The 72,089-nt window shown below is 44.6% G+C and overlaps 1 protein-coding gene and 2 long non-coding RNA genes across 4 annotated transcripts; 1 reads left to right on the forward strand and 2 right to left on the reverse strand.

Annotated features, from left to right (window-relative positions):
- Positions 1-2,621: 2,621 nt before the first annotated feature.
- Positions 2,622-27,066, reverse strand: LOC136010272 (uncharacterized). Of its 2 annotated transcripts, XR_010610815.1 has the most exons (4): positions 26,924-27,066; positions 26,700-26,800; positions 5,291-8,324; positions 2,622-3,081 (listed from the first exon to the last, which is right to left on the reverse strand). It is a non-coding gene; the product is annotated as an uncharacterized LOC136010272 (long non-coding RNA). The 2 variants fall into 2 exon arrangements; XR_010610814.1 differs by lacking the exon at positions 2,622-3,081 and having other exon boundaries at positions 4,991-8,324.
- A 10,724-nt stretch (positions 27,067-37,790) lies between these two features.
- Positions 37,791-38,457, forward strand: RPRM (reprimo, TP53 dependent G2 arrest mediator homolog). Its single transcript, XM_065672835.1, has one exon. It carries the CDS (start codon positions 37,854-37,856, stop codon positions 38,187-38,189), a length of 336 nt encoding a protein of 111 aa, XP_065528907.1. The 5' UTR covers positions 37,791-37,853; the 3' UTR covers positions 38,190-38,457.
- A 10,586-nt stretch (positions 38,458-49,043) lies between these two features.
- LOC136011190 (uncharacterized) lies at positions 49,044-52,863 on the reverse strand. The gene is made up of 2 exons (XR_010611272.1): positions 52,777-52,863; positions 49,044-52,617 (listed from the first exon to the last, which is right to left on the reverse strand). It is a non-coding gene; the product is annotated as an uncharacterized LOC136011190 (long non-coding RNA).
- Between the last annotated feature and the right edge of the window lie 19,226 nt (positions 52,864-72,089).

A 72,089-nucleotide genomic window follows, 5' to 3' on the forward strand; every position in this document is an offset into this window, starting at 1 on the left:
GCAGGCAGTGCTAGCTTCAGCTGCAGGAATCTGGAGCATGTAAATCTATGGTAAGCACTTGTGGGGGGCAGAGGGTGCTTCTCAGCCCTTGGCAGTGTTAGGAAGCAGCTTGACCTCAGTCTAATTGCACATCAGGAGAAGACAAGCAAGACTTGGCCACACTGCCTAGTAGCCTTTTTCCACAGATGGACAACACAGGGATGTCTGCAAGGAAGTAAGAGCACAGCATGCAAAGCCAATAGGTAGTATGTAAAGCTTTCTCCTACTATGCATAAGAAAAAACAATTATAAAGTAAGCCACCTTTTTTTCCACGTTCCTTGCCCTCTCTATGGTCTAGCAGATAGACTTGAGTAAAATAATGTTGCTTTGCTTGGGAAATGGATACTTCTATAAAAATGAATGGTTCGGAGAAGTTATAATGCAAATAAATTTTTTGCAGTGGCTTAGAAAAATCCATTAGCTAAATATTTCTACTGCTATTTTATAACCCATAAGCCATATTCTTACTAAAGAAACTATAAATTATTACATGAAGTGCAATTACAGAGCGTAGTGTTTGGGATGCTGATTTGTGATCAGTTAAACTGGGCAATTCATCCTTCTACAAGACAACCGAAACAATAATGGTAAAAACCTAACAGCTTTCAAGTATCACATATTTCTCAGAGGAATGAATAATGTTTGAGATGCTCTCTGCAAGATCAACAGAGCCACTTAAATCAGACTGAATCTCTCAGCTAGGAAAGCAGAAGTTCCCTCAAATCCCATCACTTTTTACTGAAGTCAAAGGACTTCTCTGAATATTGAGCACTAAAGCCATAAAACTTTAAAGATGTACCTTTCCATGAACTCACATCTACGTTAAAAATTGAAACAATTGAGATCTCACTTTGATTTATAAGAGTTATTTGCAATGAGTGCTATAAACTTGGCTACCAATAAGATAATCTAATAAAGCAAAGATTTGGTTAACATCACTTACCTGAACTCTTGTGGAGAGGCTCCAGGGAAGGGTTTGCAGGTTCTGAACCATGGCCACATGCATCAGTGAGAAGAGCTTTTTAAAATCACAGAATCACAGAATCACAGAATCCCAAGGGTTGGAAGGGACCTAAAAAGATCATCTAGTCCAACCCCCCTGCAAGAGCAGGGTAACCTACAGTACATCACACAGGAACTAAAAAAACGTATTCAGAATGTACGTGAAGAACCTTATATTTATGAATGCCAGCGCAAAGCAAGTTTGAGATCTGTAACTTTGAGCTGCTTGTTTTATAATAAAGCTTTGTAAGAGTGCTTTAAAGAAATGCAAATTCTTGCAAGAATGAAAAAGAAGCAGATTACGCAGATTTTTTTTTCTCATTAAGCCAGAGCAAACCTGTTCAATATTAGCAAAACTCTGATAGTTTTGAAGTTATTAGTTTTTCTTGGAGAAAGATACATAGGAAAACCCTTTTCAGGCAATGATGTACTAGAGATTGCTTGAGTAGATTCACCATGCAGCAAGTAATTTTGAACAAATAAGTCCATTCACACCCTAGGAGGAGACCTGCATTTGCCAGACCTGTTTTTTGGCCATGCAGCATCTGACCCAATTCAGCAGTACATAGGAACTGCTCCTCACCACTTCCATGGCAGTAAGAAGTTTAAACTACAAAGCTCAATGCACTGGAAGTTAAAAAGCCTAACAGCCTGCCTTCCTGAAGTAGGTGCCTCCACCAGATCTTCCTCTACTGTGGCACCCTCTTCCCCAAGATCCTGAGCAGGGTGCTAACCATCCATTGCTGTAGCTCAAGGCACATGTCTCTCAACATTGTTGGTACATGAAAGCTTCACTGACAGCGTGCTGCTTTTAGAGTATCAAGCTCTCCTGGTAAAAGACAACTTATACTAAACTTGCCTTGCCAGCGGTCCTTGGAAACAGTCTTCTTGGAGACTGCTCAAGTGCCAGTCCAGGGGAGTTAATCCATCTTCTCTTTCCATCTCACTGAGAACCACTTCAGCTCCTCATCCTAAAGCTCCCATGGCCCTGTGTGCTGCCATGCCTCAATATAGCATGGAAATGCTGATTGTCAAGCATCTGAGGCCATAGGCTCCAGCCAACTGTGAGGCATCATCCATGCTGGGTCAAGTACGTGTCTGAGCACTGAAAACCCCCCAGGCAGCCATCCATAGCAACCAATTGTGCCGCCTTGTTAACAAGAGCAAAAAGTTGCATTTATGTGAGCCCGTGAAATAACTGTTATATTGGTATCATGTTTCATTAATCTAGATATAAAAATTAGCTATAACAATGTCAAAAGTCTTTTTCCCTTGGCAGGTTAGTTTGTTGGGACATTTTTTAATGGAACATTTTAAAAAACAATACGAAGAGAGTTGTATTCAGGAGCAAATTTATAGGTGAAAGCATATATCACATGTCATAGAAATGACTTCTCTCATTTACTGATCTACATAAGGCTAAATGTTTGTTTTGATAATTGGCTTTTGCACAAAAAAGGCATTAAGTCAGCAGTGGTGAATTATTTATGAGGCCTACTTTAATGTGATTTTTCTCTGAGGGCTTTAAAAAAAGAAAAGAAAAGAAAGAAACAAAACCATCAGAGATCTGTGGGGTGATTTTTCCTTCTCATTTTTATCCACTGAGCCCCCAGGCATTAGCCTCCGACCACACCAGTTTGGGACACAGATGTCATTGGTGGTGCTGGGAAGGGGCTCCCCCACAGTGGGAGAGTGAATTTCATGCTGTCCTTGAAAACCTGATGCAGAGCCTTGCGCGAAACCGTGGCCCTCTGCTTCTCCAGGAGAAAAATGAAAGCTTTTAAGATGACGGGAAACTCCTTGGTCATAGCCATAGCGCGGCAACTGGCCAGAAGACACTGGGCTGACGCCGATGCTCAGCCTCCTTCCTGGCACCTTCACTGCTGCTGCTTCATGGCATCCAGTATTTAAAATTGGCTGTTACTCTGCAGTGAGCTTGTTCTCTGAGCCATAGCCACATTAAAATTACTGTTGCCAAGCATAAACACATTTGTAAAGCTGTGCACAAGTCTTCTGCACCCAGATACTGTATGCAAAACCTAAAAAAAAAAGGTGAAAGGCAAAGAGATGCAGTGTAGTTACCACCTGAGAACTGAGATGGAGTTCTCCAGTTCTGTCTCTTCTAAAGGAAGAATCTGGGGTTTATGCCAGTGGGGAGAAGGAGCAGCAGAAGGGATGTGGGGAAGAGCAGGAGGAAGGAAAGCAGAGTGACTCAAGTTTGTGAATTAAATATTTTTTCATTGTGTTGGTTCATACCAGGCCAGGCAAAGCAGTATTTGGCAAGCAGTAATACCATTTCTGGTGAAAGGCTGCCAATGGCAGTACACCAAGGTTGCAGGATTTGGGCCCCAGGTACAGTCTGACCTATTCCCTCTGTTCTTGAAAACACACTGCCGCAGGGATGCACGGTGCCTTTCCAACTCTTCATCAGGCCTGCAAATCTTGGAAAAACTCAGAACTACACCAGTATCTATCAGAAGGCAATGAACCATGGGTTTGTAGGCTCCAGTTGCTCATTGCTGCGTGCCTGGCTCTGCTCTCCAGTTATTTATTTTTCCAACATTTGTATTGACATGGGTGTATTTTTGCGATTTTAGTTGTTTGGCCTTGCAGTACTATTTTTTCCCTGCTTTTATCCTTGGTTCTGTGCATGTAGCCAGCATTGCATGACCGTTTTGATAAAATACCAGAAAAGCCATGAAATTACCTGTGCATTCAGGACACGCTTTGTTCCAAACAAACCTTACATAATTCTTTAGAAGTACAGATGAGCAATTTATTGTACTTATTATACAAGTTCTGTATGGACAGAACTCCTCTCAGCTGTAGGTACAAATAACCGTAAGAATTTTGAAGAACATAAACCAAAGATCAATGTTTTGCTGGAATTGGAGCCCACCAGGAAACAGAAAAAAACCCAACAAAACACACCCCGACACTGAAGTGTGCCAAATAACCTTCCCTTTCAACTTTTTGCAAGAAAATGCACTCTTAACCTCAGGAACTGCATGCAAAAAGCAGCTGCTCAAAGCTTCAAAATGCTCAATGAAAAATGACAATTGGATTAATACATAGCAATGTTAAACAATGAAGTTTTTCATATGCAAGCCAAAAGGGCTTGAGCTGCTGCAAGCTTGCCATATTGGTTTGAAAAATGATAGCAAGTGGCAGAACCTATTTTAAAATCAACCTTTGAAGTGACTCTTAATAAAAATACATTTTTAATGTTAATTAAGAAGATGAAATGGCTCAGACTATTCATTCTCTGGCTCCAAAGGCTTGTTCAGAGAGCTGCAGTTATTCACATAATTAAAATATAGGTTATATTCTGTTATGTGTGTCCTTCCTCGTATATGTATTTAAAAATCTAAAATACCTGCTCACTGTCTGAGTGTCCATATCAAATAAATCACTTGTCCCTCATTTATTTTCAGGTAAGCAGGTGAACCATGTCGTAGGCTGAGATTTGGACAAGAAGGGAGGCAGCAGCCAAGGCAGCAAATCTCAGTGTCCCTGGGGAATCCTGAGCCCATGCCATGCACTGCTAAAGCTGCCCATGGGCAGCGTCCATGCCGAGCTACACAGAACACCCATTGTGTTTGCCCTCCATGTGGAGTATAACCCTTTAAATGAGATTACAGCCAAGCATACCAAGGGACATATCTATTTTCAGACTATTTTCATTCCCCTTTCAGAAATACTTCATTTGTTCATATGAACATCAGGCTTTCCCCAGTTTTATCAAACATGCTGCACTCCTGTTGCACTTCTAGTGGAACATGGAGAGCACTGTGAGGGAGGTAAATAATAACTCTTCTGCAGAGCAGGTTTTCATGGCCTTTGACATTGAACACCTTGTTTTCTGTAGCTCACAAGCTAAAAATTTGGGAGAAGGCTTCAGGAAATGCAGCATCTGAAAGAAGCTAATCCAGCCGCACCCGAGTTGGGAAAATTTAATCACTTGTAAACTTTATTGCAGAGATGTTATTTTGCTCATTTATTGCATACTAGTGATACTGGCCTTGAATCTTTACCCAGTTGTGTATGTCCTGCATCAATATTTTTCCTCCGAAAACAAGCAATCGGAAATCCTCACTTAGACTCCCATCTTAGCTCTGCGTTAGGTATATTCACCCTTGAACTAGAGCTGGAAGTGTTCAAAAGCAGAGATCCCTGAGCAGCCAGGTACAGTGAGCAAGGGGAGTAAAAAAACACAAGAAATCAACTCTGATCTTGAATGCAGCTTACCTGTGCAGGGCTAGATAACCATCACTGATGGGAAACAGGGAGTAGCACCAGACTGACCAAATTCTGCATGGCTGCCAGGCTTTGTGTGACAATTACTTCATCTTAGAACTAGAATCCAACTTAGTGAAGAGCTGGCTCCTACAGGAGAGCTGAGTGAGACTCTTACAGCTTATAGCCTGGTAAGCAGATGTGCAAAATGAGCATAAACTCCAGCTGTAAAATTTTATATCTCTCTATGGAAATCAGCACACATATGGTTGAATGTTATTAATAGCCAGTTTTTCCAAGCTGTAAGTTTTATCCCTGGGTTTTACATTTTCAGGACTATGCTCTGATTCTGGAGCCCTTCTTTAAGTCCTTCTCAGTGAGGCTGGTTGTGAAGGGCTCGTGCAGCTTCATGTTTATATCCTCAGAGCATAAACACAGTGTTTCCTCTTCTCAAGGAAATTACCTTTTATGATTTATCATACACAGATGAAAACAGCAATTCAGTGCAACAGCAGTGACACATCAAAAACCCCAGAACTGAACAAAGCAATTCTCTGTCAGACCAAACAACTCTTTACAAGAAAACCTTAGAAGAGCCCCATGTTGCTGGAAGTAGCATCAAAGATGATATTGGGAAAGTATATGCTGTGAGCTGGGTATTAGATGATATTCCTTCTACACTGTAAATATTAGAAGCAACACAGCTTATGAGAGGGGAAAGACGACCAGGGAAGGGACATGCTACCAAAAAGATGATGGTCTCTTTGTCCCACCTCAGCTGGGGGGGGTGGTCCTGCCACCCACTCTGCCCCAAGCAGTGTCCCCAAAACCTGCTCTGCATCAGAGACCAGCATAGGATGACCAATTTTGTGTGCAGGATTCAGGTGTTTTGCTGCTTAAAGCAACATCTCAGCATCCAAACTCCTCCCTAACTCCCTGCTTAAGCTCCCAGGTGAAAAACAGCAAGATTCTCAGCATTCAGGAATCACAAAGCATGCTCCTCCTGAACGGCCAAGCAGCTTCACCAGCACCATGGATAGGCCCAAGGGATGCTTAGCCTGGAAATATGACCATTTACAAATCAAAGCTGATACACAAATGAATGCATCAATTAATATTGAAATGCAATCTTAAAGTATTATTCCTAGTAAGGTCCTCTCACCCTTGTGCCTATTGTGTTGAGAAGTTGTTAAGAAGTTGTGAAAAGTGCATTTATTTTGCTGTGTTTTAACAGAAAGTACTGAAAGTGTCACATGGTAATTTGGAGGGAGGTCACTTGCAGTCTTAGAACAGAGTGTGTATGTTGAAGTTTAAAGGCAAACCTATTTTTATCCCAGAGGCCACTGCTACACTACAGGTTAACAAAACAGTTACACACTGTGCTAGATTTGTATTTATTTTTTAAGTCTCCTAAAAGCTGCCTGCGGTGCTGAGCCCTTGGCAGCTGAGCCCTCGCCACAACTGCTGCAGGGACACATGTCATCCAGGAGCAGCTTTTCTCGAGGAGGGCTCCAAGCTTGATCCCAGCTGAGCATAAGCCCTCCTGGCTTACCCTTAATGCCTCTCATGACCTGCTTTAATGGATAAACCTTGCTGGGTGATGTCTCACCCTGCTTTTTCCACCTGCTGCCAGCCCAGCCCTTCACAGCAGCAGTCCCATGGCTCCATCTTTGCTTTACTGGACAGCCCAGGAGCCCCCTTCAGCACTCCTCTCCCCATTTATCCCCCAAGCAGAGTCTGATACTAGTTAGAGTGGTTTGGGTTTTGGTTGCATTTTGGAGAAATAGCCTCTCGTTACAAGCAGAAAAACACTCTCATTGGGCCTTTAAGCAAGCAACTGCTGTGCAGCATGGATGACAAACACAGACACAGGTTAAAATTTAAGTGTACTGTTTAAACATTAAGGCTTCCTTGATTTAATTTTTAAAGTTCCACCAGCACATAAGCGCCTGCAAAGCCTATGCTGAGGTCCTCAATTTTTTGTGTTCCTATTTAACATTTATTTCACTGTGCCTAATGTTTTGCTTATTTGAGCATCTTCCTAATTTTTGCACCCTTCCTGGGCCATGAGTTTTTTCTTTGTGTGAACTGGTTACTCTCAAGCTTAAATTATTCCTAGGTATATTCTAAATTTATAAAAGCAATGAAAAAAAATTAATGGTGTGGAAACTACCTCCTTTAGAGACTATTTCTTAGTAAGATGCTTTAGTCTTTGTGCACATCTTGCACAGTGTGATCCCTGTGTGGAACAGATGCTGCTGAATTTGGTAAGCAGGGAACATTAGATATTTCAGGTTTTGAGAAAAGCCATCTCCACAGCCCTGATGCAAAAGGTCTTTCTGTGTATGCTTTGGGATCTGGCCACAAAACAGCAGTGCCAGTTCCTAAAGCAGGGGTCAAGGTTGCCACACCACTACCAGAAAGCAGCAAGATCCCTCACCCTAAGGCACCGAGTTACATTTTTAACCGCAAGCACTAATCCAGATTTTTCTAGGGAATGCAAAGCGTCAGGGATAGTGCACAGGATGCGTACTCCTCTGGAAGCTGTCCGCTGCAGGCGAGGGGCAATTCATCCAGACACACTGCTTAAGTTTTACAGACTGATCCAGAGTGTCAGCAACGTGCTGCACAGTTAACACTGCAGGCTCTGAAAGATGTTCCCAGCATGGATTAAAGACTGCTGCTCTCTGTGGCTGTTCCTGTGTCACCTCCTCAGTTCCCCAAGCAGTCCCTTGCTCCTTCATCATGCTGGGAGAGTCAGAATCATGGAATATCACGGAGGGACTCAAGGATCATCTGGTTCAATCTTTCTTGGCAAAGCATGACCTAGACTAGGTGGCCCAGCACCCTGTCCAGCCAAATCTTAGGAGTGCCCAATGCCGGGGAGTCCATCACTTCCCTGGGGAGATTATTCCAATGGCTGGTTGGTCTTGGGGTGGGGAGCGGAGAATAAAAAAATGCCTACTCCAGCATCTCTAATGCTGTCTCATGTTCTCATCCAAAAGCTCTTTTACCGTAATGCTCCAGGGAACCCACACTGCTGACCCTGAAAATACACAACTGCAAATTAATATTGCCTAACCGTTATAATACCAGCTTCTGCCCTGGTGAGTGCTTCTTTGTATTAAAAATCCCTCCCCCCCCCCCATTTATTCTGGAGGGAAACACAACAGGTAGTGGATCTTTAGGGGTTAAATCTTTCAGCGCTGAGACATGCTGTTCATCTGACTCCAGGCTCTCATATGCCAGTCCCCAAAGTAACCCATCTTCAGAATAGAAGATTCATTTGTTTCTCAAATTACACTGTTTTGGGTGCAAACCCACGTGACATCTTGAGGGGAAAGAGGATGGCCAGCTCCTGGGGAAGGTTTCTCTCCTTCCCTTTTTCCTTTCAACACCTTTCTTTTTTCTCCTTTTCTCTCCCCCAAAGGTAGCTTTTCATCACAGCTGATGCACACCATCAGTTACCTACCCTGCAAACAGAGCTCAGTGCATGCAAGCCCATCTCAGCAGCCTCTGCACACACCCCCCAGCTCCCCAGTCCCCATAGTGGTTTTAGTGGTGTTGGCCACTGAGCTCTTCCCAAAACTGCACGTACGCGGAGCAGAGCAAATGGGTCAGAAGCTGTGAGCAGAGTAGCTACATCACATGACCTACAATAATTAGCGCCACTGAATTTAATACTGAGGAGTAACCTGGCTAATTAGCACAGGCACAGCCCCATGCTGGCACAGCCCTACTCCACCATGGACCTGAAATAATATCTTTGTATGAGGGCAAGTTGTTCCTTGCACTCAGTGCTCCAGTGTTCTTGTTCACCTGAGATTCTCACACAGTCGCATCAGTCTGACAGCTTATTTTGTATTTCCACGTACCAGCTTCTTCAAGACTCAAAATTTCTAGAAACCTTAAATAGCTTCCAGTGCAAACCAAGAACTGGCTTTAGACCAGCAATCAAAGTCAACACAAACCCCCATGAGACCACAGAGGACAGATTCCGCTGCCTTAGTTCTACATTCCCGTTATCTGCATCTGTGCGATTCCCACAAAAGCCCACGTAACTCAGTTTTATTGGAATAACAGCCACACAACGTATTTGGATTCACGCCAGGCATATATCCAACTGACAGCAAGCGCCAACCGGAGATATGCTCTTATGGTAACATCTAGTTCACAGAAAATAAAAAAAATGAATATTTTGGTATAATCAAACCCAAAATATATATGTTCCAGGCTCTCCTATGCATGTCTAGTGAGGGAGAAGCAGCTGCAACCTGAGATTGCTCTGATCAAGCATGCAGCTTGTGTGTCACTGACCACATCTGTGTCACTGCTAAGTGTAAATGAAAATATTTTAAAATAGCAGTGAATGAGATTAAGAAAGTTCCATTAAGGAGGTGAGCTGGCCGCAGCATTTGCTCAGTTTACAGTGAATAAACAGGTTGAACTACACACCAGGTCTCAGCATCCCCATGCCAATGGGGCTCCACCAGAGCGAGGTCTCCAGCAAAACCAGATTTCAGGATCTGATGAGAATTACTTACACGCATGCACCAGGGATCCAAGTTCTCCCGTGCTGCTCAGCTTCAAAGGCTGGCAGGGCAAAAACAGAGATTAAAAAACAAGTTCCGTCTCATTGTACTATGCCCTGCAGCTCAGGAAGGAAACTTGTGCTTACAACAACAGACCCGCTGTCATACCCGTGCAAACAAAGATGTTTTGCAAGATCCATTTCGGAAGCTGTAGATCAGCCGCTGATTGACTTCGTGCCCTTCTTTTTTTTTTTTGCTTGGTTGTTTTGCTTCCAAGTAGAGACAAGGAATAACTCACCACCACTCCCAGCATATGAATACTGTCAGATATGATACTCAAATTTAATCATTTTATGGCATTTCCTATTTTTTAAATGAATATTTTCAGTGTAAAATACCCGATTGTAAAATATCTGATTTCTCAGTTAGAACAAGCAGACTTTTTGAACTAACTAGTATTTTAGAGGGGTTTATTTTCTCTGCTTGGATCTGTTACAACCAGGTAAAAGTCTTTTCCAGAATGTATTTTCTGCTACTGCATATCCTTCATGGGATATTGCAAGTGTAAAATTGTAAATTTAAAGCACAGTTTTTATTACTCTCAGGAACACAACTGACAAAATACTCCAAAACATTGCAATATCCACAGGGCCGTGGTTGCTGGTTCCTGACTTCAGGTCTGGGTTTCCCAGCAGAGCCAGCAGAAATCACAAGAAATGCTCCAGAGGGGATGCATAGCAGAGGCTGAGGCTCAATTCATCCATTATATCTTTTTTTGCCCTTTTTTTTTGTGTGTGTTTGTTTTCCTATAACAGCAGCAAGTACTGGGGCTCTTTCAAAGGAGATTGGGCTTTCCACTGTGCAGCACAAATTGTTTAATTATTCATTGACTCTCTTATCAATCCTGATTGAATTAGCTGATAGCTGGAGCTCGAAGGGAAGAAGTAGAGACACAATACAGATTGTTAGAAGCGCTGTGAAGAACAGGGACTGCAGCTCAATTCAGCAGTGAGCTTTGAAACAGAGTGAGATACCAAAGAGACAGGCCCAAGAGAAGGTACTTTGGTATTCTCTACAAGCACATACCAAAAGAGACACCCTCATCAATGAAAAGTGGTAATTATTACTTAAAGAAAAGGCATGTAGCATAGCCAAGAAAGTGAAAATGTTTCTGTGAAAAAAAATAAGTGGGAACCATTTTCTGGTTACCCCAAGGTCCAGCACTGCTTTGATAGGTCACGCTAGAACGTGGTTTGCATCCTCATCTGCAATTGCAATACAAGAGCTCACTTTTGCAGGACTCATTTCTGCCTAGAGCAAGCAGCACTTCTGTACCGATCTGCCACACATAATTTAGTGCAATTAAGCATGATTGACAATTTCTTTTCAGGAAAGACTGTAAAAAGGCAGGGTAGGAGAATAGATAACTTTTCTCACCTAGCAAAGCTGGCTTCCCTGGGGCAGAGCAGCTTGTTAGCAGAGCCAGGCGAGATCATGAAGCAGAAGTTAGCTGCCAAAAGACATCCCAACCCCTTGTCACACACACACACAGATCTTCATAATCAGAAATGCAAGTGTTCCTATATATAGGGCAGGACAAACACAGAAATCCAGAGTTTTCCATACATTTTAAAGGAGATTCACTTCCAACTCCAGCCCCATACTCAGACCCTCAAATCAGCAGGTGATGGCAAGACTGATCTCTGTTCAACCCAGTATGCGATATCAAATCACTGAAAGATTTTCACATTGACCTGCCAAAATGGGATCAGCACACCAGTAAGCTCGGCAAAGCTGATAAATGCAACCAAATTCTGATTCACTATGGGCTGGGTACATCTGGAACAACTTGCAAGGGTCTTTGTCTTCTAATACTTTAATTACAGTTATCCTTCATTTAAATTTGCCATATTATTGTGCCACCATTCCAATGCTTTCCAATACAGCTATTTTATAACCAACAAAACAGTAGCTCCAAAATTAGTAATCTGTTAGGAGAGAAGAGCTATAGCAAAAGTCTGTTTCCATGATCATCCTCTCTAATCAATCTCAGAAATAGCATGATATTCTGAATTCATTTTGAACCTCAGTGCAAAGTCAATGGCAGTATTAGGATGACATCAGAATAATCCTTGCTTGAATAAATTTGCATTTGCATTCAGTCCTCCTGCATTCCCTTCCTCTCAGCTACCATGATACGAGCCACCAGGAACTGAGAGGCATTCAAAGAGCCCAGATTCACCCACCTGAGGGGAACACAGTGCTGAGCATTGCTGCTCCCCAGGCCAGGTTTTGCAGATGCCACCCCTAGGAAACCTTCCCTCTGCACAATGGAAAAGAGCTTTACCTCCTGAGACTAAGGTCTTTAGGGCTGAGCAGGTCAGTGCAAGAATAAAAGGCATATCAAACTGGGATTTTCTCAGCTTTATTTTTGTATGCAAACAACTTCCTCTGCACACACAGACAATCTAGTATCTTAAGTCAGAACGTAAGGGTTTACCTATAATCTTTATAAGACCTTAGTGTCCTTTACCAAAATAGAGCAAGAATTACCTTCTCACTTGTTCATGTGTTATTAGGAAATTTAGGTTCCATTTCCTCTTAAGCTATTTTAACATTCAAACAAAATCTCCAGAATAGCTGGTAGGACTAACATATACTTCTAGAGCCACAAAACTACCCAGAAAGAAAGCATCCACTCTGAGGTGTCATAGCCCAGTGTCAGACCTTTTCAGCATGCTGAAAAACCTGCTGTGTGCAGCCACAGCAGATGGGAATTCAAGAACTACTTGTGTCAGGCAGACAATCATGGACTGATTATAACAGCCCTGTAAGTACTGAACAGTGTCTCTGCGGAGGACAGAATTTACACCAAAGCCAGTGCAAAAGAAACTGTCTGCCACTGTATTTGTGTGCCCTGCTGCTGGAAAACACAGTTCCCATGGGACTTGAAGTCTAATGTACCAGGCACTGGAGACACCATTTGCTTCCCTTCAGCAATACTTTTAGAAGAGAGCAGTGCTTTGCTTGACAAGTATTAACCATTACAGACTATCTCATGGTACTGCTTGTAGAACTTTCCTTATTTACTTATAAAAAATTAAAAACACCACCACAAAACCAATGCAGTTTGGATTCTTTGCCTTCCTGCTTGGTATTTATTGTGCTCCAGGGTCATTACACAGATTGAGCACACCAGTGCAGGACACTTCTGGGAGGCAGAAACAGCAACAAGGGGTGAACCCCAAGCAGAAGGGGCACCGTGCAGGAGCAGCAGACTCACTGCTGGCACCAGGAGCCCTCCTTTCTGCAATGTACAAAGAGGCTCTCATTTTTTTCCCCACCAGAGCCCAGGAGGTGCCTGTGGGCCAGAGCTGGTTAAGAGGGTCTGGATGGAGTTCCAAATGCAGACGCAGTGGCTGAGCATCCCTGTGCTTCAATTCCCACCTTATCCTCTCAAACCTAACAGTATTTCCCAGCTTTGCAGCACCACAAGGCTGCCATGGTCCAAACCGCTGCCAAAAATGAGCACAGCACTAAGAAAAAGGAGACAGATACACACATACTGAGCTTATTTACCCTTTGCACCTACCCATCTTATAGTAAAACAGCAAGTACCTCCATTAGTATTTTTCACCTGACTACAAGCAGCAACTGAGTCCCTTTAACAAACACGTAACAGGAGAACAGCAGCTAAAAACCACAAACCACTCCCCTCTTCTTTCACGCTTTCAGAATGGCTTGATGGAAAAGTAGTAAGATCACAAAATCCTTAACTGATTTTATTTTAGGGCTAGCACAATGTCAGCAGGATTAAATCCTCCCGGCCACAGCTCGTGAAGGCGTGAAAAAATGAGTTATTAACTCCTGGTCTCAATGTAACTTCTGTTCCTTCTCCAGACACGCTCGTGCTTTCAACAAGCGTGGCTGAATGCAAATTGGTACGCTCATAGTAAAGCACACAGGGAAATTGTGCATGAGAACTACTGTTATTTTAATGCACACTTTGTGCCCAATTTCTTTCCCAGCATGTAGAAAGGTAGCTGTAAGAGGTAGCACACAACTGTTACCAGATATTTTTTTTCCCCTCTGTTTGTAAGGAAAAAAGATAAAAAAGCACTGCTCCTTTTTCCAGACTGAGCTCCAGAGACTGGGATGTGCCCATTCAATAGAAGGGTCAAAGAAAATGCTTTCCCTTATGGACCAGCTGCATTAACAGAGTCTATACAAAAAAAAGTTGCTATACAGAAAGTTTCTATGTCTGGCAGATTTTATATATCTAACATGACAGAAAGTTTTCTTCAACACAGAAGACTGCTTGGGGTTCTGCGCAATGCTTGCAGGAAAATAATTGAGTATAGAGGGAAAACATCATTAAAATCTCCTTAGGGTTCAGGCAGAGAAATACAGAAATAGCAAGGCATCCTGTAAAAAGAAATTGGAAATGCTGGAAGATAAAAGGTGGTAAACACAGAGCCCATCATTAGAAGATGCATCATGGGCAACTATCTGACGAGGCAAAATCATTTTGAGAAACCAATTATATTCCCAGCTCTCGGGGCGGGGGGGGGGGGAGAAAACAAAAAGCCAGAAAAAAAACCACACACTTTTGTTACCTCTTTTGGCAATGGTACCACCCACAAAAAGCCATCCTGAGAAGAGTGCATAAAGCCTTGTGTCTTTGTCAAGAATACTGGCGATAAAGATACCCAGAACATGGAAAGCACGTACAAGCACAGTCATTGTTGTGCCCTGCAAAAGCAACAGGGAGAACCGAGGACAATGCCTATGTTAGATGCTAAAGGTGTTACACAACAGCATGGCAAAAGCAACTGCATTCTAAATTTTAAACTCTAAAGCATCTCTGCAATGCCTGATTGTGCTTTTATGGGGCTTGTATAAACACCATCCACCCCCGTTCTATGTGCCCTGGCAAACCAGCTTCCTGAAGCCAGCCCTGACAGAGACATTGCACATGTTTCTTAATTTGTTCTAATAACCATTTCACTTCACAAGCACTTTTTCTTCTTTAACTAAAGGAAAAAAGAAAGCATCAGAATACAACAGTGGCAGTAAAAAAAAAACCTCTCAGCAAAATCCCCCTGCCACCAGTTTATGCTTTTCAGTCCAAATTTGTTTCATTTCCTAAAAGATTTCTCCAATACCTTTCATACACAATTATGAAAGCTTTTTTTCTTCAGGCAAACAGATCACTTCATCAGCATCATAAGAGTTTAAGTCAATAGTACTCATGTGACTGATAGTTAGTTACTAAATCCTCTAAAAGACTTAAAGTTCAGGCATCAAATGCTATGTGATTAAGTAAATATAAGAAATTGATTGCTCTTTTGTCTCACTCTATTGATTATAGAGTGGTTTTATGGCTTTTCTGTAGTCTGGCACTGCGTCTTTAGAGAAATGGCACAAAAGGTTTGCTAAGTAGTTCTGCTATTAAAATACTTCAAAAAACAGTTCATGCTGCTACCGCAGACTACTAAAAGAAATGCTGCAATAAATAAATTGAGATAACTTACAAGAGATAACTGTAAGTGCACCAGCACAGGAGCTCCATAGCTGGGCAATGGCATGAAGGTGGAAGCATGTGATGGAAGCAACAGCAATGCCGACTGGGAGAGGATGCTGAGCACCTCAATAAAGCGTCAGGGCTGGGGACCACGCAGGGCCAAGCACAAGCACTCTATAACCTTTCCCATTTGCAGTGGGGACAGGAAGGGCTTGTGCTGGGTAAGAGTTCAGCAAGCAGCTATACCCAACACATCAACTGATACCCTCTTTGAATCTCCCCTTACTGATGCTCAAGACACAACATGCACCCCAATTTCCTTCATAAGGCTTTGTCAGATTAAGGGTTCATATACACGGTTTAAAAGACTGCAAATATCAGGAAAGCTGAGCAGCAGGCTGGTACGCAGAGGAGCAGGTGTTCTGAAAAGTGAGGACATCAGAGGCAAGCTATGTTCCACTTACGCCTTTTGGCTGGTTATGACAGAATAATAAATACTATGTGGGGACAAATCCAACAGCAAAATAATCCCCAGGAGATACACAGGCGAAGTAAGAGATGTAAAGAACTTCACTAGGGTATAGTCAGAAGCAGCTCTGGTCCCCATCTGAGTGCAATTCCTTTTTATAGCTATTTCTTATCTTATATTGACAAATTTATTGTGAGAGCATGGAAAAAGAAAAAAAAAACAAACCATTGCTATGTGTTTGTGTCTTGCACATACACACAAATCAAAAATCCCCAAAGAAATACTTTTCTATTGCACAGATTTATTTTTTTTTTAGGTTCTTCATTGGGAAGAGTGGTTCAAGGACACTCAAAGTCTTATTTACAAGCAAGCCCAGAGTTACACAGCTCATTCCAAAATTCTACCCAGGTTCAGAGCAGCTCAGAAGTGACATTTGGATCCAGTCTGCAGTTGAGTGGGGACCATCTGTGCTTCATCAGCACTTGGGGGTTCACGCACAGTGGGTAGGAAACTGGCACAAAAAGAAGCTGCGAGAAGCCACCTTCAAAAACGTCCTGCCTGCTCACTCTGCACCAGCTTCAGTGGTAGGGTGGCGAGTGTCAACAGATGAACATAGCCTGTGGACCCAACAGGCTGGATGGAGAGTACAGGCAGCGCTTAACTCAGAGGTTCCAGTCTCAGAGGTGGTCAGAGTCCTAGCACTTGTGGTACATTTGTAACCCTTTAGATATTAACTGTTGACCAAGTCTGAGACTATGACTAGGTCCAGCTGCACCCAGGCTCCACCAGGAGCTTAGAAAGCAAGAGATTCTATTCTGAACCTCAAGAACCTTATTCCCCAGATTTCTTCCATTAGACATGAGCCGTTGTCCAAGCCAGAAACTAAGACTGGGTGCAGTCACACCTAGGCTTCTTCAGGAGTTTAGAAAGCAAGGGGGTCCATTTTTGAACCTTGTGACTCAGTGGGAGTGTCTCCCTTACCCCTTTGCGTCTTCAATTTATACACAAATCATTTTAGCTTGATTCTACCTCCATTTTCCTTTTATACATTCCATTAGACACAAACCACTGACCAAGTCTGAGACTTAAGCTAGACCTAAGCTGCACCTAGGCTCCTTCAGGTATTTAGAAAGAAAAGGGGTCTATTCTGAACCTTGTGACTCAACAGGAAGGTCTCCCTTTACCTTTTATGCCTTCAGTCTCTGCATCAATCATTTTTAGCTTGATTTCACCTTAATTTTCCTTTGTATGCTTCATCCATATAGTAAGTAATAGAGCGAGCCTTGCCATCCAATTCTGCCAAGTCATGCTTTTATAAATTTATATTAAAGCTACTCTTGCTGATACCTTGGATGGTCATTCTTTGAGGGACTCTAAACCACTCATTTCATGATGAAGATTTTAGGGGAAAGACAGCTCAGGCACCTTAACTACATCCACACTAAGGCAGAAGCCACTGACTCATCAACTGCTACAGAGCCACAGTGCCTGCAAGTCAAACTGACATACATCTGCCATGTAAGACCAGCTTGCAGATGCAATCCCATTGCAGTTTGCATTGCCAAGGCAAAGACCTTTAGAGCACACTGGTGTTAACACCACACATCACTAGGTCTTTTATCTCACTCAAGTTCCTCATTTCCAAGCCGTGTCAGCCCACCCAAGCCAGGGGAAGGCTCGTCCTGCTCAGTCAGTGGATTGCTGTCTCACAAGCGAGAGCTGTAGGACTGGGCACTCAAAGGGGATGCAGAACAGCTCAGAAAGGGAAACAGATGCACAAGCCTGCAGCAGTGGTCACCCTACCCTTTTGCACACAGGAAAGGCATTGGAATCTACACAGTGTAACCAAGTTCCAGCTCTTCGAGGAACTACAGTCATGAGTGCCAGTAATGTATTGGTGGGTTTGGCCCATGAATTCTCTCCATTTCTTACTTTTCCTGGCAAGTTGCTGGGAAGCTGGGCCATTTCTCCTGTGCAGCATCCAAAGTGGCAGTATGAGCTCCACCAGATTGTTCTACTCCAGGACTTCTTCAGGCTGTGTTGAGCCCAAGGCAAGGCATCCACATCAATCAGATGCCACATAAGTTTATCATGTTCTTGAAACAAATAACCAGAAGAAATGTGCTGTACCAGACCTGGGCAGGGGAGCCAGCAGCCGACATGTAAAATTGTCTACTTTTTCCTCGATTTCCCTTTGGCAGCTATTTGTTATTTCTTGTCTTCAAATATAAGCTTTGGGGAAAAGATTGCTTCCATTCTCCCTCTGCAAGCTCTAGCCCTGTGGGATCTGCTCACTGGGACTCTTATGCACAGCAGTAATAGGAGCAATACATTACACTAATATCAGTCTTATTTGTTCAAAGCGTTAAATCATCATAAGACAGCACAAGAGATGCATGCTGTGCCCTTCAGTGCAGAAAGGAGTGAAAGACTCAGCCTGCGGAAGGCTGTTGGAGCACCTCGGCTCTCCTAGCTGTGCCCAAGAGTTCAGTAGGAAGAAACAGTGCCCCACAGCTGCCTCATTCCTGACACCATCAGGAACATACTCAACATGAGCACACCACATATGCTACATTTGTCCCCATGTCTGGAGCAATGACCAATATGGTTCAAAGCAGACCCACATCTGCAGGAACATCTGCAGTACAGGTGTAGAATTGTGGTCCCTGTGGCAAGTGACCTGGGAGGTCCTGGTGGACGCAAGCTCAGTAAGAGTGAACAGTGCGCTGTTGCAGCAAAGAAAGCCAACAGGGTGCTGGGTTACATCAACAAGGGCATCAACAGCAGACAAAGATGTCTTCATCCCACTCTGTTCAGCTCTTGTCAGGCCACACCTGAATACTGTGTTCAGTTTTGGTCCCCACTATAAAAAGAAGATGTGAACAGTCTGGAGAGGGTTCAAAAAAGGGCCACAAAGGTGGTACGAGAGCTGCGAAGCCGAGCGAGGAAAGGCTGAGAGAACTGGGTTTGTTCAGCCTGGAGAAAAGGCAGCTCAGGGGAGGCCTTATCACCATGTTCCAGTATTTAAAAGTGGCTACAAAGAAGATGGAAACTCCCTTTTCACAAGGAGCCACATGAAAAAGACAAGGTGTCACGGGCACAAGTTACTCCTGCGGAGATTCCAGTTAAACACAAAAGTTCTCTTGGTGAAAAACGTTCCAACCAGCCATTGGAATAATCTCCCCAGGGAAGTGGTGGACTCCCCAACTTTAGACATTTAAGATCTGATCAGACAGGGTGCTGGGCCACCTAGGCCATACTTTGCCTAGAAAGGTTGGCCCAGAGGATCCTTGAGATCACTTCCAACCTGATATTCTATGATTCTATGAGATGATGTGATCTGGTCTGAGCTACGTATCTTATCTTTGCAAAGGATGGAGAAGAGGCACCACAGAACTCATAGTAGCTCTGAGATGCAGCTAAGCATCAGCCTCCAGTTCAGATGCTCCATGGCAAAGCCACTCCACCCATGCTGCCTTCCCCATGAACAGGAGATTCCTTTATTTTGGCCCCACTTCTGTCTAACATCTGGAGCCAGACCCTGTCTGGCAACATGCAGCAGCTCCCACTCTGATTCTCACCACTGCCATTGCATGAAAATGTGAAAAGCACTTTAGGAGGGGAAGATGAAGGCAGCAGTCATGCTTTCCACCTCTGCTCCAGTCACACAACTTGTTAAAACAAATCTTCCATTCCCTAGTGCTCACCAGGGCTATGGGACATGCCCTGAGCCCAGGACAGAAGTGCCCAGTGAAGTCAGCTCTGTGTATAGAAAGCCCCAGCTCACCATGCAGTGCAGCTGCACCAGTGGCTGCAGCTCATCCTGCCGCAGTCTCCAGTATCCGTGCTGCCTGGAGGGAGGAGAGGTGCACCATCACTGGCTTTTGGAGACAGATGGAGGGGAGGGCAAGCCAGGAGATAAAAAAAAAAAAAAAAAGGGAAAAAAAAAAGAACATTTTTGCTCCTGGAGCAAACACCACAAAACCTAACTTTGTCCGTGACCAGGACTGCATCATGTTACTAAAGTGAGAACAATAGATGACAACTGGCTCCAGAGAAATTGATTTTTTTATATATTTTCTTTTTTTACATTTGGACACAGAGAAATGGTTTTATTGCCCTGTAAGCCTAATGCGATGGTATAAAGTGCTTTCCAAGACTGCTTAAAAATTCCATTTTTTTAAATCAAGGAATAACAACTCATTAAGTTGTATTAAAGCACTTAGAAGCTGTGATTTTTGTTCCTTGGATAATTGAACAGTTTCTGTCCATTGTGCTGCTTTCCTCGGTGACGGTTTAATTTCTGCCTTCCTCTAACAGAGGGATGACAGCTGGCTCGGTACATCCCTCCAGCTGATGCACGCAGCTACTGCAGCTTCCTGGCCCCTGCTTTGGGACTCCATGCTGCAAGAAGGATGCTTTCTCTTTAAAAGCAATTACATTTCTAGTCCTTCAAACAATATTCATGTTAAGCAATCAATAGAGTTGAAAAACAATAGCCATTGACTTTTTCCTTCTACCCACTATGCAAACCCCTACTCCCATTGCAGATCTGAGGTCAACTCTGCAGCCAAGCAAGGGAGAAGCCAGCACAGAGGAGGAGAAGGATGACAACAACTGTCTCTTCCTCCCAACAGCAGCAGCATGGGGTTCACGACACTCCTTTTAGCAAGCTCAGGCTTATTTTAACAACTTGTTGGTTCCTTTGGTTTATTGGTTGGTGTGGGTTTGTTGTGGGTTGTTTTTTTTTTTTTTTTGTTTGCTTGTTTAGTTTGTAGGGGTTTTGCTGCATGACAGATTCATGGAACAGGTTCTACTTTCAGCAGCTAAGCCCCATCCCCATCCAATATAGGGGCTAGGGCACATCCCTGCGGTAGCTGTAAAGGCTGCCTCTGAACTTGCAGGGATGCATCTATTCCTCCACATCAGCTCCCAGTAGACTACATGGAAATATTTTTTCTTCCTGAACCCAAATTTCTTCCACAATTTACCAACTGAAGGAAGCAACTATACTGTTAAAGTATGAACTTTTTCTTATCCTTCCCCCCCCCATTTCAAGACACTGCTCAGCTTTTAAGTGAATAGTCTCTCTAAACGTTAAAATATTGATACCGTTTTTCAATATAACTGAAACTTAGTCCAGTAACAATAGTTATTTTAATTGAAAACACAACCACAGACTCTATACACGGAACTACTGTTAACTGTGTAACAACTCTTTACCAAGAGAAGCTGTAGCTGCCCCATCCCTGGCAGTGTTACAGGCCAGGGTGGATGTGGCTTTGAGCAACCTGCTCTAGAAGGTGCCCCTGCCCATGGAAGCAGGGTTAGAACTGGATGAGCTTTAAGGTCTCTTCCAACTAAAACCATTCTAAGATTCTATGAACTGCATGACAAACATGTTAAAAAAATTGTTGCTAGAAAGGTGATATTTCCTTTCACTCATCTCACTGCCTCCTCTCGGGCAGTGGAAATGAACACCACTTACAAGGATAAGTCACTCTTCACGAGCAGTAAAAAAAGATATTGGATGGCTATGCCGGAGGTATTTACAGACCAAAGAAATGAGTGCGAAGCCAGCCTGCTACCTCCCCCAGCTCAGGGGTGAAAGAAGACAATACTGAGCTTCTCATCAGGGTATTGCTCGATAGGCCCAAGGCAGGCACCTGGGAAGCAGAATGCCAGAACACATCAGTCCCAGCACAACCCACCGAAAGCCTTTTGATACACTCTGCTGAGAGCCCTGGTGCTCAGAAACATCTCTTTGAAGTGTTATTTACTTTAAAGCATTATTTATACCACCAGCCTCTGCTAGAACACCGACTTCAAGAAAATCGGCATTTGGCACACCCAGGCAACAGTATGTATTTTGATCATGTAATTTTCTATCCCAAAATGTACCTGAATCCTGTAAGAGATTTACCTTCGTTGCTCCCTTAGCCACAATCTATTTCTCTTGTTTCCAAAAAGCAGCCATCCCTTTCCACAGCTCATTCTGTACATCTTTCAATAAAGCTCCTTCACAGCACACCCACAGAGACAGGGCATGCAGTACAGTAGTGTGGATATTTGAACATTAGTAATCCAACAACATGAATTTACCCAAATACCTTTTCTTGTCAAATGTTCTAAATGTTACACTAAAACAGTGCTGGCCGTCCATTTAACAATCCTACATAGGCTTTGTTCATTAGTTTTTACCCCTATGGAAAAGTTACACAGTTTATTTTTCTGTATCTCCTCCCACATCACATCCCAGACCTCAGCAAGATTAGTTTGGGTCTCATGGCACCACCCAATATAATTAACACACTTAATTGCTTACTGCCCTTGATTTCAAGTGTTTCCTTGGAAACAGCTCCTTAACCAACAGAGACATTCTCCAGAGGAAATACAGGATTTCAACCTGAATGTATAAAAGCCAGTGGCCCTACAATTCTAGGTAACACATCACTTGAAAGTTATATCCATCTTTATACAGGGCATGAAGTTAATTCCTGGAAATTAACATCAACAAGGAACACTGCAAAAGCCACCCTTAATGTTTCAAAATATTTAATTAGAATATGCCTCTAAATTTGTCAGCCAGGATGGTAGTTTTTAAGCTTTCTGGTCATTCAGAAGTGTCCAGCATTACTTCTCTTGACAAGCAGTTTCAAGACAGGATTAACAAAACAGGGAAGGAGGATGCAGAATAAGGTGCTGCTCATGCTTAGCAGGACCTGCTGCTGGTGAGCCCACTCAATGGCTTTAGGCAGAAATGTTCCAGATAGAAAGCATATGCGTTTTTACATGAGCTTCAGTGAAACATTCTGTCTAGCAACAGGAATTAATTGTAGAAGATTGGAATTGGAGCTAGAGGAAGGTTTACAGTTGGCATCTTTAAGGATGGATTTTGAACTGATCTCAGGTAGCAGAAGCAGACTGACAACATTTGAGGGAAATCAGGGGACGATTAAGAGATATGTATCATATAGGAAGCAATACCACCGAGTTCTACTGTATTCCTGAAATGAGAACACATCCTCTGTACTCTCAGCTTATAAACTCATGCCGTGAGAGTTTGTTAGAAAGGTTTCTGTTAAAAGTTCCAAAGTCAAACAGCTTGACGAGGCAGTGAGGAGGAATGTTATTTCATAGTGACTGTAAACAATTAGACAAGTACTCTCAAGAAGGATGCTGAACCTCCCCATCACCATATTACTTCAATCCCTTTATCTGTTATACAGAGTAATCTTCCATGCTGCTGAACATGAATCAAGTCTGGTTCTGGTTTAGAGCAGGTGCTGTGAGCAGGAGATGGGACTCCAACCTTCTGAGGTCCCTTCCCACCAGTCTTCCGCAAGTGTGACATGGAAGTACAGGCAGGTCAAGCAATAGCTTCTATTTTAAATAAATGCACTCAGCCTTCACCTGTAGTTAAATATATATTCATGGCCAGCCTGTAACAACATTAAATAAGTGACAGACCATTTGGCCAGAGAAAGAGCAGAGCTGGAGAAGCACCACACTGCAATTGCCCTGACAATTGCCCACAGTGCCACAGGGACTCCCCACACATCCTCTCTGCAAGGGATTGAAAGGGCTGCCCAGGGTATAGTCCAGAGTGTTTCCTAGTATCAAATTAAATCATTGATCTTTTTCAAAAATATGAGCAATTAATTACAGTTAATGCCCTCTTGCTCATTAAAGCAAGCCCTTGGCATACAGATGGAGGGATGAAACTAAGTGACATACATGTGGCAGGATCATCGGTAGCCAGTGGATGGGGACAGGCTGCTGAGGGAGAGCAGAGCCTGCACTTTTCCCCATCAGGTGTGCAAGAAGATGAAGAAAACAAAGAGCCCTTGATCTATTTTCAGTCTCCAGTAAGTCCATCAATCAGTGTCTGATGTACACACAGCCAAGTGCTGGAGCAAAACACACATTAAAACCTGGGAGCAAAACCTCAGCCTGCTGGATTGCAAATGCTTGTTGCAGCAGCAGCACGGGGCACAATACAGACAAGACATGCTCAGAATATCAGGGCTCCAGCCTGACTGGCAGCTGGTGTAGCAAGCACAGATTATCTTCAGAAGAAAAATGACGTATCTCTGTCCACACCACAGCTGGAACAGACATGGGAGATGCCCCTGGGCTGCTCCCACACGTATGTCCATGGGAGGGCTGAACCCAGTGGTTCTGAAGATCCCCCCAAACCACACACATTGCTGTAGATACAATACACTCCCATGATAGTGTGTGTTGCCTCTCTAAAGCCCAACTGAGTGGCAGTGACAGTGTGTAAATGAATTCAGTTTATCTCTGTGTGCAGCTAGAGATATCACAGCAGACGTTGAGTAAGAGGGAAGGTCTGCAGGAGGGTGGTAGTAGACAGAATAATAGTGGTTCCTGATGGGGATGGGATTTGTACTTCTATTCCCCCTCTGTAGGGGAGAGGGAATAAACATTTCTTCTGATTTACTATTCTCAGAAAAAAAAAAACAAACAAACCCATAAAACATTTCCCAAGAGTAAATATTAATTTCAGGTCAAATAAGGAGCCTGTAAATATCTGTGCAGCCAAACTAAGATACCAGCATGGAGTGCATGCACAAGTCTTTTCTTACCAACTAATACCCATCTTCTCACTAAAACACAAATACCTGCTGAGCTGTTCTGAGCTGTGGAAGTACACACAAGACGCTGGTTCTGAAATGGTTTACCTGAACTTTGAAAGTGTATCAATAGCAAATTAATGCTGTGTGCCTTTGCCCTCTGCAGTGATGAGTGTTTGGTAAATGGGTTTTCTTCCATTTGAGTTAAAACAAGGGCAGACAAATTTGAGGTTACAGGGAGGTGATGTGCCCTCAGCATCAGCCCTGGTACCAAGCCAGGCTCTTTTACCAGGCCGAGTGTGCAGTAGTACAGAGGCACAGAGACCAGCCTTGATTTTCAGCAGTCTGTAGAAGAAAAGAGGCAGCGCGTTGAAAGCCAGCACAGATGCAGCTGCTAGCACCAGTAAGGCACTACAGTATCCACAGACCAGGACCACTGCCATTCCCAAGGGGAAGGGTAACAGCCTGAAGGTGAGAGCTTTCCACGAAAGCAGCCAATTACGGTGCAATCGAAATTCAGAGCAGCAGCAGGGAGGGAAGCAGCACCTCCCTACTCCACACTACTGAAAAACCTATTGAAAGCAGAGATATATCCTAACCCATCTGCACCAGCCACCACGATGTTGATGCAGCAAGCCCTATGATGTCCTATAGACGTCCACCTGAGTTAGAAATGGCAATTTCCTCATGAGCAGGCATATCTTTCACTAAGTTTTTCAAGTTAGCTTGTGGAGTAGCTCTGATCTATAGGGCTGGGATCCAGCCATGCATAGAAAATTCCCCAGCCCACAAACCTCTCCTGGGCACAGCCTGTGTCATGCTGTACCATGCTGGTCTGCCTGCCCCATGCACTGCTGCTGAACCAGGGCACATTCCATCATGGTCCAGCTTCAACATATTGCTTAAATCCCTTTTAAAAAAAACATGCATATATAAGGTACCGCTGCAAGCTGTAGGATTGAATTGTGCATTTCAGAAATAAAGGCAATCAAAAATATATGGCAGTTGCTGATTCCCTAGAGCTGTCTCAATTGGCGAGCAATTCATGGGGAAATACTTGGATCAGACAAGTCAAGCCGTGGAACAATGAAAGCTTTGCAGAGTGTCTTCCCTTGTGAGCAGGAGTGTCTAAGGAACTCAAAACTAAATTGGGGTTATGAAAAATAATCTTTACATCAATTGTCCCCTCGTATCACAAAGACACTGCTGACATGCCACTGAGTAGAGCTTCAGTCGCACCAAGAGCGGGCAAGTCCAGCTGACCTGCAGAGCTGTACAGTCACCAGGAGATAAAGTTATCCCCTCATGAATAAATAAAGAAAATTATATGTTTAAAATTATCTTAAAATTACCGATGTGCTTCTTTAACCCCTTCCCCTAGTTTAAAAGCAACTAAAACCATATCTCACATGAATCATGTCATATTTTAAGTTAAAATGTTATGATTTTTTATTTAATGCTTTAATATTTTAGTAATATCATATGGATCTAATGTTCACAGATCACAAAACATATAAAACCACTTTTTCTTGCTGAGAGGCACAAAAACTTCCTTTGATCTAGAGTGTTGACTTGGTGTTTCTATGACAGCAGTTTAAATGATGTTAAAGCCAAGTACTTCTCACCTTAGGACCTCAAGTACATATAAATACTATTTGCACATTATAACACTTCTTCACAAGCTCAAGATGTACATGTGTGTGGCGAACAGAGTGGGAAAGAAAAGCAAAGTCACAGATTTAGGTTTGCATTAGTGATTCAGTGAAGTTAAAGAGGTTCCTGCAAGCCCCAATTTCCATACTTCAGTTACTGTAGAGTGCTTTTTCCTTGCTACTTAGAAATGGCATTTAAACCCAAAGGGTGCAAGACGGGACCACCAGTGCTGGCAAAACTCCCTTCTCGCCTGCAGATGCAGAGTTACACTGACCATTGAAAACACACCCCAGAGCAAATTGCAGAGAGGCAGCTCCTACAGGCAGCAACTGAGCCCTCAGCAGCCATGCATAGCTCCCAGAGGGGGTGGGCAGCTTTGTGGCCCAGGGGCATCAGCATTCACCACCCCATTTGCCCAGGGGCCACCAGCATGGAGCTAAGGGACAGCAACCATGGGGCCTCCAGCAGGATTTACGCTTTTCACTGCTGATTCACCTTTTGCCATAACCATCTCTCAGCAGTTACTCTTCTGCTACATCTTTTCTGCCATCCAACACTCTGCTGCCAGCTCCAGCACTTCCCAATGGTCCTGCCTGCTCCAGCAAACCCCTCTGCACCACTGAGAAACCAGGAGGTTTTGCTGTACCTGGGCAGTTTCTCAGGCATGGCAGAGGGCTCCCAACCAGGCAGCTCCAACTCCAGTTCCCTCTTGCAGAGCCATCCGGGACCAGGCACTGGAAAGCTGGTCTGAGGCAAGAGAAAACACTGGAAAGTACAAAGACCCTCTCTTCACCCCACTACCCTCACTCAAAAAATAAATGAATTTAAGACATACAAACATATATATATATAAATATAAATAAAACATACCTTCATTTCACCTTATTTTTCCAGAAGCAGGATCTCCTCTCCAGCATCCCCTAGGACAAGCAGCAAACTCAGATCTACTTCAGCACTCTATTGTATGTATAAGCCACCAGCAACAATTGCAAGTCCCTTCCTTGCTTCCCCTTTCCAGGGGTCTCTTCCAGCCAGGGCAGGTGGATGCAATTGAGGGGGCACCTTCACCTGCTGACCTGGAGGTGGGAAGGCCTGATCACTGGCACCTGGCTCCATTTACTTCAATCACACAGATCAAAGGAAGAGACTGCTAAATTGTATTAAAATAAAAAAAAAATAAAAAAAAAAATCACCACATTTAAAAAGTTAATAACTGTCATTTACAAGAAATGTTACCAGATGCTACACTGTCAAGGTAGACCACAGTTTCGTTATCTTATGCCACGATCTAAGGCATCTGGGGACACTTAAAGTGTTAAGTAAAACACTAAGTGAATATCATCAAATTCTGTCAGACTCTACAGTCTGATATTTTGTACCAAAGGGATAATACAAGCTTTAAAAAAAAATTGGTTACCATCAGCAGATAACATCCCTTAAACAGAATGAACTCCTTCTCCAAATTTTGTTTCATTCTTGGTCTACTACAAACATCTAAGAAAAGGTAGCAACATATCCTTTAAAACATTGGCCTGATTTGCATGGTATTAATTACATTCTGGGGGACATCATCCATCCCAGCCTTCAAGCTGGACGTATCACATTCAGGGACCAGTAGTCATACCCAGGGATCCCTCTTGTGTTTGTGTACTGCATGCTTGAGGTTTGCATGGAAATTAAACATGGAGGAGTGCAAAGTAGTACAGGAAAATAAGGAATCCTTGTCACACAAAGGTACAACTGGAACCTGGTGTCGAAATGAACTTAAATCATGTTACTATAAGTTTTTGGTAAAAAGCCACACCAACAGAAGTAGCATTTTAAGGAAAAAACCCTCTGAAGTTATCTGACACCAGGGTCATTGGAAAGTGCCATCTGTTAACAGCTGTGAAGTAGATCTGATTATAATTACTGATACCCCCAGTAAAATATGCTGCTGCAACATGGGGTATTACCTTTGGGCAAGTATAGCATCTGTGTCTGAGGGGTCCAGCTGTCACAAGGCTGCTGTGATAAATGACTTGCCCTGGGTGGCTGAACACCCCTGAATGGGGACAGAGCCCTGTGCTAGGAAGATGCTGTGGAGTGGTGTCCACATGGGTACCTGCTACCAGTGCTGCTTCCTATGGGCCACGCAGTGTGTGCAAAGGCAATTCCTGCTGGCAGTGTTGCCAGCCAAGACTCCTTGAAAAATATGTCTGCATTTTCAATCAAGGCTTTTGGCCAGAAACCTGAGTCTCACTCTGCTGTTTCCATCCCAATTAAAAGAAAAAAAAAACAACAAAAAAACAACATGCACCGCTTTTGTGCAGCCTTGTGTCATTAAAAGCACAAAGTCCTCTTTCCTGGAATGCAGTAGCAACAGCAAGTAGTCATCCAGCTCCTTATTTTCAGCAAACACTTTGCTGAAGAAACTTCATCTCGAGCGGCACTGGCCATTTTCTCTGCTCATTTGCCCCAAACCTGTGCAATCTAGATCCAGTCCCTAGCACAAGAGCTGACCAGTACCTGGCAAGTTTGGACAGGCCATAGTGATGCCAGCACCTAGCATTTGTATAGTTAAAAATTATCAACTCTTTTGACCCAAAGAAATACAATTTTCTCCACTGTCATTCTTACATTAGCATTCCTGGATTTCAGCTTATTCAACCAAAGGTTTTCCGGTTTAAGGAAATCAGTTTAATTTAAGATAATTTTATAGTGCTTATTTAAAGTCCCCTTTCAGAAACAATTTTATTTAAAATGTAATTGAAGTCTTCATGTTTAAATGCTAATAAAGCTTTAATTAAAATATCATTTGTAACTTTTTCCTTACAGTTCCTGCCCCTGAAGGAGCAGCACTGCTGTGCACATTGAGGAGTCTTCAAAGGCCATGTTTTAAGAAAGAAATGTCTTAAATGCCTTTGCTGACCAACAGCCAGTACCCCAGATGAGAAAACCACTGCTGAAATGCACTTCATCATAAAGCAACTTTTAAAGAGCAAATAAGTGCTGGGTAGAATTTCTCTAAGACCCATTGAAGCCCCATGGATCCATCAGTGGACGGTGAATCTCTGACCTCTTGTGCTCAGCTGCCCAGGAAAATGTCAGCTCCACAGCCCTGACCTGTCTACTGAGGACTTGAATATACATGATTGCACTCAGCATCTTAGGTTATAGCCTTCCTTGTGATCATCCTGAACCTTTGGAGAAAGAAGTATCTCATGGGCTTCTGCCTCAGGGCTGAATTGCCTCCATTCGAGGCCACCTTTAGCCAAGCCGCAGCACTAGAGCGAGCTGCCTTGTAAAGGAGATGTCTCCACCAGTCCAGCTCCAAAGCTCCAACCCCCTTTTATTTATTTATTCTTTTTTTAACTTGGGTTTGTTTAAATTTTTATCAAGGTGCTTAATGCATTTTTTTTTTTTTCCTAACGCGATCTGCTGTGACAATAAGTCTATCTGGGGCTTGAGAGAGAAAGAGCTGTGCCTGGGCAAGGTGAGGCTATCTCAGCCAGATACCCCTCCCACGCCACCATGCTTTCTTGGTGGGTGTGCTTGCAAGGGCAGGAGGAGACTCCGGGGGGCTTCCAGCAACTCCACCTCCTCACAGAGCTGCTATCAGGGCTGCCTTTTCCACTACGCAAGCTTCAGCTCCATCAGCACGTTACAACACTTGTCAGACGTTTTATACAAACCCAACAACACAGCAGGCTCCTGCTGCGTGTGATGGCTCCTGAAACTGGTTTTTTATGCAGAGGCACAGCAAGCCGGTGGCATACTGAGGAACGCATGAATACGCACGTCCCACGTGGTTCACGCAGAAGAGCGCTTTTCTAATATGAAGATGTATTTCTTTGTGTCATGTCCATATCCAATTTTTACAGCTGTCTCCCTCTTTCTCATTAATTACCTCCATCCCAGTGGGCAGCCAAATTACATGCCAAGATAGTTCAGAGAGAGCCTGTTGGCTCTACTGAGTGAAAAGTAAGTTAATATATTAATTTACATAATTGCAATCTTTTGGGAACAAATTATCCTTTGCAGTGTATCTGGCCAGGTACTGTGACAGCCCCATCAAGCAGCACTTGCAGATATAAAGGAGCTAATAATCCTAGAGCAAAACAACAGTGAGCTTCTTGAGGAGGAGAACCACTGCTTCTCCATGGCTGGGATGTCTTCATCAGCTGTCCAGTCCAGCAGCAGGGAAGAAGGAGCTGACAAACATGAGCCTCATGGCTTGGCAGAGTGGCAGGAAGGCAGATGCCACTAGATTCCCTGCACCCTGATCATGGATCTTGCCATTTTGATGAGTGCTCCTAGGGAGCATGCATCCCTCAGGCATGCACAAACCACCTTGGCAGCCCATTGCAGCTGCACTTGCATGTTTACACAATCTGGATTTTAGACTGTAAAATAGATCAGCCATCCTTTATCCCAGAGGCTATGCATGGGAATGGTTCAAAGCTGCACCAGGGCAGGTTTGGACTGGCCATGAAGTATTTCTTTGTGAGAGGGTGGCCAAACCCTGGAACAGGCTTCTTGGCAAGGTGGTTGGTGCCCCAAGGCTGTCAGTGTTGAAGAGGCATCTGAACAATGCCCTTAACAACATGCCTTAGCTTTTGATCAGCCCTAAAGTGGTCATGCAGTTGGACCAGATGACCATTGTAGGTCCCTTCCAACTGAAAACCCCGCTCTGTTCTCTATTCCCTTCTATTCTACATCAGTCTGGCATCAGTGTACCACCATTTTCTTCCAGCAGTCTTACCCCTGTTTATGTCATCCTCACTATGAACTGAATCAGACCCTGCAAATTTATGGGGTTGTTTTCCACACATTCATTATTGGTTACTGCACTTTCTCTAACAAAATGGAGGAGAGGAAAGTTGTGAATATTTATACTCCAGAGGATCCTGTTGTGAGATATTAGCTCTGCTGACGGCATGGGTTCTCAGCTGGAGACCAGGATGAAAGAGGTTCTGTTACAAGTCTTGCTTAAAATTTCAAAAAACTCATGAAAATCACCTGTCTCTTCTGTTCATTAAGCTTGTCTGATGAAGGCCTCAGGGGAGCTGATCAACATGAATATTTTTCCACATCTAAGTAGAATAAATATACTTAAAATCAGTCACCAAATGAGAGTGTATTTATAGCTAATTACCAGTGGAATACACCCGGAATGGAACAGAGTGAGTTTCATACATCCGTTGACTGGCATGTTTTATAAATACATAATTTCTCACTGCCTCGGATAAAGTAGTTTAAAAGACTGAATCTTGTTTTCATTGCCTTGATTAAAATAGAACAAATTAAGATAATAAGCAAAGTGAAAATGTAGAAAATAAGAAAAAAAAACATCAAACCTGTATTTTTCTAAAGTTTCCCTGGGAAGACCCCTGGGCATTTATTAGGCACTGTAATTCCTTGGTGTTTAAACAAAGTCAGCCATAAATCACGCAGTCGCTCTCTCACTCCCCCCCCTTCTTGCCCTCCCCCTACACCCAGAGGAACGGAGAGGAGAATCGAAATGAATGCAACTCCCACAGGTTGAGATAAGAACAGTTTAGTAACTAAGGTATAACACAAACCACTACTGCTACCACCAATAATAATGATAAGGGAAATAACAAGGGAAGAGAATACAACACCTCAGCACCAGCCGACCGATAACTCGCCCCACCCCGACTGAGCACCAACCAATACCTCATTCAACCCCGCAGTGCCCTAGCCCTTCTGGGTAACTCTCCGTTACACCCTGAGCATGATGTGCTGTGGTATGGAATACCTCTTTGGCTAGCTTGGGTCAGGTGTCCTGTCTCTGCTTCCTCCCAGCTTCCCCTCCTCCCTGGCAGAGCATGAGGCTCAGAAAGTCCTTGGTCAGACTAAAACATTTGTGTTATCAGCTCTACTCCCAGGCCGAAAGTCAAAACACAGCGCTGCACCAGCTAGTAAGAAGGAGAAAAATGACTGCTACTGCTGAACCCAGGACACTGGGATGAAGTGTGCTGGTAGCTGGGGGCTACAGGCAGGTACCTTCCCTCCCCACTGCTGATGCTCTCTGTGGGAGAAGAGGCAAGTTACTCTTAAGTACTGAATTACACCCTGCTTATCACAATCATACACACATTAAATATTATTTTTAGTCTTTTTAAAACATATTTTTAAAACAGTGGTAATTGGAGCTCTGGGACCCAGTGAGGCACAGGCCAGCCAGTGAGGGAGCAAGGGACTGCTTTACCAGTTTGGCAACCCTCCTGCACCTCTTGCACTGTGCATCTTTCCAGGAGTCACATTAACTAGGCTGTTTCCTCTTTCTCTGTCCTGAAGCTTTACATTAATAAATGAAGCATATACTGCCTCCAGCACTCGTAGGCGGGTGGTTTATTTAAGGCAAGTCCCAGCAGCACAGAGTTACTCCAAGATAAACACAACCTGAAAATATGGACAGAGGCCAGTCCCCAGAGTGGGTTTTGGGTGCAGGGGAAGCCACAGGGACATTTAACCCAGCTAACCCAGAATCTCAGCTGTGACAGTGTATCCTAAGCCTACCATGACCTGGCAATGCGGGCTGCACTCCTTGGTGTCCCTCAGCAGTCCCCAGCTGCGAAGCTCCACCCTGGTCAAGCCAGAGCATCCTTCTGCTGAGGAACAGACATGTACCTCCTCCAGCAAGAGCCCCATACAGGGCACCCCATGCCCCCATCACTTCTCTCACTGACTCTCCAAAGCATCATCACAACAAATTAAGTATTTTTCCCCTCCTGAAAACTCCCTGAAGAAGAGCTGTGCTGTGATCCTCCTCAGGAGGGTTCCCCCACCACTCATCCTTCGAGGCTGGCAGTGATGCTTGCTGCCAGGCATAGAAAAACTTCCTCTTTCTGGGAGTAAGAGATAAGGAATAATGTGAATGCCCACGGCTGTGGAAAGCCTTGGGCAGCCCTTTGGGGTTGCGCTTGGTGGTTCCTCAGCGCTATCCACAAAGTGCAGGATGTACACCTGCATCACCCAGGGATGGGAAGGCACCCTGTGCTGTGCTGGCATCTCAAGCATCAGTATGGAGGAGCTACTCACCAGCACATATCCCGGCAGATGGCAGGTGGTGGCTGTGTTGTAAGCTCAGGGAAACCTTCTTGAGTGTTGAGTGATTATAAAATACAGTGTTGGTGCGGGCTGTACCCCACTCAGGGCAGTCAGCGGGAGACTCACCACTGGCTGAGTTGCACCACTGCTCAGTCCTTATGCAGCACTTTGAGCTGTCCCCAGTGCGAACATCTCAGAAGCCAGAGAACAAAATGTCACAGTCATGCAATATTCATCACAACCAAAACCCCAAGTAAGGATACATATGAAGTGCATGAAACAAGAACAGGAGAAAACAAAACATCCACCATGTCCCTGGAACTCATTTGTTAGTCTCTAGGCAAAATCTCAGCTCACTCCACCAGCTGTTGCCCTGAAGGGCATCAGCAACCCCCCACCATAACCACCTGCCTAAGCACCTCAAGACAGTTGTTGATGCTAAGGGAGAAGGCAAGAAGTAAAACCCCATGCATAGCTGGGGACACCTCTCCTCGCAGCCTGCTTGGCTGAGCTCAAACCCTTCAGCGGACCTCAAAGCAGAGTTTTTAACAGTGACTCTCTGCTGAACACTGTGCTCTTCTCAGACATCACAGTGTTGAAGAGGCTACCTGAATTTGCCCTGTTCAGGTTGTTTTGTTGGGGTTTTTTTCCTGTGTTAGCTTTGAGTCTAGTAATACACCCTGTTTGATTAGTGCCAGAAATCTGAAACCAAAGGAAGGTGTGCGGAGCTTTGCGATAACTAAGCAAGTCTTACACAGGCATTCCGATGATTTTAGAGAACAGATTTTTGCCCTTGGGAAGGAGAAGCAGGAGGAGACAGGGCTCCCTGGAGCTGTTGCATCTGTGTCCATGCCCATGACCATGTCTATGCCCATGCCTGTGTTGGTGGCTGTGTCTCTGCCTGTGTCCATGTCTGTGTCAGAGCCCTTGTTCATATCTGTGTCCGTGTTCACGTCCATGCCTGTACCTGTGTCGAAATCCGTATCCGTGTTTGTGTTCCCGCCCATGTCCCCACCCGTGTCCATGTTCACGTCTTATCCCATGTCCCTGCTTGTGCCATGTCCGTGTCTGTGCCCGTGCCCGCATCCTTGCCCGTGCCCGTGCTCGTGTGCACGCTCATGTCCCCTGTCGTGCCCGTGTGCCCATGTCTCCGTGTCCCTGTCCCCTTCCCCGTCCCCGTCGCGGTGGCAGGCCCGCGGTGCCTCCCGCCACACACACTAGGTGTCACTGCGCGACCTGCAGTGGGGCCTCGAGTCCCGCCGCCCGGCTCCGCTCACCGCAACCCCGCTCCGATCCGCTCCGAGCCGGCCCCGGGCGGACTCTGCTCGGACCGGGGCAGCGGCACAGAGCCGTGAAGCTGACCTTCCGCTGGGGGCACGCCCAGCGCACGGGGCTCCGGGGGGCACCTCCACCTCGGCAGCGACCCGTCCTGAGACGGATTTTCAGGGCATCCCCTCTCCCAGACACTGCTGTCTCCCGGCGACTCTGGCATATGCACCCCGTCCCGTCCCATCCCGTCCCCATGCCATCCAGACCCCAACCCCATCCCCCTCCACACCCCCACCCCAACCCCGACCCCATCCCAATCCTGACTCCAACCCAAATCGCCCACTAGGATGCGGGCTGTCTCACAGTTGAGTTTAGGGTGCCCCTAGTCCAGACACAGCCCTGGTGTCCCCCAAACCCACTGAGAACCAAGAAAGTGTAACGGCACATGGGTGAGCAGTGAAGCTCTGCATGGCCAGGCTGCTCTGGCTCCCCAGTGTGAGGGGCTCAGGGCAGTGCTGCTCCCCCCGGCCCCAGGCTATACCACTCTTATGGACCTGGAAGGAAGGGGCCAGAAACACTCCTCGGGGACTGATTTCTCGCAGACTGCCACAGACACCCCACAAATCCCACTCAAGGTGCTGGAGTCCGCCTCCTCCAGCCCCAAGCACGATAAGCCAGAACTGCATCATTTCTTACACGTTATCTTTGCTCACATGAGTATCTGTAGTGCATGGCCGAAGTGGACAGCAATTTTCTCTCCCTCCATTTCCTGTTTGCTCCACATCAAAACATTGTAAATGAGAACATTCTTTTCCATGTGGTAGTTCCACAAAATACTCTTTAAATCACCTACTATTTTTTGGTGTCTTCCTGCCTTCAGTTATCTACCAACCCAGAGAAAGGGAGAAGCATGACCCCTTCCCTGAGCCCTTATATGCAAGCACTCTGTGCCCACCTGGCACTGCACTGGCTGAAATCTGTATCCCCAAAGCTTTTAGCAACATTTTTCACTGGGCAAGATGAAACACACTTTATTATTCAAGGCTAATCCAACTCCAGTTTTCAACTCATAAGGATAAAACCAACAAAAACAATGGCAGAGACTTTAAGAGGTTAAATTTCACATCTTGCCTTCATCCTGCTGTGAAATTGCAGTGGCAAGGTCTGAAAAACATACAGTTCTGTTTGCCCAGACTAAGGCTCACTCTTTATATTGCTTCCTTACCACTGAAAACTAATAAAGATGAAATCTCAGTGTCAAAAGTCACCACATACGTGAACAGAGATCGTGTTCTCCACAATTTCTCGCTTTTGTACATACTGGCATAACCACTGCCATGGTGCTGGGACTCACTCATTAGATAACATTTCCAAAGCACTTTAAGTTTAGCATTTGCAAATGATTAATCCACAAAACTTGTGAGTGGTCTGCAGAACACGAGTGGGCAAGTGGATCCAGCTCTCCTTACTCTCAGCCACTGACTGTAAGGATATGTAGGACTTCCCTGACATACCTTAGGCATGGGATCCTTTTTCGTAACATAACTTAGGGACGGGATCCATTTCCCCACATGCTGCTGAGAGATGCCAAGAACTGGTGAATACAGAGGAGCAGGAGCGGCAGACCCCAGCCTAGGTGCCTGCTGCTCCCGCTGGCTGCTTTGCACAAGGGGAGAAGGCAGAGAAACCACTCACTGCAAAAAGGAGCCATGCAGAGTTTGAACATCCCCTCCAGCATTTCACTCTGACTAAAATAACTGCCAGGACTCCTGTTGCTAATTAGAATTAATACTGTATTCTTCCTCCAACAGTAGAAACAAAATGTTCCTGCCATGTCCCATCTGATAAGGCTGTAAGGATCCTCCAGCACTGCTTCGTAGGTGGGCTGCTCTCAGCACAAGACTCTGCCAGCCTTCAGGGAGGCAGAGGGCTCTCCAAGGAGAGGACCCCACACCCCTGCAGGGGGACCGCCAGGGCCAGAGCCCTGTGCCAAAGGAACGGGGTGTATCAGGACCAGGACATAATGATCAGGTTACATCTGGGCTTTGGATGATTGTGTCAGTTAACAAAATATCTATCACACTAAGACGAATTAGCTGCAAAGGGTTCAGAAAACATCCGTGCCTGGCCTCGACCTCCCTCCTAGTTCATTCCCACGAGGATCAGTCCTGGATGGTGTAAAGTACAGCACGGCCATCGCATCCCGCACTGCCATGGGCAGTGTTTACTCGCAGCCCCTGGCACATCCCAGCGCACAGATTCCTCTGGCTGTTAGCGATCACTAAATCTCAATTCAAGCAAAGAGAGGGCAGGGTTAACAACAGCGGCTGCTGCCTGATGCTCACAGCTCCAAGCTGTGCCTACATCCACATCCTCTGTTCGGAAATATCCCAAGTCATCGCTTGGCTGGAGGCACCAGAGCAACCATCCTGCCCATCACCACCCTGGCAGATGCACACCCAACCCATGGCCATGATTTGCCATAAACCTCTGAACTGCAGATGGGCAAAGTGGCTGCACCAGCAGCAGCAAGGCTGGTCTCTCACCTGAACGAAGCCCCTGCCATCCCCAGGCACTTGGGTGCCTCTGGGGAAGCAGCTTTGGTACCCAGGGTGCTTGGGCACATCCCCAGGGTTGGGCAGTGGGGTGCAGAGGCACATAGCCCGCGTGCCCCCTACACAGAGCGCAGCCCCAGAGCCACCCCAGGTTGCCACTGCTCAATCTGTCACCTCTTCTGAGCGCGGTGGCCTGCAGCAGCACATGGAGAGGCACCACTCCGAAAAACAATGGCTGAACCTTCAATTAAAACAGACCGGGGGGGGGCTGGAGAGGGTAAGGTTCAACCAGGTGAGCTCACAGGTCCCGACAGGGCTGGGCTGGCTCTTGCTGCAGCCGAGGGACAGGCGCTGCGCCCTGCAGTGCAGAAACTGCCTCCCCAAAACATGTTTTCCTCCCCCCCAAAAAAAATCCAGAAAACCCATGTCCCCAAACTTACTCCCTTAAAAACCCACTTGGAAAATCCTGCTCTCCCCAGATCTGACCTCTGAAAGTCTGTTCCCCCAAAGCCAGACCCCACTCCCCAGACAGTCACTCCTCAAGGCTTGCTCCGCTGGAAAACGTCCACTCCTCAAACCCCGCTGCCAAAAGCACCCGCTCAGAGCCCACTGGTGAAAGACCTGCTCCCCTACCGAAGCTCCCCAGACCCACCCCTCGCTCCTCCACCGGCCCCCCCTCTTCCCCCTCGCTCGCTGAAGCCGCTCCCCTCCCTCCTCCCTTCCTCGGTGGCTCTCCCCGCCCGGGCGCGGCGGGGCGGAGCGGGGCGGCAGGGGGCGGCGGGCGGAGCGGGGAGCGCGAAGCCTCCGCCGGCGCGGGGCAGCGCGGAGCGGCGCGGCGCGGCACGGCTCGGCTCGGCACGGCCCTGCCCGGCCCGGCCCGCCTGCATGCGGCGGCGGCGGCGACGGAGCGGCCGGGCGGGATGAACGGCTCGGAGGCGGGCGGCGGCACAGCGGCGGCGGGGCTGCTAGCGGGCGCCGGGAGTGCGGCACTGGAGCTAGAGCGGGCGCTACGCTGCTGTACCGCCGCCTCCGTGGTGACCGACGCCGGCGGGGCGGCGGCGGCGGACGAGCGGAGCCTGTACATCATGCGAGTGGTGCAGATCGCCGTCATGTGCGTCCTCGCCCTCACCGTCGTGTTCGGCATCTTCTTCCTTGGCTGCAACCTCCTCATCAAGTCCGAGGGAATGATCAACTTTCTGGTCAAGGATCGGCGCCCGTCCAAAGAGGTGGAGGCGGTGGTGGTGGGGCCGTACTGACCGCCTCGCCACGCCGCGCCCCGCTCCGCGCCCGCCCATCCCGACGGCGCGGCCCCGGGGGAGGGCGACCCGGGCCCCCGCTCCCAGCTGACTGCACAGCGGCCATCCTCCGTTCAGACGTGACTGTTTGGTCTGTTGGTTTGATTTGATTTTATTCCTCCTTAAACACAACAGCAAACGAGCCCCGAGAACCCGAAGCCGGTGAGACGTGCGGGGCCGCCCGCCCCGGCCTGCGGGGCTCCGAAGTAAAACCGTGCTCTGATGGCAACAGGTCTGGGTTTTCTTCTTCCGTTCGCGTTAACCGATGCCTCGCATCTTCGAATCCCGGGCGCCGTGGTGGGGGGGAGCTGGGAGGCGTTCGGGGGGGGGGGGGGGGGAAGCCGCTGCCCCGTGTCCCAGCCTCGCTGGTTTTTGCCTTGCAGCTGTGCTAGAAGTTGCGTGCGTGACTGCTCTTCCAGTCGCCGGGGTTGCCCGAGGGCGGGGGAGACGGCTCCCGAGCCCGGCGGGATGTGCGCAGGACGCGGCGGTACCCGGCTCTCCGCGCAGTACCGGCTGTGGCCGGGAAAATAAGCCAGGAGACCGCGGCGTATCCCCCTGTCCGGGTCCAGCCGTAGAAAACCACTACACATACCAATTGCGAGCCCAGCCGCAAGCCTCACCAACAGGTGACTTACCACGCTCAAATTTAAGGGAGGGAGAAATTTATGCCTGCATAGGGTCTTCTTTTTTTTCTCTTCATCCATTTCCTCTGCAGGGATCACAGAGCATCTGTCGATGAGAGGTTAGTCAGCTCCCCGAGGGCTTGCGCTGGTTGCTAGCGATAAATCAATGTATCCACGTTTGCTGGAGGAGGAGTGGAACTGGTGTAAGCACTTGCCTGGGAGCACAGAAGTAGGATTGGGGCAAAAAGGCTCAGGCACCCTGCCTGGGAGAAAATACCTCTCTGACATCCGAAGTCAGAGAAGACTGTTAATTGTCGGTATTTTAAATGCTGATGGGCATCGGGCAGTTTTCCAGAGAAGCCATGCAGACTTCAGGCTGCTTGGTTTTCCCTCAGTTTATCCCAAGCTGCGTTAAGATGGCCAAGCTACGAAATCATTATAGACAACTTTAGCAGATGTTCTCAAAAGTTTCCATTTTGATAGACAGGGTGGAACTCTGCATTTACAAAAGGTACCTGAGCTAGAAGGGGCTGAAATAAAGCTGGACTGAGGCCACCACCTAACTGTGGATAAACTTTTGGTAGAAAATGAAATAAACCAGAGTATCTCAGCGTAGTCTGATTCCCTCACACAAGCAGAAATCACAGCCTTGTCCTCACTCATTTACGGCTACATTTAAGGGAAAGACAAAGAACAGATCTTCCTGTTCTCTGGGATACAAATATGCTGTGGACTTTGTCATTACATCAAAATAAATGTTACAAAGCCATCTATCAGCTCAAACATGGTTGGGAAATTTAACCAAAGCTCTCATTTTTTTACCACTTAAATCATTAGAAACATTGAATAAAGGAGAATTTTAAGATAATACAATAAGAGAGAAAACTCTTAATATAGATGTTGCAGTCACTGCAAAGCATTTCCGCCTTTTTAATTTGCATCCCTTCGTGGTATTGCAGATAACACAATCATTCCCTTAATCTGACTTGCAAGGAGTGCACTGCATGTATGAGCCATTTTGAAAGCTAGATTCATTAAGCATTCTTTATTAATTTTAGTGAGCACTTGAAGTATAATACATTTTGATTAACCTTTGCCAGAAGCCACAGCTTTTTCCATCATCGTAAATCTGAGGTGTGGCAAACTCCTGGTTCTGTAATAAAACTGCCAAATTTTCAACCTCAGCCTAAGAGAGGGTGCAGCCTGGTGCCCCTCACCTCAGGATCCTGCAGAAGGTGAGAGCCTACCCAAGTGCTTGTGACTCTTTAATCCCTACAAAGGTACCTCGTTTTAGGCAGGGAACAGTTGGGGAAAGAGCTCTGGCACCCACTTCACCCCAACCCCAACGTTTTACAGGGTAGGCAGAGGAGCTGTGTGTTGGGCAGGTATGTCCTGCCTGGCCCTTGGGCGCTACAGACACCTTCCTTCACAAAGCAGTCTCCCTGCCCAGAGCGTACCTTCTAGACGTGTGTAAAGCCACAACCTTCGTGTTCAAGGGGAGGAAACCTCACATTGAGAATACCTTTTTCAGATCACTGCACATGTCATTTCAAGGAGTTTTTTGGAAAAACACCTGCTAAGCTGCAAGGAGAGCCTGTGCTGTCAACAAGTAAAGCCTCATCAGCTCCTAAAACACACTTGCTGCAGAGCTGAGGTGTCAAGAAATGTTGGGAAAACAACATGTTAGGTACCCAAAGTGGGGCTCCACCATCTTTTAGCTGGCTTGAAGATGCTCCAAGGGCTGTAGCACCTCTCCTATGGAGACAGGCTGAGAAAGCTGGGCTTGTTCAGCCTGAAGAAGAGCAGGCACCAGGGAGACCTTAGGGCAGCTTCCAGTGTCTAAAGGAGCCAACAAGAAGGACTTTTGACAAGGGCAAGTAGTGATGGGCAGGAAGGAGAGAGGTTTTAAAGTGACAGAGAAGAGATACAGATTAGATATAAGAAGTTCTTCCCTGTGGAAATGGAAGGTGTCCCTGCCATGGCAGGGAGGCTGGAAAGAGATGCTCTTTAAGGACTCTTCCAAACCAAACCATTACAGGATTCTATGATTTCTCCATAATGTTTCCATCCATGAAGTTCCCAGGGGAGCAGAAGACTATGAGAGTGACCTGCCTGGGAGACCTGACCAGCTCTCAGTCATTGCAGTCAGACGTGAGCTCTTTTAGGGTAATTTTCCAATTTCTGATGAAACCCTGCCCCTGGTGATGCTCAGTGACTGCTGGGGAGTGGTAGGATATTGCAGCAGGACATCTAGCAGGATTCACACTGGGACCTCTCACTGCAGCCTCTCAATGTCTGTTTTGGAAAGAATGATGCCCAAAAAGTCTATATAGCCCCCACCAGAGCAAGACCCTAGCAAAGTACTATTTGTAATTTTTCCTGAGTACTAAAATAAAAAAAGCTCAAATCTCACTTTTCTTAAGTCAAAGCTGAAGCAACCTCACCTTAGGCTGTCTGCATACCTAATTACTGTCTACAAAGTAATAACACAGTTATCTTGCCTTGAGTTAAAAGAAGGCAGCAGAGCTTCAGGCTACTGAGCTGCAGGCAGACTTTGGCCCTTGTGCTCAGCCTCAGCATCCAGATCTTCCGGGCATAAATATCCACCAAAGCTCATTCCCAGCATGAATCCGCAGCCTGTCAAATGGCACCTGATTGCTGCCTCTCAGACAGTCTTGTCTTTTCTCCCCATTAGCCAGGAACGTGGGCTTGGTAACATGAGAAAAAAGATCTTCAGCACAAAATGTGAGCTAATCCTCCAGGACAAAAATCAAGAGGCATCTTAGTCACTTCCCAAACACCTACCAAATGGGTTTGTTTAATATTTTAGATGTGATACACTTATTAAAAACACTCCAGCAACTGCAACTGCTTTTAGATAAGACTGTGAATGTACTCATGCTAAATTTGTCTAGATGGCTGTACAATTTTAATTGTATGCTTTCTACGTATTTTTGGTAATAATAATCAAACACTGTCTGAAGTATGAGGAAAAGGCTCACTTTAGCAGTTCAGACATATACAGGTGCAGGGCTTTATTCCAATTTCATATTCAGGCAAAATTCACATTGATTTTTAAAGCAGTTTAGCTTTAAGAAAGAAGATAAAATCCCACTGTTCATTTGCTTAAAAACCAGAACTTCATCATAAGTGACAAGCAAACACATTACAGTTTCATCATTTGCCTTAGTATTTATCAGTTAAAGCAGCCATTGAGTGATCCTGGATCATGCAGCACATGCAGCACCAGGCACTCACCCAGCACAGGAGCTGGGAATGCTCAATGAAAGTGTTCTTCCTGAAAAATCTCCATGCTCATATTCAGCTAGGCACCCCATTTTCATGGGCAGCCCATACTGCACTTGAGCCCATATTAACTATCATTAAGGAATGAGTCATTAAAAGTGCTCCTCCTTTCTCTACAGCTCTGTTTGTGTGTATGAATGGATTATGCTGCTGCCATTGATTTCAGCAAACCATGACTGTGGCTGTCCAACTGGTACAGCCGAAGGAGCCCTGAGAGACAGCAAGTCTTTCAATTCTTTTATATTATAAAACAACAGTGTCGTTTCCATAATGAAAGTGTAAACTTGTCCAAAACCCTAATTTTCTGTTAGCTCACCATTCGCAAGTGGTAGCTGGTGCGCATGTGCACGCCTGTGTGCCTGGTGACCAGCAGGTAACTGTTCTCCCTGACAGTGCAGTCAGTTGTGCTGTTTCCCATCTCTGCTGTGCCATTACTGGCACAGTGATACCAGCTCCTCTATTGAAAGAGAGAGAAAAAGGGAGCGAGAGAAGCCAGAAAGCAGCAGGAAGAGTACAAAATACAGGGGGGAAAGCATCATGAATGGGCACTGAAAGGCACCAAACTGAAACTTAATACAAATTGAAACTTTCTTTTTATTTAAACACTGTGTGGATAACCTGTGTGAAAGTCTGCCAAAGTGTGTGAAATTGTCAGGTTTCAGGAAAGGGGGAAGTTCCTAGGAAGACAAGGGCATCAGCTCTCACTCAGGTAGGGAAAACACATGATGCTTCAGGAAGAAGGTGAACGCCTCAAGGGCTATATTGCAAACACGGGAGTTGGATGGCTGTTGCAGAAAATATGTTTAAAGTCTTTAAGAGTACCTCTTTGCATTCAGGCTTTGTTTTACTCTTGTCCCAAACCATCATGTATGCTCAAATGCAAAATTTTAACAGCACCATTTCTCCCTTCCTTCCTTTGCTGAATTTAAATCGAAACCAAGTGATATTGGTCACCATACAATTTATCCTTTCTAATATATCTGTAGAGAGCTGCTTTCTTTTATAGAACACCTTTATGTTTTTAATGCCAAAAATTACTTTTTTTTTATCACTGCAGACCAGAGACATTCACTGAAGACACCAAAGGAAGCCTGAGCTCTTCATGATTAAGTGTATCCATCAGTTTGGCCACTGGTGGCTTGGGACCTGTTCCGCAGTTATGGACATATTTTTAGCACATGGAAAAGCAGTGTCATGAGCACATGATATGAAAAATACACAAAGCAATATATCAGTTTTGTTTGCTTTATTCTATCATAATCAGGTTAGGGTTCCCTCTCCTCCCCCTGCAATTTGCTTCTATTTTGGAAGTGTCTCCAGGGATGAAGGCTGTAGGAATATAATGGCCCATCAAACCCACGGCAGTTGTGTGCAGCAGCCTCTCCACCATATCGAAGGAGATGGAGCAGTAGAGCACTGGGATGAAGGAGATGAAGCAGCACCAGGATGAAAGAGACGGAGTGGAGATGAAGGAAAAGGTGCTGGCAGGACCTTGAGAGGGCAGGGTAGTTGTTGCCCACCACTGCTGCCCATTGCCCTGGGTCCGTCCTTGGTGACGGTATGCAGCACTGTGCTCTCCCTTTGTTACTGCCATCTCAGTACAAATTCTTTTTTCTTTCATTTTTACTGTTTTAATTTCATGTCTATCACAGCGTAAAAATACCCTGCAGTCTTGGACAAAGAAATGGAAATGAGCGCTAAATGTGTGATACACATCTACAAGATAACTTGATGGGGCAGAAAATATTTTGGGGATGAGCTCTATCCAGAAAAGTTGGGCTGTGCTGGAAGAGGCCAGAACAGAAGAGAGCAACTTTGCTGCTTTGTAGAAAAGTCTTGAAAATGACAGATGTTAGGCTATGGATTCATCTCTATAGGAAAGATATGAAAGTTGTGTTATTTACAAATTCTAATCTAAACTTTAGAATATATTCCCTACAGGATATTGCTGCATTCACAAGAAGCTGGACCTGGTTCTCTGTACCACCTCTTCATCACTATCTGAAGAATTTCCCCGGTTAAGCTAACTACCTATCACTGAAGTTAAACGAATGAAAAGTGCCAATCATGTTGTAAATATTAATTACATGTAAGAACTACCGAAAATTACCAAGCAAAAAACCCAAGATGAATTACACTCAGCAATAGCAGGAAATGGAGAAAAAAAACCAGCCCAAAACAAAACAGTTTTCTTTAATTCACCCACCTGCAGAAGGCTGCTGGCTGTTTGACTGCAAGGGAGACATTTCAAAACCTGTTACCCAGCAGGACATTTGTGTGTGTGTGCAATGGAACTGCCACTCGAAGCTTTCAAAATGTGTATTCAATGATTCTCAAATCTGTGATGGAGGGAGTCCAGAAGAGGCCACAAAGATGCTTCAAGAACTGGAGCCCCTCTCCTGTGGAGACAGGCTGAGAGAGCTGGGCTTGTTTCTGCCTGGAGAAGAGCAGACTCTGAGGAGACCTTAGAGCAGCTTCCAGTGCCTAAAGGGGCCAACAAAAAAGCTGGAGAGGGGCTTCTGACAAGGGCAGGTAGGGACAGGAAAAGGGGGAATAGCTTCAAAATTACAGCGGGTAGATTTAGGTTAGATATTAGGAAGAAGTTTGTCTGTGTGAGGGTGGTGAGGCCCCGGCACAGGTTTCCCAGAGAAGCTGTGGCTGCCTCATCCCTGGCAGTGTTCAAGGCCAGGTTGGATAGGGCTTTGAGCAACCTGGTCTAGTTGAAGATGAACCTGCCCATGGCAGGGGGGTTGGAACTGGATGATCTTTAAGGTCCCTTCCAACCCAAACCATTCTAGGATTCTATGATTCAAACTTTCATTAAAATCTCTACATGGTTAATGAAAGCTACATCACCCCTTCCCTTTGCCAAATATAAACTTACAGCTGCCGAAGAGCAGGTACTCAAGATGGAGATCACTGAGATTACTTGGAGATCTCCTCCCAGATGAGCCTTCATTGCCATCATACACAAACCACCCTTCTGTCTTACATTGTTACAAGCGGCATGAAGATTGGCCTGAAGCTCATTCATTTGCAGAGAAATGCCCTATTTCTAATGGACCTAGCTCCCCATACTATTGTACTGATATTAAGCCCACCAGCAAATACTCCCTAGTTTCAGGTTCCTGGTTTTCACTGGGTGCTAACGTCCTTGGCATTCCTATGAAGAGAGGAAAACACACATTATCTTAAGTAGTTCTATGCTTCGCACACTCCATGTGTTTGCTATCACTTTTTCTCCTTTTCAAATGGTGCACCATGACCATTGTTATACATAAATAACACCTTGAACTTGAGCAAAGCATATCCACAAGATATTCTTTAAGTGAGAAATAAAGTACTTAAAAAACAACACTATTTGAAAATGGAGCACAGCAGGTGTTAACTAATGATGCCTAACATTTGTTGTATCTTGGACATAAACCAAAAATACATACATTAATTAAAAGCAGGCTTTAGGGAAAATATTATTAACAAGTGCTATAATAGAAGCTACAGTCTTCCAAGGAAGATCCATCGTGCTGCAGCAGGAGGCTGTTCACTTAATTTGCATGGCTGTTCACTTAATTTGATTAAATGCACAAGACTTGGTGGGATGTGGAACAGCAGGTCATTGCCATCTAAGAGGGATAAGAAGCATGGGACCTTGCAAGGAACTTGGGAGACTTAATGTATCTGAGATTTCGGTAAGACTTCAGCCTCCAACTAAATACCACAGTTTAAATAAGACACTTTATCCACCCTCAATGGACGGATTGCAACCCCATGCTCAGTCCAGTGACTTTCCTAGATGAAAGAAAGGTGGATCAAGGAAGAATAACCACAATTTCATATATTGTACCTAAGCTCTCTCAATGCTGGTGAGTGCTGCCTGTGGCGTGGATTGTGCCTGTGGCGTGGATTGTACCTGTGGGAGTCCAATTGTACCCATGGAAAGTGTGAAGTTAAACTGTAAAAACACTTTTAATAAAAGATTGCTGCCAAGTATTTGGCATTCTGTCATTTGTAAACTAAGATCTGGGAGCACTTAATGCACTGTACTGTTTTTAATTTGCGTTAAAGGCCCATAGCGTGTAGCTGTGTTGATATCCCATTACTACTGTTGCTCAGTACCACATACTGTATATCCTGGGCTTATAACTTGGTTCTAGCCTTGCTATCCAGTGGGGCAAGGAGACAATAGCTTGTTTTGTTTGTCAGCAGCATTGCCAAGACATTCTTCTAATTGATTGAAAAATGAGGTTTTATCAAGACACCAGCCTCTTGGAAAATGTGAGCTGCAATTGATTTAACCTAGTTCTAAAAAAAGTCCTAAAATAATTTGTTCTGCTCCTAACCAGTCTAAGAAGGATCAATAGCCCTTGCTTTAGCAAGGGAGTTGGGATGCTAGAGTCAATCAGCTGGTGGTGGACTGCGCCAAATTCCCAGCCAGGAGCATGCTGCTTCATTTATCCTTGAAATTTTTATGTCAGAATGCCAAATGAATTCTGACATACACGACATGCCCAGAATGTGTAACACCGTGAAATGGTTTAAGCCATTCTCATTGCCATACTGTCCCTCAGAGCCAGAGCATGCTTGTCCTCATCTTCACTGCTTGGACCATTCCATGGACCACCAGGAAGGAAGGTTTCACCACAGCATGCATGTAAGTGCTCTAGCCATGCTACTCAAGTCTTGGAACTTGCAGGGACTTAGTCTTGCAGGGACTGGGGGAATGGAAACCTTAGGCCACTGTAGGAGAGGATCAGGTTCAAGATCATCCAAGGAACCTTAATGTTCACAGGTCCCTGGGACCTGATGAAATCCATCCACAGGTCCTGAAGGAACTTGCAAATGAGGTTGCTAAGCCACTGGCCATCATATTTGAAAAATCATGGCAGTCAGGTGAAGTTCCTGAAGACTGGAAAAGGGAAGACCTACAGAGCTACAAACCAGCCTGTAGTTCTTCTATGCCTGACAGGATCATGCAACAGATTCTCCTGGAAACCATGCTAGGGCACATGAAAAACAACAAGGTAGTTGGTGACAGCCAACATAGCTTCACTAAGGGCAAATCCTGCCTGACCAGTCTGGCGGCTTTCTGTGATGGGGCTACCGAACTGATAGACAGGGAAAGCAGTTGACTTCATCTACCTGGACTTGTGCAAAGCGTTTGACGCTGTCCCACCTGACATCCTTGTCTCTGAATTGGAGAGACATCAATTTGATAGGTGGACCACTCGGTGGATAAAGAACTGGCTGGACGGCCGCACACAAAGAGTTGTGGTCAATGGCTCAATGTCCAGCTGGAGACCAGTAACGAGTGGTGTCCCTCAGGGGTCAGTGTTCAACATCTTTGTTGGTGACACGGACAGTGGGATTGAGTGCGCCCTCAGCAAGTTTCCCAACAACACTAAGCTGTGTGGTTAAGCTGATACACTGGACTGAGACTCACAAACCCTAAGCCCTGGACTTTCTTTCAAGTAATGAGAAGGCATGCTTTTAGTAGTATAATTGTGCTCATAGCACTTATCTGAATCTTTGCCAACTAATCAGTGTCTTTTTTTTTTTTTTCTGATTTGGGATGTTAGAAAGGGACACAATGTTCCAGTCACAGGACTGGAAGCAACACAACCTCTCTGCCCCATAAATCTATATTCTTCTGTTTAAAAAAAAAATGCATATGGATGCTCGTCATTCTTTTAGCTCCAGTGCCACACTTCACACCTATCTTCAGCTAATTCAATTGCGGTGACATAGAAACCCCTTCAAAATCCTAGTTCCTAGGGCAGAGTCCAAGAGGCTATAAATTACACCTACTTTCTTCATCCTTATATGAATTTTCCATGTTAAACAATATCAAAATGTACATCGCATGAAGAGTAAAGCCATGTAGATCATCATCAGTTGTACTGGCCTTTAGTAATCCATGATTCCGAAGTCTTGCCATGGATGGATGGATGGATGGATGACTGACTGATGTGCACATGATTAGCAGGTGTGCTCCTTGCAGACTCTCAAAGCATTACCACAGTGTTAGACATAAAATTTCATTTCATACATCTGGGGCTCTCCAAGCAGGCTGGAGATCATTCAAGCAACATCAAGAGCCCTTAGCTGCTTCTTTACATATTTTTGGAACAAATTTGTTGTTTAACATTTCTGCCTCCACTCCCCATGCTTAACTGCTGTGTTGCTCCTATCTAGTAATATAGTAACAATACCATAGATAGTATTTTTTCTTGCTTTTCCTAAAACATTTCTTAAAAAAAGCCTCGCTGCACTCGTTTCTGCTCGCCATTTCTCTCCCCTTTACTCCTTTATTTTATCAGAGTGCCTGTTTTCCAACTTTTTCAGTGAGCGTATGGGGTTTTATTTATTTATAATGGGCTTGTATGTAGCCATTCTCACTCACCTTACTACTTTACTACTTTAAAGATCATTCTTCTACAGTGGGGTATGTGAAAATGGCCTCAGTAGCAATCCTGCACTCTGTGCTGAAAAGGAAAATCAAAACTACACACCCTTCAGCTTTGGGGCAGTGTCCACCCTGTCCTTTCTCTCATTTCCAGCTACTGCCAGTCTCCATCTGCCTTCTGGGGAAAGTGAAAACATCTGTTCAATTGCGCATCTCTAGGCATCCCCTTGCTGCCTTAAACCTGTCTGGTTATATCCCTGGTTCGTGAGCTTTGAACGCAGCCCTTCAGCTATTCCAAATCACCATGGCATGTTGAGTTCTGTACACAAAATATTTCCCGTGAGAATATTTGAGCACTGAGATTAACCCACACCTGATATGCGCCTGGTTCTCCAGCTGCAATTTAGTATTGCGGCTGCAAAACAGGGATGAGGTAGTATTGTATTTCCTATCTTGGAAATGAGCAGTGTTTAGAAAGATCTCTGTGGTGTGATTATTTATTTCAGAAAAAAAATTATTTTGTTCTTTCCAAATCTAAAAGAAAAAAACAAATTGCCAAGTAGAAAGCAAGAATATAATTTTTTGCTTTTGAAAAAACCTAAAAGGCAAACACAAAATTTAGACCATAATTATACACTTGTGTTATACTTATCTTCTAGGTCATATTTTGTTCTTTTCTGATACATTTGTAGAGAAAAGATTGATAAGACAGAGACTTTAATACAGCACAGCAATGACTTAATGAGGCCATAAAACAGACATACTGCATTGCTATAACCTCTTGACAGGAGTATAGCACAAAGTGCCTATGACAATATGCTGGAGACAGAGTTAAGAGTCATCACTTACTCAGCCACCTGAGTACAGCTGTCTTCATTTACATGGTGAAAGCCTCAGCTCTGTGGCATGACAATTTTGTTTGGAATAGAAATCCAAAATGGGAAAATGGAAAAATATGGAAACCAGTAGTAAAACAGCTCACAAAAGTCAGATATTTGTCATTGAAAGAAAGATGATAGAATGGTCTAAAGTTGATGAATAGTCACACTTACGTACCAGGCACTCTTCCAAGGCATAACAGTCCTGGAAAAATTCCTCACTGAGAGAAGGACATCTCTGATATAGCCGTGGGTCCTTGCAATGAGTCATCTTATAGCAGGGCAAGAGGAGATGTGAAAGGATCTGAATAAGTCTCTGTTAGTGCTCTGAGAGCTGAAAGTGGCAGTCATTAAATGGAGGAAAGAAAGGTGGTGGATGTGCAAACTTGAAGGACTGGGGACCTTTGCCTTTTATAGCTGATGGCGCCTCTGGCCTCTCTAAGAGGCTTCTGCTTTTAGCCCCTGATTTCTTTTGCATCCACAAAAAGGTATCACCTAGGAGAGGTCCTGCTAAATGGAAGCTGGCAGTCAGGATGGTGGGCATCAGAGGGAGGACACCACATCTCACCACTGAGCTGGGGGCTCTGGGCCACTGCAGCATCCCCTGCTTCTTCCTACAAATGCTTCAAAGGTGCCCATTTCCCCCCAAGTTGTGCTGTCTGACCCCTGCCCTGGTAAGCCAGTCCTAGAGCTTTGGGGTGCAATAACAACCTACCACTGATCCCGCTAAATAAATGTGGGCTGTTGTATCCTGTGGATTCAATATGTTCAAGTCTTAGATGAAACCAGTTGTCTTAATAGCAAGAGTAAATACCCAAATTATGGTAGATGTAGTAAAGTCTGGATGTATCCTGTCTATAATAATGGTTTATTTCCTGCACCATGTTCCTGGAGGAGCAGGCAATGGTGCTGGCAAAGGCTGTGCATCCACCCCATTGATCCCCAGGTTTGCACAGCATTGTGCCTGCTGCCCGACAGAAACCTAGCTCCCCGCTCAAGTCTTCCTACTCACTTTCCTCCACGGTTTTGTACAGTTATTACAAGAACCATCGTTTTTAGCAGGAGCAACTTAACCCACATTTTGTGGGCTTCAGTCACCCAGAAAATGACTTGCCAATGCTCGTGGCAGTGCTGCCAAGTGCAAAGGCTCTGTGAGGCTACTGAAAATTACTGCCATCCCTGCTCTCCCTTTGGTGCTTTTAGTGATAATTAAGATCTCATTAATTAAAGTACCTAAGTATCTGCAACCTTTTGCACTGTCTTTGCTGGTAACACAATATAGAGCACCCATATCTAGCAGTGCATAAAGAGGTGGGGTTTTTTTGTCTCTCCTTTATTAGCTTTTGTATTGCTTATCCTAACCAAGCTTCTGGGATTACCAGAGAAGCACTTTTAACTTTCTGCTGCCCATGCAGGATAGATCCATACCAACTAATATACTGACATTTAGATCAGCTGAAATGACCTGACCTGCTCAATTGAAAATATGTTTGTTGGTACATCTGCAATTTCACAGGTATAAATAATCAAAACTAAAGCAGGTACGTACACATTTAAAACCCGAAAAGCTACACTGCCACAGGGCAGAGCCCAGAGCCACTGGGGAGATGCTCTGATGCAACCCAGGTTCATACAGAAAGGAATAATGGGAAACCTATCCTGTGCTCTCTCATTTGGAAACCATCCTTTTCCAACAGCAGCAAAAGAAAATTGAACAGAAACAAAGATAAAAGCAGTTAAGCATCACAACTGATCCAGCATCCCTCCAATGCTGCCCACTGCCTCCCAGTCAGCAGCTTTTTATGTGCCCAGGACAAGGAGTGGTGGGAGTCATAGAATCATTTAGGTTGGAAAAGATCCTTAAGATCTTGTAGTTCCCTGCGAAATTCCTCCCTTGGCAGCCCACTGTGCGCTGGGATGCTTCATCCACCTCACAGTATGAGCAGGAAGTCCTCTAACGACCAAGCAGGGTCAGTTTGTGGTAATGAGGGTGAAATTCCTGGAAAGTGCAAATGGTGGGATATAACCAAGGAATGGCAGTAAGGGAAGAGAAATAAGTGCAATAGCCTTTTAGCTCCCAGCTGAAGTTCTGAGCAACTCCAAGGGCTTCCCAAGAAGTGGTGAACAACCTCAGCTCCTGATGGCACTTGGCAAGGTTGAGGGGTTATGGAAGGAAGAAGTAACAAGGTGTTATCTCCCTCAGTCAATCCCCAAAACCCCTTCCCCTGGGGGGGCTGGATCAAAAAGAAAGCGAAACACCTTAAATCAGCTTCTGACCAGCCATCTCAAGTACATGAGAGAAGGAATGTGCTGGATGATAGTACAACAAGCTGTAATATATTACTGTTTAGAGATGGATACTGTGCTACAAAAATAGTTCAACTGGTGTTTATGTTTCTAGGGTGAGTTTTGCCATTGTCTCTCCAAATCCAAAGGCAGATTAATAACAATTAATTTTCTTCAAGTCTTTGTGCTTCCACCACCAAATGAAGTCTTTGCCTTTCATTTTTATCTGCTATTTCCTTCTAATTCAGTAATCCACAATAAGTGGTGATAGAACCAAGGAGCTCCTGCTTGGAGCCAGGCGCCAGTCCTTTCTGAAGGGGTGGTTACTGAGACAGGAGGGCAAGATGCAATTCACAACGTTAAAGATATAACTAAATTAAATTGAGTTTTGTAGCTCTGTGAGATAATAAGAAAAAACTCACATTCATTCAGAGAACAAGAGTTGGCTTAAATATTTAGAAGAGGCAGGTAATCAGTGTATGCGACATTTCCACAGGTAAAGCTGCTGCAGCTAATTCATAACATTACAGATGAACCTGCCACCAGAGCTGACACTGCAAATTAAATTCTGTGTTCCCTCCACAGCCATACCAATATCAACTATATTAAATCTGTATTTAAAAGAGGCTGTTGCATGTAGGGCTGAGATAGATGGCTCAGGTTGTTAGTAATAACTTCCCACCTACAAATTCTCTCCTCCAGTCTGGCCAGTGCTGTGGCCATCGCACTCAGCCCACAGTGGCCCGTGGGCTGGATGGCAAGTGGCCAGGGCTTGCCTCCAGCCCTGGAAGCCAGCAGCGTCTTCACTGGCAGGGTGTCCCTGCACTCAGCTGTCCGGTCTTGCTGGAGGGGGATGTGGCTAGTGAACGGTCCTTCCACACTGCCACCATCAACTGCATGGAATAAAGTGAAAATAAGTAATATAACAACAAAAGCCTACAATGTGTCCAAATCTTTGACACTAAAGATGTAAACTTTCCAAACAAGGAAGGGATTCTGTGAGAAAATATATTTGGGAAGGGTATTATAGTAAAAAATTTGGGGGGGGTTACCTCAAATGTTCCTGAGCTGCAGAGCTTGTTACAAAAAAAGCTTTTCCATCCATGTGCATCTTCACATCACACAAACATGCATCTTCATAACCTGGGTGGACAAAAAGAAGGATACGGGCTTTGAATTTTGATTAAACACTGCTGTGTTTCTGTAATGCTCTGGCTCTTGCTAGCTGTAAATTGGCAAAGCTCCATGTCAACTGGTGCAGAAAACCATCCTGATTTAGCAGACGCCTAAGCCAGGGAGATGACCACACAGCAGTTCTGCATGCATCCCATTGCCTGTGATGTCTTCCTTTTCTAACCAGAAATAGTTAAGAATTCTGAGAAATTCTGCTGAATTCTATGTAATGATGTAATGAAAAGAGGCCTATTTTAAGTTAAACATTAGTTGCCAGTAAATGGTATTTCAATTATTTGGGCTAAGAAACTGCATGCCACTAGTATTCCTGCAATGTTTCTTCCTTTCACTTGACCCAAAGAACAATTTTGGGGCTAACAAGACAATGTATGGGAATCTTCCATCAAAAATTGCTACATTATTGTATTTTCTATGTTTCAGGTATCTAATAAGGGCTAAATAATATTCACTATATTTCAATAGCAATTTGGTATGAATATTTATCCCAGATAAGTAAAAAAATACCACATGCGTGGTGAGAAGGAAAAATGGGGCCTGGTGGTACTCAGATGGCTGCGATGATGAGCAGTTTTAGTATCACACAACAGCTGTAAGTAACAGTTCCAGGGGAGCTGGTTACAGACAGCAGCAAAACAGGCTCTCTCAGTTACAGCCCAGAGGAAGAGCTAATGCTCCTATAAACTGCAATAATGAGTGATTTGGAAGGGATTAGGTTTTACTGCCTGACCCATGATCAGAAATCCCTGGACTGTACATCTTCAGTTGCTTAAAAAGAGAAAAGCAGAAAGTATCCCCTAACTGCTGTCAGCTAGTTAGAAAAAAAAACGAAGTGCACTGTTAGATACATCACTTTGCTGTGTCCTTTAGATTTTACATCAGGAGACGAGAAAACTGACCAAAGTAGCCAGAGGCAGAGTTAAAGAATTAAAAGAAAAAGCCAGAAGAAGAAAATGTAAAGCACCAGTTCCACCAAGTGCTGTTTCTGGAAGCACCGTCCACGTACCACCCTGCCCCCTCCCAGGATCCGTTAGCTTGTGGGAGGCAGTCTCACATTCCTTGAGTCCCACACAATAACTAAAATCTCCTTTCCCCACCATCTCCCCAGCACTTGGCCATACCTGGAGATGTGGGTGCCGAAAATCCAGCAGCTTCTGCAACCAAAATGGCCTGGTGAAACAAAACCAAGAAGCTGCAGCTGGTTTGAAACTCCCATATATATGGAAGGGGAATATTTATAGCAGCCCTTCCAAAGCTGCCAACCAGGTATGTAAATTGTGACAATTACTGTTATTAATAATAGCAAATGGACTCAGAGTCTTTATGCTGCAGGCGAGCTTGCACAAGGCGTTATTCATGGACACTTCTTTTAGCTGTTTTAAAAACAGGATAAATAATACGGAAGCAGCAGTTTTCAGCAGAAAAGACAAATGTAGTTGTAGCAGCTTCTTGTGGCCATGAAGTCTCAGCCTGGGTCGAGCAGTGTAGCTTAAAAGCTACAGCAGGGTGGAAGCAGGTACCTTCTCAGTGGTCATTTTTCTTCATTCACACCTTGACTCTTTCTGCTTGTAGAACTGCTAGATTAGGCATATTAGGAGTCAATTGACCATCAATATAATTTCCTTCCTTAAATTACTCTTGTACTTTATTCATCATGATGCACTTCATGCCTTGACTCACAATTTCTTTTTGCAAAGGTAAGGCAACTCAGAGGTCTATCACAAAATAGGCAAGTTCACTGGCTGCTTTATTGCCTCTCTAGTGTATTGTATCCTGGTTATTTGACAGCAGGGAGGCATCTTCTTTTGCAGCTGTCTGAGTTTTTCATAAGGCTCATGAAAATATAGGTTCGACAGTTCTTTCATTCTTAGAACCAATGCTGAATTTACATAAAAGGGAAAAAACTTGTTTTGCTTAATTAGAAATCATTAATATGAGGTAACAGATGGAAAGTGTTTATTTGTGAGAGAGAGATACTTCGTTTGGTCTGTAAGGGATACATTGCATCTGGGTAGCATGGACAGTTTTTGCTTCCTGCTGCCACAGACTTTGCTGCACATATTTCAATACCATTTGCATTTGGGCAAACACTAGAGTGGGAGATCCAGGCACTTAAATACCCGAGCGCTGGGAAATTTGTTATTAAGCTCCCTGATGCTTTTGAAAATGCCATCACACCATCTCAGGCAATGCTTTCGTTCTTCATGCATGTGGCAGTTACTAATGTGGCTCCTACTACTACAAGCAAACCCTAGAGAGCAAAAAAGATATATTCTGTCCCTATCCATGACATATAATTATTTAGTTGGTCTCTAGCAGCTTTGGAAGGAGAAAATATATTGCCTATTTTGGACAGCTACACAACCTTCTTCAGCCGCAAAGGGACTCGCTGTTTCTTACAGTCATATCAGTAGGACGGTCCTTGTCCTACTGAAGCAACAGGGCTCCTTCAGTGCTGTTGCAGTTGAGTTTCTGCCCCTTTATGCTTGGAGAGGTTGGAATTGCCAAGGACACACCTATAGCAAAACTTAAGAGCTGAAATGCTTATCCAAGCAGGTTGCATCACATTGATTTTCAACTGCTTATGAGAAAGTCAAGATCTAGTAAAGAGCGTGTTGCATCTTATAACACCAAACCTTCACATAAGCATATCTTCATAAGGTTATATAATCGTCTCTGGATCCCAGGACTGCTTCCTAATGGAACTGTGAAGATGTGGTACTTTGAAAGCTTGGTATAGGACAACAATAGTAGCCCATAACAGAAAACATTCTACTATTTCAGCAAACTCCTTGCTTTTGAGCAAAAATAACAGTATTTCCATTTTGTAAATAACTTGCTCACTAGACAAACACTATAAAACTGGGGTAATGATAAATACAAGTCAGTATTTGCTTCTACCCAGTGATGATCCATGGGAATGTATTTTCTGCTTGCTGTCATCACATATTTTATCCTCACTCCAGGAAAAGTGAACTCCTGTTTGGTGGGGGCTTCTTTCAGACTCTTTTTTAATAAATTTCACATTCAATTTATTTTTCATTTTGGGAGGAAATTCTTTCCTGTTAGGGTGGTGAGGCACTGGAATCGGTTGCCCAGGGAGGTTGTGAGTGCTCCATCCCTGGTGGTGTTCAAGGCCAGGTTGGATGAAGCCTTGGGTGGGATGGTTTAGTGTGAGGTGTCCCTGCCCATGGCAACGGGGTTGGAACTGGATGATCTTGAGGTCCTTTCCAACCCTAATTATTCTATGATTCTATGACAATAAGAGAGGTGCCATCCTCAGGAAACAGAACCTGAATGCCAACAGGAGCCAGTGCCAGGCAAGCACCTGCCAGGTATCTTTTCTCCAGTTTCTGAACATGCAAATTAAATTTCTGTGGTTACCATGTGAATTGAGTTAAAACAGAAAACAAAAGAAAAGAAGGAGGTTTGTGGTAGGCTGGAGGCTTTAGTCATCTCTCATTTTAAACTGAAAAATAACCTACTATCTTGTGGTCTTCAGAAAAGGATTAGAAAACGTCCAGGATATAGAAGAGAAAAATAGATGAAAGATCTTGAGACAGAAGAAAAACGAACAATAACAAAAATCTGCTATGTCCAGTTCTCTGAGGAAGAGAGGCAGCAAATCTGTGCTTTCTGAGGCCTTTTGCTGAATATAATGTAATTTCTCAAGCATGCTGTTGTCTGATAAGCGTGGATGAAGTGTTCATTTTAGAAAAAATTAGTATAGTCAGAAAGCTGTGCATAAGAAAGGCTCATATAAACTGATCAGCAGTGAAAGAAGAACGGAGATGCTATCTTGGCTGCTAACACAGCTTTCTGAAAACTTCCCTGTGATAATTATACTGAATTATATTCTCAAATACAAAGCCCCACAGATAGCTTATTGTAAGCTGAATTAAAAATCACAAATCAGAAGCTGATTCAAACCACAATTCATTAGCACATGTACAGACACAGGGATGAAAAAGGAGTTATTTTTGAAAAGCATTGAAGTCAAAGTTAAAGCTGCCAGTATGCTCCCTTAGCTCAGGCTCAGCTTCATCTGGGAAGGGACTAGCTGGTCCCTAAATGAGCACAGGGGATGAAGCTGCTTCTTAGATTAGGGCTTAATTTTTCAGTCTTTTGAAAGACATCTGAAATCCCCAAGAGATTTCAGTGTTAGAAGAACAAAACCTGGTTATTCAGGGCAGAGCACCAAGGGTTAACTTCAAGCTCAAGTCTAACTACAGGTCACCCAGTCTACTCACCACATCTGTTCACCAGTTACAATTTCCCATCCTGCAAACCATACAGAAATGATAGTGTCTAATTTAGACTTACTCTTTAAAGCTTTCTCATGCTGGACAAGACCAGGATTTCCTCCTAGTGCAAAAGCAAACCCCATTGCATGCAGCTTTCTCTTCCCCTCTAAAGGAGAGATTTCAGGCCCTGACTTGAGCTGTGGCACTGCTCGACCTCAGCAAGAGGACAGCTGAGTTGGAGGCTCAGATGAAGACAGGGCAAAAGGTCTGAGCAAGGGAAAGTACAACGCAAACAACTTTGGAAAAGATGTTGCAATGAATGGTATATCAGACATTGTATTCTTTGCCTCCTCTTTCCTAATCTGTTTTCTCTTTCCTGCACTGCAGCAGCATGACAGAGGAGCAAGTCTTTTCATGTTCCAGTTCTTTGGGGTCCCGATCATTGCCTGCCAGTCATAATCTCACGCAGGACAAGGACCCCACCATCCACCCCCTCTCCAATGCAAGCCCCTCATGTGAAAGGTTTGCCAAAGCAGGGATACAAACCCTGATTTGACCCAGGGACACAGGCTGCTGGGACCAGCCAAAATGCACCCTGAAGCTTCAATTAGCTTTGGACTGAAGCCTGCATCCTACTTCTTGGCTGACAGAGAAAAGTGTAACCACACCCAAGTGCTAAAACCTAGCAAGGAGTTCTTGATGCCCTACCAGAAAGCAAGGTAATTAAAAGCACAGCATATGACAGTCTGGGAAGTTTTTATACCCAGATTTGTAAGTGTAGCTGAGAAAGGTCATGCCCATGTGGAAAGCAAAAAACCATGGGCCAGAGACTTCTAGTGGCAGGTTGCTCTTGCCAGGTCAACAGCCTACCTCTGCCCTACCTGCTGCTAGCGTGCCTCTGTGAAATGTTTTCAATCACAGCCAGGCTAGTCTTCATCCAAAACGGTGCCCATCATAGCCAGAAAATGCACTTCGGTGGTAAAAACCATCTGCCAAACTCTTGGTCCCTGTTTCTTTGCTTTAAAAAGTGATTGCATCATTATTTCTAGGTCTGGAAAGTTTCAGCAAAAAATATATTTTGGAATATTAAGGATGGACAGAAATAAGAGATATCCACTAAAATACTCAGGCAACCTGAAGTTTACCTGGACAATTAGAAAGTTGTTGTTTATGCTTTTGTATCAGGACTCATCTCAACACACTGCTCAGAAAATTGCTTTTCCAGAAATAACACTTATTTTTCAAAACAGTCCAATTAGGATTCACTAGAATATGTTTGATTTGGTAAAATGTTTCAAGAACTAGAAAGTCCACAGGGTGACCTACTTTAAATAAAGATTAAGATAAGTAATTTAGTTAAAAGGTTGGTTTAGAATAGATCTTAGAGGAGGGCAAAATATTCTGAATACAGACAATTATTCATGGCTTTCCATCAAGTGTCGTATTTGTAAATTTAGTTGCATTCATTTTCAGAAATGAAAACCAGTGACTCCAACGAACTCCAGAAGAATGGCAGAAGCTCTTGGATAAACTAATAGAAAATTATGAAGATATTGATTAGCAATACATTAAGACTAGAAGCATTTCTGTGCTGTAGTCAGACAGTTGTCCAACAGCCACACAAAGGGAAAAAATTAAATGCCAACCATAGATACCAGCAGAGTGGTTTCCTTGGCAATTGTAACTATGCAAAAGACTTCAGTTTCCTTACATCTGCCTAATACAAGCAAAATTTTAAGCCAATCTACTGATCTATAAAGATTAGTTTAACTGAAATCAAACCATCTTTTTAACTTGAAATCACAGGGCCCTGACCAGCAGAACAACACAAGCATACATATACCTGTGAGCATATCAGCAACCCAAAGGTCTTGGTGGATTATTCCCTTGCTTACACCTCTGCATGTATTGTCATGCTTTCATTGATATGGACAACAAAAAGCCAAAACAGTCAAGGGCAGAACTGTGAAGAACTGCACAGATCCAAACTGGGAGAAACAAATAAAATTTCTCTTTGAAAGCTGAACTTCCCCAGCACTGGACAACAACTTAGATGAACGTTTCCAGAGAAGCTGAAACATACAACAGTCATCTTGGACACACAAACCATTTTGCTCAGCTGTTGCTGTAAGGGAAGGTGGGTTTGTTTGCTTGCTGTTTTGTTTGGGGTTTTTTTTTAAGCTTAAATCACAGCCTGGTGCTTGGTGTCACAGGTTCTAGTCTATTGCTTCAGTTGCTCATAATCAGAGTTGCTCATGCCAAAGAAGAACAGATGGATCATTTTATCTGAAGGCAATGGAAACCTGTTCTGCCTCCAGCACTAAGGGATTCCATATTCCTAGAGTGAAGAATCAGCAGATAATTGCCCAAGTGCAAATATGCATTGGCATGTACAAGTACTCAATTGGGGGTTATTAAACATAATTATTTTGTATGAGTTTTATGGCCTGTGCTTTGTCCTTTAAAGAACACCAGCTACTATCTAGAAATAGGTCTTGTGAATTGCTTTTACATACCTTTGTTATGAATCAATGGGAAAAAATAGATGAGGTATACAGATTAATTCATAAAATTGAAGAAGGACCTCACATTTTATTCATGCATCAAAGGAGAGAGAAGGCTGCACAATGAACAAGGCAGTGTGGATGAACACTGTGCATAAGGGCCCTTGCAGGATACATGGGCAGGGTTGGAGGTTTCACTGCCAGGGCCTTGGTGTCCTCCCCATTTTGGGTTAGAATAGGTCCCATACAGCCGTCTTAAACCCGGCCCTCCCCTTCTCCACATTTGACATGTGGAAGGGAGAGCCCCTCAAACACCGCTGCAAGGAGAAAGCCCTTTGCTTGATTCCCTCACCCCAGGAAGGAGGGAGCGTGGGGGAGCAACAGAGCTCATCAACATGAAAAATGTTTGTGTTGTTCTGATAATATAAGGAAGATGGATGAGGTTTGGCTTGCTTCCAACCACTATCAGTTTAAAAGCAAAACCAGAGTCTATTATTATTATTATCACTGGTTTTCCGACGGGTGTATTAAATTTGAGCCATCCTACGTGACGATTTAAAATGAGCTCTCTAGCTAACTTTATTTAAAAGAAAAACCCATATAGTCTAGCTTTGATTGACAACTATGTCACTGGATATAATTAATAATCTTTCACTGTGCACTCTGAAAATGACAGATGCAGGATTTATCCAGCCCGCATGCCCTGCACACACTGTTCCCCAGACAGCATGGGGAGCTGGTGCTGCTCCCTATACTCCTAGGGCAAGCGCAGGGAGCGCTGCTGTCAGATAACCCATGTGGGAGGAGACCTATCTGCCATCACTATTTGCTCTCCCCTATCCTGTCTGCAGACATTCCCAAGGGATCAGATGCTTTTGCCATGTCTGGATCTCCTGCACATATATCAGGGATCACAGCAATGTCCATGCAGCGGCCATCAGCTCCTTAGAGATTTTGTGTGGTGGGGCCTTTTGCAAGGACTAACATCTGATCTGATAGAGAAGTGTAGATGTATATATATATATGTATATACTTATTAGGCAGATACCATCTTTAGCAGATGAACACTGAAAAAAAATCACACAAGTCCACTTATATAATCACTCAATGATCCCAGTCAAGGACAAGTAGGATGCCAGTAGCCAAGTTCACCAAGTACTGTATGAGTTAGCCTGTATTAACATGTTATTTTTACCTATTTTTTTTCTTTGATCTGTACTCTTCTCCAGTATTTTTGCTTGTATCATTCACATTGGATGTTGCTAGTAACTGGTGTTTTCTCTACCAGTAGTGCTAACTTAGCACACTCCCTGGAATTTACTGCAACAGTGGGGAGCATGCCTGAATTCCAGAACACTCTCTGAAAACTTATCAGGATCCATAAAAGGATGTAAATAGAATATTTGTATATAAATTAACACAGAACCATAACAGACTTCTTACTGTTAAGTCGTCCCATTGGACTTCTCATCAGTCTGAGAGTGGGGCTTTAACCCAAACTCTGTCCTTCATGTTCAGAACTTAATTTCTTTTTCCTCATTTGATCTTGTTATTTTTATTTTCTTTTTGGCTTATGAGTCTATGCTCCTGCAGTAGTGCCCAGGCTGCCCTCAGCAATGTCTGTTGTTTCAGGGCAAGAAAACGAGAAATGGGATGCTGGGCTTCCATGAATGATATACAGAAGGAGCTTGGCGCAGCAAGGTGCTCACCATGCAACGCTATTCCACAATTGTATCCTTGTTGCACCATGAAAGGTACAACAGCAGCATGGAATAGGGTGGAAGGCGGGTTTATGGCTGCCAGATTGAATTAAGGGATAAAATAATTCATTCTAGCAGCAAACAGGCTTATTAGTAGCAGCACACCCAGCAAACTCCTCTTAATTTCTGGGTGATTAGGATGCTTTGCTAAGACTTTGAGCAGCCTCCAATATCCTATTTAATGTGCAGGGAAAAGGAAATGGAAATGCCAGAATAGGCTAGGTTTATGGGAGGATATCAGTGCTCATCTTTTAGGTAACCTAAAGTGGTGCCCTAGGGCAAACAGCTCATGGTTTTCAACCCAAAGACAAATCTACTAAAAGGAACTTACAAAGATTTAAGTGCCTGGAAACTGGCTTTGTGGGGAAAACTATCTTTTTAAGCACTGAGAAGCAGACCCAGGACAAGCTGCTGTACCTTTTCAGCACAGCATATACCACGTGCTGCTCGTATTTATCCTACAGAAAGATTATCATCAAGTACACAAGTAAGATATTAGCTACAAGTCTGATTTCCAGTCCTTATCATGACCATTAGTTACAAAATAATATAGAGTAATGTCGTGGTTTAAACCAATCCACACAGGTCGTCCACTCACTCCCCCCACTTCTTGCCCTCCCCCTGCTCCTGGAGGGACGGAGAGGAGAATCAAAAAGAATGCAACTCCCACGGGTTGAGATAAGAACAGTTTAGTAACTAAGGTATAACACAAATCACTGCTGCTACCACCAATAATAATAATGATAAAGGAAATAACAAGAGGAAAGAATACAACACCTCAACACCAGCCAACCAATAACTTGCCCCACTCCCCCCAGCCGAGCACCGACCGATACCTCCTCCAACCCTGCAGTCCCAACCCTTCCGGGTCACTCCAAGTTACATCCTGGGCATGACGTGCTGTGGTATGGAATACCTCTTTGGCTAGTTTGGGTCAGGTGTCCTGTCTCCGCTTCCTCCCGGCCTCCCCTCCTCCCTGGCAGAGCATGAGGCTCAGAAAGTCCTTGGCCACACCAAACATTCGAGCAGCAACTGAAAACATCGGCGTTATCACCACTGCTCCAAGGCCAAAAGATCAAAACACAGCACTGTACTAGCTCCTAAGAAGGAGAAAAATGACTGCTGCTGTTCAAAACCAGGACAAGTAACTTATTCCGTATGTTTGGCAGGGTCACTGTGGTCTGTGGGCAGGCTGGATGAAGCATAGAGCCCAAGGTGGCTTCTCCTGGAGATCACTGTCTTTGATTAGTTCCCTAATTCCTGCAATTATTATCCTTAATGAGATTTTGCTCTCTAATAGCTGCATAGCTATTGATTTTTAATTGTTTTGTTTGTCTCTTGAATTGATTAATATCAATTCTGAAAGGCATGCACAGTAGGAGGAGTCATTAGTCATTTGCAAATTAACATGAAAACAAAATGAACACAGTAAGCAGCTGTGCGAGGAGCTGCTGGGAGCATCCCAGACAGCCTTAGGCCATTAAAGGCTTTGCCTGAAAGGGAGAAGATGAGAGACAAAGGGCAAGTAAAGATCTTGCATCTTTCTTACTTGTCACAGCATAGCTTATACCTCCTGCTAGTGCACTGGGCGCTGCCATTAATTAGCAGTACAAAAGCTGGGGAGGAGGCAAGTAGTGCTCTAATGCCCCAGATCAGCCAGTCTCTTGAGACATCGTTTTCTCTACTTTTAATTATATTTTGGAAAATATATTTAGCATATTTTTTTCTAAAAGTTATACATAGAGAGAGCTAGATAAGTTAGGATTTTTAAATCACTTGTTCAATTTTGCTGTGATTTGTGTTTGTTTCAGACGTAAGCAGCTGAGGGATGGCTCTGAAATGCTGAGGAGGTCTGCACAGCTATGAGGTCCCTGCACTTGTGACACTGTGCACTTTTTGTCTTTTTCGACATTAGCCCAGGGAATCAAAAGAAGCGGACTTACTGTCACTGAGTGTGCAGGTATAGAACTAAACCACTGAGCATCTGAGCTACATCTAATGTGAAAAAAAAAATTATAAAAAATTAACTCTTCCTCATTACATACATCCAAGATGTTTCTTTACATTAAGCAGTATCCTGAGAGGCAGCAAGAGGTGGCCTACCTAGTTCATAAACAAAAACCCAAGCTTTAAGAAAGTTCATGCATTGGTAAATTTTCTTCAGATGAAATAACTATCAGGTTAAATAAAGGACCTATGCTGAACAGCATAACTAGAAAACAAAAAGGGATTAACATCCAATAGCAACAAGAAGCAAGGGAGGACCAGAAGCAAGACGCTGTCCTTCTCCTGGGTAGTCCCCAGGATCCTCACCTGAGGAGCAGTGAGGACAGTTCAGGGCATCAAGATGGTGCTGCCTCTGATACCACAGTCCTGCTACTGCTGCAGCCCTCTTCCTGCAGTGCCATGCTTCAGTCTGAAGACTCCCATCAAAAAGGAAATCCTGCTAACTCAAATCTGTGCCATTTTCCTGAAGCTGGCAAATGTGATGCCTGAAAAGTACCACTTCATCTCTGGCATCCTACCCCAGAATGATCCAGTTGTGTTACTTGTACCACTATGTACATAATAAGGGGAGCCTGCTTACTTGCAAACAAACCCCCAGCTTTCTAACTTCAGGTGCTTTACCACCAAAACTCCTAAGAGGATGAAGGAGGTTTCTCTCCTACTGCTGAGTAGCAGCCTTCTGCATCAACTTTCCAGGTCTCCTTGAGCATCCTGCAACAGGGATGCACCTCAGCGCATTGCTCCCAGCCACCCACCATTAGCCACTGGGTTCCTTGGTGGGTGTCTGTGAAAGGTGAGCACTAGCCTGCGACTCCCACCAGCACCAACATGCACATCAGGGGCTGCAGTTCTCTCTGGATTAACATTTTATCAGGGTGCATCCCTCCTTCCTCCCCATCAGCAGCTCAGGGAGTCACAGTCTGCAGCACTGGCATTTCAACAGCATTTATCCTTTTATTATTTTTCGTGTTAACATGCACGGAAATCCTGAGTCTTAAGGAAGAATACCACTATTCAGAGTATTCATCTTTCAGAAGCCTCCCATTCAAAGAAGAGATGCTGCTTTCTCAATTCACATGAGAAATTCACATTTCCTAGCAGAAAGGTGTGCAAACCAAAGTGCAGCAGAAGTCTCTGCCTGACTTTCTGATATGTGCAGAAAATAACTTTGCATACAGGACATACTTGTGAGGTGGTTCACTCCCAGCTGGTACATTGCCATACACACGCACACAAAAAAAAGGAATGCATTGTAAATGAGAGGGTAGATGCCATAGCCTTTTAATCTTTATAATTTCAAAGCTGCCTATGCTTTTTCAATTTTAACAAATCCACATTACTACTCACTTTCCAGTTGGCCAAAACAATGTTGTGGTGAGAAGCAGGAGCTAGTTTAGTCCATTTTCTAAGCAGGATTCTTCTAGCATTTTGTGTTGGAGACTGAGTCCCCCATAACCTGTTTGGAGGATCATATGGTCTAGTCATAAGATACCAAGTTCCATGGCTCTATTGAAAATATTTCTGAACCTCCTATAAAGTGGAGATTACATTTATGAAAACTTCTACAGTAATAGCTGGTAGGTTACTACACATAAAGCAAAAAACTTCTTACTCTCTGGAATTCAAGAATTATTTTGATTTTCCTTCTCATTCTTATAAGATTAAATAGAACACTTTTTTTTTTTTGTTCCCCATAAATATGAATTACTGTGTGTTTCATTTTGATATTTTACATGAGAAAGTATAACTGTAGAGAAGTTTGAGTCAGATAAGAATTCCACGCTGTCTCTAGATGAAATGTGCCACTCACTGCATAAAAGAGAATTCAGAGATACAGTAAACAGGAGTGGTTTATCCTCCTTTTCCATTTCAGAAATTGTTAGCACTGGCTCTCTGTGCTGGGCTAGGGTGAAGATGAACTCAGAAGACACAAGGACTATTAGGACCAACACAACGGGCTGCTGCCAACCTGTCCTCACTGCCTGTACCTGCCCACAATGCCAAATTTGCTCATGTCTGTCCTACCCAAGCAAAAACTCAACCCATTCTTCCCTGTTAACTGTCACTGTGGTTTGAGCGATGCTAGGAGCTTGCATAGCACAGCCAGAGCCTACAGTCCAGCTACCACAGACAGTCCTGCCAACCATGAGCTGGCTGTGCCTAAGTGAGTTCTCAACTGCTGTAATGGAAAATTCCCTTGGGGCCAAGCAAGATACTGCTTTTTGTGCTTTTCTGGGACTGTATGACACTGTTCTGCATTAATTGGCTTCTCAGAACTTGGGTACTTCAATGTGTAATTACGAGCAAGCATTTTGACAGAAATTATGCCAAGATCAAGGCTCAGCAGTACAATACAGAAGAGCTGGTTGGTTCCCCCCCCCCCGAATGTCTCTATTTGCTCACTGCCATGGCAAGGGCCACCTCCCATGACAGCTGAGCCATGCAGGAAGGCATGGCTGCACCACAGCTGGGATGCCACAGGATGGGGTCAGCCACCTCCAAAGTGACATCCTGGCTATAAGGAGAGGCTGAGCATGCAGCCCAATAGCTTTGCCAAGGCTGGACGCCCCACGAGGCACAAGCTCCCATCCAGTCCACAAAGGAGCTTTCACATCCTTTGAGAAGATGCTCTTCTTGCATCACTGCCATCACCCACTCACCTGTTCACTGTAAGTGGTGATTCTGCTGGCAGTGGTGGCAAATGTAGCGCTGAGAAGCTTAACCTTGCCAGGAAGAAAACGACCTTTGTGCACAGAGTCATAGCATCTCAGGTTGGAAGGGACCTCAAGGAAGTTCTGGTCCAACCTTTCTAGTCAAGCATAAACCTAGACCAGATGTCCCAACACCCTGTGCCACCAGATCTCAAGTGTCCAATGTTGGGGAATCCACCACTTCCCTGGGGAGATTATTACAATGGCCAATTGTTCTCATTATGAAAACTCCAGCTGTGATCACTGAATCCCTGACTTCATAGATGTGTGTCCCCGTCCCATCCCCCCACTACAATGAAACTCTTCTGACAGAAGGAGGTCAGGCACCTGGCAGCCACAGCTTCACTTTCTTCCCCAGGTGCAACATTCACTGTAGCACCCCAATACCTAGAGGTCTAGGGAATGAAAGCTCACATGGCCAGCATCCCGCAAAGCCAGGGCACTCTGAAAGCCAACAGCCTGAGTATCTAACTCTGCATCTAAGGTTAGATACAACATTTTCATCCTCTTACAGTCCCCAAAACCAACATTAACCAAAAGAGTAAGGATGGGAGATTCAGATGTTGGAAAAAACCCAAAACCAAAACCAGAAGAACTGTAAAAAGGGATGGGGGAAATGCTGATGCTGCCCTGTGAGAGCATGTTAAATGCTCTTAGATAACTTAAGCAAACTGCAGGAACCATCCTACATCCAGCAAGCAGCTGCCTGAGCTGTGCAGGAGATGATGCTTGTCACCCCTCAGAGATGCTATTCCTGCCCTTGGGATGATAAGGCCAACACACACACACCCCATGGTCTGTACTTTTGAAACAGCAGTGAGGTTTTTCAAAAACACTATCTACCCATGAAAAATAAGCTTAACATGAGCTGGAAAAGGAAGCCAACCAGCAGAGAAAAGAAAGGAAATGCTTAGCTACAGTGAGCATAAAAGAAAGCAGGTTTTATTTAATCTTCACAATGAATAGAGACGGCTGACTCTTTGTCTTATTATAATGTGAAAAGATTGCTATGGTTGTCAAGATAGTTTAAATTTATTAGTCTCTCTAGAAAGCATTGTGGAGTGGATTTCTGGTATTACAGAATCACAGAATCACAGAATCCCAAGGGTTGGAAGGGACCTAAAAAGATCATCTAGTCCAACCCCCCTGCAAGAGCAGGGTAACCTACAGTACATCACACAGGAACTTGTCCAGGCGGGCCTTGAATATCTCCAGTGTAGGAGACTCCACAACCCCCCTGGGCAGCCTGTTCCAGTGCTCTGTCACTCTTACAGTAAAGAAGTTCTTCCTGATGTTAACGTGGAACTTCCTATGTTCCAGTTTACACCCATTGCCCCTTGTCCTATCACTGGATATCACTGAAAAAAGCCTAGCTCCATCATCCTGACACCTACCCTTCACATATTTGTAAACATTGATGAGGTCACCCCTCAGTCTCCTCTTTTGCAAGCTAAAGAGACCCAGCTCCCTCAGCCTCTCCTCATAAGGGAGATGTTCCACTCCCTTAATCATCTTTGTGGCTCTGCGCTGGACTCCTTCAAGCAATTCCCTGTCCTTCTTGAACAGAGGGGCCCAGAACTGGACGCAATATTCCAGATGCGGCCTCACCAAGGCTGAGTAGAGGGGGAGGAGAACCTCTCTTGACCTACTAACCACTCCCTTTCTAATGCACCCTAAGATGCCATTTGCCTTCTTGGCCACAAGAGCACATTGCTGGCTCATGGTCATCCTCCTATCCACCAGGACCCCCAGGTCCCTTTCCCCTTCACTACTTTCCAGCAGGTCAACCCCCAACCTGTACTGGTACATGGGGTTGTTCTTCCCCAGATGCAAGACTCTACACTTGCCCTTGTTAAATTTCATCAAGTTTCTCCCCGCCCAACTCTCCAGCCTGTCCAGGTCTCGCTGAATGGCAGCACAGTCCTCTGGTGTGTCAGCCACTCCTCCCAGTTTTGTGTCATCAGCAAACTTGCTGAGGGTGCACTCAGTTCCCTCATCCAGGTCATTGATGAAAATATTAAACAGCACCGGTCCCAGCACCGACCCCTGAGGAACTCCACTAGTCACAGACCTCCAGCTAGATTCTGCGCCATTGACCACAACTCTCTGCCTTCTTCCTTTCAACCAGTTCTCGATCCACCTCACTACTTGATCGTCAAGCCCACACTTCCTCAGCTTATCTATGAGGATGCTGTGGGAGACAGTATCAAATGCCTTACTGAAATCAAGAAAAACTACATCTACCGCTCTACCATCATCCCTCCACCTAGTCACTTCCTCATAGAAGGCTATAAGGTTGGTCATACATGACTTCCCCCTCATAAAACCATGTTGGCTGTTCTTAATGACCCCCTCATCCTTGATATGCCTAGTGATGGAGTCAAGAATTACAGCACTTCACTTTTCAAAACTGCTGTTTTACTGAGCTTCTTCCAAAAAAAAATCCCCAAACCAGACCAGGTATTTTCTTCTATTAGATTCCTGTTTGGTCTGTGTGAGGATATTAGGCTCTTGCTCCTTTATGAACATGTTGTTAATTGCTCTAAACATAGTGGATAGTACCAATTAGGGTAGCAGGCCCATCACTACCTTTTCTCTCATTTGAAGACTTAGGACAGGCTTTAGAGCAGCTCATGGTCACAGATAGAGCCCACAAGCAAAGCTTCTCTTTAGATTTATAAATAAATTGAGAAAAACACCCCCATTTACTTGCAAGCCTTAGTCATAAATGACTGCAAGATTCAGAATTGAGCAATAAAAATCATGTATATTAAAAACAAAGGGCACTGCAGTGATCAGTTACCTAAAAAATGAGGTGCAGCTTTTTATTTTAGCATTCATTGGTTTTTTTCCAGGTGTAAGTAGAAAGAGAAGAGGGAGTGAGTAGCATCGTTCTGAGTCCTTCTATGTCGCAAGGCAGTATTTCCATTGGGAAAATGACCAATCGAAATGAAACAAATTATACTGAGAAAATTGCACTTCCCAGGCAGACTTTCTGGGCATTTACACTATTAGAGAGGTGAGTTCTCCCAAGGCATTAATTACTAGAAATTACCACCAGAGGAGTCAGCAGCTTCCCTTTGCGAGTGGTGGTGTGCCTTTCTATGATGGAGGAAGAGGCAGCTCTTGACACTTACAGTTAGTGCTCAACAGTAACATTATAACAACCCTTTTTTTCTCTTAAAAAAGACCCAGGAGCCCAGCAGTGATTTCAGAGCAGACAGTGAAGGTACTGAGCATTACAAGACAAAGAAGGTGAATCATTTTTTCCCATGAGATGGGGTTAGTGCTTCAGAAGCAACCTCAGCCTGAGCTCCGCTCCAGGTAGCCCGTGGCACACAAGCCTGATGCCTGAAGTTGCCATATTTCAATGGCACACCTGCAGGTGAAAAAGTGAGTGCCAACCACCTCACATCCACCTTCCCAGCATCTTCTTTGAGCCGTCTACCCAGCAGAGCTGAAGCACCAGAAATCCGTCAAACAAGGAGTACTTCCAGGAGCATCTCTTGTTACTTTCAAACATAATTATAGAACCCTAGAACAGCTCTGGCTGGTAGGACCTTAAAGATTATCTACTCCTAACCCCCCTCCCATGGGCAGGGACACCTTCCACTAGACCAGGTTTCTCAAAACCCCCTCCAACCTGACCTTGAACACTTCCAGGGATGGGGCAGCCACAGCCTCTCTGGGCAACCTGTGCCAGGGCCTCACCACCCTCACAGGGAAGAACTTCCTAGTACATAACCTAAATCTCCCCTCTGTCAATTTAAAGCCATTCCCCCTTGTCCTGTCACTACCTGCCCTTGTCAGAAGCCCCTCTCCAGCTTCTTTGTTGGCCTCTTTAAGGTACCAGAAGCCTGCTCTAAGGTCTCCCTGGAGTTTTCTCTTCTCCAGGCTGAACAAGCCCAGCTCTCTCCACCTGCCTCCACAGGAGAGGTGCTCCAGCCCTTCAAGCATCTCTGTGGCCATCTCTGGACTCACTCCAACAGGTCCATGTGCTTCTCATGTTGGGGACCCCAGAGCTGGGCATAGCACTGCAGGGGGTCTCACCACAGAGGAGCTGGGGGGGGGGAATCCCCTCCTTTGAACTTCTGGTCACGCTGGTGGTGATGCAGCTAAGGATACAGTTGTCTTTCTGAGCTGCAAGTGCACACTGCCAGTTCATGATGAGCTTAAAGAAAGCAGTTGAGTACCTGAGACTCATCCCGCTGCAGTTCAGAGCTATAGGTGCTTAAGGGGCATTTCTATACGACACCAAGAAACAAAATAGCATGTGCACAGCCTTGCTAGCCCAGGTCAGAGTGTAAGCATGGTTGGCCGAGTCTGACTTCTGCAAAGCCTGTAAATCCCTAAACCTCTTGGCTCAGCTCCTCTGAGGCACTTAAGAGCCCAGCTCCGACGACTGCAACAGATCCATTTAGAAGCAGACATTTACCCTCTTCAGAAGATGTTATTCTGTGCGGGGCGTTCGCAAGCTAATGTAGCTGCTCCAGTGGCTCTCCAGGAGGCAAGAGTTGCTCTGCCCCCAGCTCCCCAGGGGTTTTCACCTAATGGAAGTCTGGGCTCAGGCCAAGCTCCACTTTTCTAGTAATTCTTCTGCAGAAACCAGAAATAAAAAGTGACAGCAACGGAAGAAGAACGAACGTTGACGAGAGGACCAGAGCAGCTATTCAGAGCAGTTCACCTCTGCATTCGAACACAAGCCTTTCATGCCACAATTAGCTAGGATCCCATGAATTACTCATCTTGAACCTGCCTACTACAATGAAAATTATGTTTCAAATGACCCCATGCTGTGACCTGCTCCTTTTGACACAAATCATTAAAAAGAAAACAACCCAAGACGTGGGCAGGACAAATGCTGTCACCACAGTTCTGCTCGCCCTGGCTTGGTGCTCCCACCAGCCCAAACATCAGCAACCTTATATATCATCAAGGGAAGGAAACATCCAAAAATTAATGTGGGATCTCAAAACCTTCAGTAAAACTAGCTTTTATCCAAAACGTGTATTTTTCAGCCACGAGTTGTAAGTCTTGCTACACCTGCAAGACTTGATTTTAATATTTTTCATTCAAAATGGGAAAAATCTTGCTTCAGATGACATATTTTGCTAGCTGAGCATTAATTTCAGAAGCCCTGCTTCAGCACTTTATTAAGCTATCTGCTTATATCATCATCAAAGCAAAGTGAGAAATGGAAAAATATTGCTTCAAGCCATTTACCTCTAACTGACACCAGCTGCTCTTGTCTCAAACACAAGTTTTAACGAATGTCAACCCCACTGGGAGGGCCCAGGGATTTCATCACTCCCAGACACACAAGTTCCCTCAACAAGAATATTTATTACTTATTTTTTAGGTCCTAAACTCTATCTTGCACATGCCTCACTGTAAAGAGCTCATTCATTCTGGCAGAAAGTGGGTTAAAAGTCAAAATAGTACTCTTACTTTCATGCCTATACACAGTTGTTTGGGGTTTTTTTTGTTCTTAGATGCCAAAAAGATAACTAATTGCACAGCAAAATGGTATTCAGCATGAATAAGGAATTCAATATTTGACTCGATTGCAAAAATTTGGTGAAATGTAAATGAAAGTGGCACATGGCAAGATAGGTGCTGGATCCCGTAGGCAAACCAAACTGAGGGCACGGCCGAGGTAACACATTTGTCTGTTTTTTATAGAATGATAACGTAACATTATTTACTCCCATGCTAATCCCAGATGAATTATTTCATCAGAAGTACCTTGCAAAAAACCCCAACAATATTTCAGATGCCAAAATTTAGATTTCCAATGAAACCTCAGCAGTGCATTTTTATCTAGAGAGCACTCTGGAAGCTGATTCAGTGGTATGAAACTCAATCTTGTGGCAGGAGGAATGCTGATGCTGCTAAACCAGACCCAGAACCCCTTTTGTCATGGCTTCTGCCACTCAGAGAGGACGTGT

This window comes from Lathamus discolor, chromosome 3, assembly GCF_037157495.1.
Source record: "Lathamus discolor isolate bLatDis1 chromosome 3, bLatDis1.hap1, whole genome shotgun sequence".
In the NCBI taxonomy this organism is placed as follows: Eukaryota; Metazoa; Chordata; class Aves; order Psittaciformes; family Psittacidae; genus Lathamus; species Lathamus discolor.

Coding starts and splice junctions, on each gene's coding strand:
- RPRM (XM_065672835.1), top strand. CDS start 37,854: ATGAACGGCTCGGAGGCGGGCGGCGGCACAGCGGCGGCGGGGCTGCTA.